This window comes from Ananas comosus, linkage group 20 (assembly GCF_001540865.1).
Source record: "Ananas comosus cultivar F153 linkage group 20, ASM154086v1, whole genome shotgun sequence".
Classification (NCBI taxonomy): Eukaryota; Viridiplantae; Streptophyta; class Magnoliopsida; order Poales; family Bromeliaceae; genus Ananas; species Ananas comosus.
In genome coordinates, this window is record NC_033640.1 from 1176137 (window position 1) to 1248225 (window position 72089).

General features: G+C 34.3%; 5 protein-coding genes across 10 annotated transcripts in view; 3 read left to right on the forward strand and 2 right to left on the reverse strand.

The window, feature by feature from the left end:
* LOC109725343 (protein phosphatase inhibitor 2-like) lies at window positions 22809–27426 on the reverse strand. Of its 3 annotated transcripts, none has more exons than XM_020254499.1 (6): window positions 27341–27426; window positions 26083–26128; window positions 25321–25433; window positions 24502–24582; window positions 23544–23863; window positions 22809–23064 (listed from the first exon to the last, which is right to left on the reverse strand). In XM_020254499.1, the coding sequence occupies exons 2-5, from the start codon at window positions 26085–26087 to the stop codon at window positions 23592–23594; spliced, it is 471 nt and encodes a 156-aa protein (XP_020110088.1). In that variant the 5' UTR covers window positions 26088–26128; window positions 27341–27426; the 3' UTR covers window positions 22809–23064; window positions 23544–23591. The 3 variants fall into 3 exon arrangements, with proteins under 3 accessions (XP_020110088.1, XP_020110087.1, XP_020110089.1); XM_020254498.1 differs by having other exon boundaries at window positions 24502–24669; XM_020254500.1 differs by lacking the exon at window positions 27341–27426 and adding an exon at window positions 25586–25673 and having other exon boundaries at window positions 24502–24669; window positions 26083–26119.
* Window positions 32697–33932, forward strand: LOC109725458. Its single transcript, XM_020254650.1, has 3 exons — window positions 32697–32720; window positions 32948–33098; window positions 33607–33932. Exons 1-3 carry the CDS (start codon window positions 32713–32715, stop codon window positions 33811–33813), a joined length of 366 nt encoding a protein of 121 aa, XP_020110239.1. The 5' UTR covers window positions 32697–32712; the 3' UTR covers window positions 33814–33932.
* Window positions 39039–42538, forward strand: LOC109725457 (serine/threonine-protein kinase OXI1-like). Its single transcript, XM_020254649.1, has 3 exons — window positions 39039–39547; window positions 41212–41637; window positions 42026–42538. The coding sequence occupies exons 1-3, from the start codon at window positions 39144–39146 to the stop codon at window positions 42474–42476; spliced, it is 1281 nt and encodes a 426-aa protein (XP_020110238.1). The 5' UTR covers window positions 39039–39143; the 3' UTR covers window positions 42477–42538.
* Window positions 42843–49671, reverse strand: LOC109725977 (solute carrier family 35 member F1-like). Of its 2 annotated transcripts, none has more exons than XM_020255390.1 (12): window positions 49519–49671; window positions 47625–47719; window positions 46890–46947; window positions 46107–46301; window positions 45649–45725; window positions 45009–45091; window positions 44556–44607; window positions 44214–44282; window positions 44014–44100; window positions 43855–43916; window positions 43411–43550; window positions 42843–43315 (listed from the first exon to the last, which is right to left on the reverse strand). In XM_020255390.1, exons 1-12 carry the CDS (start codon window positions 49637–49639, stop codon window positions 43275–43277), a joined length of 1080 nt encoding a protein of 359 aa, XP_020110979.1. In that variant the 5' UTR covers window positions 49640–49671; the 3' UTR covers window positions 42843–43274. The 2 variants fall into 2 exon arrangements, with proteins under 2 accessions (XP_020110979.1, XP_020110978.1); XM_020255389.1 differs by having other exon boundaries at window positions 42843–43318.
* LOC109725782 (transcription factor IIIB 60 kDa subunit) overlaps window positions 66589–72089 on the forward strand; it is a 13492-nt gene continuing 7991 nt past the window's right edge. The window contains exons 1-10 of one of the 3 annotated variants that reach the window (XM_020255133.1): window positions 66589–66680; window positions 68775–68867; window positions 69396–69477; window positions 69563–69638; window positions 70472–70557; window positions 70648–70724; window positions 70847–70903; window positions 71001–71113; window positions 71729–71808; window positions 71917–72003. In XM_020255133.1, the coding sequence (XP_020110722.1) occupies window positions 68803–68867; window positions 69396–69477; window positions 69563–69638; window positions 70472–70557; window positions 70648–70724; window positions 70847–70903; window positions 71001–71113; window positions 71729–71808; window positions 71917–72003 (723 nt within the window). In that variant the 5' untranslated portion in view covers window positions 66589–66680; window positions 68775–68802. Of the gene's footprint in view, window positions 66681–68774; window positions 68868–69395; window positions 69478–69562; window positions 69639–70471; window positions 70558–70642; window positions 70725–70846; window positions 70904–71000; window positions 71114–71728; window positions 71809–71916; window positions 72004–72089 lie in introns of those variants that run through there. The other 2 variants (XM_020255134.1, XM_020255135.1) reach the window with 2 other exon arrangements.

Genomic DNA, 72089 nt, shown 5'->3' on the forward strand with positions numbered 1-72089 from the left:
TGGCCACTAGGCATTGGCTCAATCGGTATATCCACAAGCTTAGAGTATTTATTTATGAAAACTAATAAAACTCTTAATAAGGAAACCATTTCAAAGAAATGATTGACAAGTCTTCTTAAACCACAGACTGATGGGACGACTCAATATGATTGGATCCAACTATCCCACTATAGCATCTGGTAAATAGAATAAAGAATTCATACAAAAAAATTTAAAATGTTAAGAGAGTTTTGACCCAGAAACTAGAATAAATATATAAAGTTTTATCTAATTTTAATCACGCATTTGTAATATTCGCACTTGATTAATCGACCAATTAACCTTTTTTTCTTTGCTATTTAAGAGTTAGGAAAGTCTCTCACTTCCCAACCACCAGGGTTCTCTGACTGTTATTTTTACAAGTGGTTGATATATATAACTTTCTGTAAATACATAAGTCATAGATAAAACCCAAGATAATAAAATAGCTCCTCAATTAAATTAAAAAGTGAATACAACCCATTAAGTTTCTCATATTATAAATTAATATTGTTATAAGTACTTAAATAGATATATTTAATTTACGTGAGCATACATTCTTTAATCGGCATAAACAATTGATGAATAATTGGAATAGACGCTGTATCGGGATTATAAAATGTCGCACCATATATCTAATTCAAATATAAATAACACCCTCTCAGATAAACGTTACAAAATATTACACTTTGAATCGATTCGAACTACCGATTATGCGCTCACCCATCAAAATTCAGATTTTCAATTGTATCTGCCCTGAACTTTTCCTCGAAATCGTTATGTTAACATTCAACGACTTTAAAATCATAGCTTATCCTGAATTTTATTTTTTATTAATTAGACGAGTCTTATAAAAAAGTGAAATTTTAAAACTAATATCTACTCAATTTTGTTCAAAAATCTGATATAATAATAATTAAAAATCAAGTAAACATAAATATAGAGTAATATTCATGTACATAAATAGTGCTGGTGTATAATAAAAGTAAAAAAATTAAAATATTTATAATGTTATCGAACATATCCTTACATTGCCTTTCCGCATGAGGAGATACCCGCTTCCACAAAACGCACGGTCCAGTCGGGCAGCCAAAAATGTCCACACCTTCTATTCGAGGAAAGATAAACCCACAAATTTGATTTATGTGCTTATTTTAAAATATTGATGCCGAAGAAATATACTATCGAATCTAAATTTTTAATATCAATTTCAACGTGTGGAGAGTGAATAAAATAGTTTATAATTAATTGAATATCAAAAGACCAATTATACTCTATAAAGTAGAATAAATAAATTGCAATTTAAACAATATGCAGTTATTATTAAGGTCGACGTGTTTGTCAGGGCCAACTATATAATTTATATTGTATTAATTGATTATAATCTTGGTGTGAGCCGTGGTCAGGCCCACCAGTCCAGAGGCAAAATACAAGACACGGGTCCCTAATTTTTCAGTACCAATACTTTGGTATTTTTAATCTGTAGTCTCTAAATAAAAATCTCCAAATAAACGACTCAAAATAAAAAAAAATTTAAAATATGGACCACATATCTTGCGTAAATGAATAAAAAAAAAATCATCAAACTACATAACTAAATTTACAATTCTTTATGTCCGTTAATCTTACAAATAGCATCACATTTAATATTATCTTAAATCATTTATTAATTTTTACGATATATTTCCGCCAATGAGTTAAATTAAAAAGACAGTTTATATTTGGAATATAATCTTTTAAACTCCTTTACCACAATAAAGTACGCCATATCACTAATTATAATATCGGTGTGAAAAATTATAAATCTGTGTGCATTTCTAGATAAAATTTTCTAATATACTAAAACTCGTCATATATAGTTTTTAAAATGAGGTCGGCAATACTGAGTCTAACTCACATATCCGATTCTCAATAGTAAACAAACAAACAAATTTGATACTACCACGACGGTCCCTGTGTATGATGTGGTTTGTGATTTTTTATCCATATATCTTGACGCTACTTAGCTCTAGTACAGGGTATCTAACAACTCAGTTCCTTCTCAATTAGGAAGAACTCCCCATCTGCGACAGTGAACAAAGCACCTATCTCAGAACTATTCACTCATATATGCGAAAGTGATCTTCAGAAAAAATAAAAAGAGACTCAATAATAAATATAAAGGCGAGCTATTGGGTCAATCAACACATAATCAATCACCAGTGCGATAATGTGCCATCATTTGCTCTCTGTTTATTTTCTGCCCGTTGTTTCGAACTCTGATGTTCATTTCGCTCGACCGGTCCCAGAACCTTTTGTATTATTGTGACATACACGTGTTTCAGCTAAACTTCTGTTATTTTGTTTAATTAACTTCATTGATGGACGAAAGATAAATTGAAAAAAACTATAAAAACTAGGAACCTAATAACTATTTAAATCGAAAAGGCATACCACACTTCCGTATTACACAATAATTGAAGGGTTTTGATTGTGAGTGCAAACAATGTGGGTGTCAAGTAGAGTTGCGCGCCTAGTAGTCTGCATATCATTTCCCCCTTTTCTTACTGCCGCTCTAAATTCCTCTTGAATTGTACTTAAGTAGTATCAAATTGTTTTGTGATTGTGAAGACTGCTGTTATGCAGGGCACAAGCTTCAATAAATCATGATGGATGTTGTCGATTCAGATAATCCTTAACGCTTCACTAAGAAAGGGCTTACACAATAGTCTCATTAAAACTTTACTATCTTTATAACGTGTGGTTTCAGATGCTGATCACACGCCAGAAATAGATTTATCAACTTTTATTACAGACATATTGAGGATATTTACTTCATGCTTAATTCTCAGAGCTTTGTGGCTACACGGATAGATTTGTGACTTCATTGACACTCGCCTGAGCCCGCTCAAATACAATTAACCTCGCGCCCACATATGATAATCCGTTAGTGATAAGTGAGTCGCATCTATCCTTATGTGGTGCCTATTTCTTCGTTGTACCTGCCTATGTCGTAGTAAGTTCATTCCTTCTGCTTTTCTGAGAGTGTCGTTCTTACTGGCTATCGAACCCAGAGGATTGCGATATAGTCCTGAGCTCCTCCACATCTTCTAACTTACATTGTATCCTGGCTGCGCGGTGAATTCTCTCCGAAAGCTATTGTGTTTGGTTCAGAGCGAGATGTATTCTTGCATAATCAATAGAGCATTAGAGTCATTATATTTAATGTATATGATTATGCACTATGTCATACTGCAACCAAGAAATAGGATCTCGTCTATTTCTCTAACATATCAAAATTGACATTAAAAGGATTCTCTTTGAAGTACCAATTTACAATATAATCTTAACTTTCACAAATGAATTTGATGTTAACAACGATAAAGTAACGATTTTATATTTTTTTTTATTAAAAAACGAAAGGTACGCGATCATTCTTGAGATCTAACTCTTATTTGATGTGTCAAGGATGTTTGATTCTAATAAAGTATAAGTTCTAAAAGCTATCGATGATAGAGTAATATCTTGCAATGGGCGACCTTTACCTAACTGCAGTCATATCTAATATTATGAATAGTTCCTCGTCTGAGTCAGTAGCCTCATATTTCGACAAAATGCATTATACCAATTTTTTTCTTATTTACAGAGAGTTTACTTCTTAATTTTTTATTTTTTTATCTAACTATGTGCTTTGCCCGTCGAAGCTTGAGCTTTGCCTACGAATTAAATATAGCTCTGTTTAGTTCCTCCTACAATATATTCATTATAATTGGGAAGTTAACTGTTTTCTTTCGACATTCAACCAAATTCTTGCCCAGATTTTCTATCTGATAACATCAAACTGATTAATTTTTACCATGACAACTAATATACGCAGAAGCGGTTATCTGTATTAAAACATTCTCTGCGTTGATAAATAAGGTCGTGAAATTCAACAATCGTCGTAAGTTAAGAAAAGTCGGTGTTCTCCGGTCTAAACTTCCAGTGTTTAGAGTTATGGTAACAGATACTTCAAATAAATCATTCAGTAAGAGTTAGTATACCATCCATCTTGTTCCCATGGCAACACAATGTTCCCACCGCTTTTTGCATACTATATCAGAGAGTCCAACGCCATCGATGCGAATCTCTGGCTACTGTTGAAGAAACTACAATAATGTTTATAGCTACAGTTATAAGACGCTTCAGCACTGACCAGAATCACCAGGATGACATACAAAAGGCACATCTAGGTGTAGTACGACCCTGACTACTAGAGCAGTGTAGAGCTGAAATAAAATATAGAAAATAAATAAAAATATATAAAGAGAGGGAGAAAATTCATCAAACAATTGATAGTTACTTTTCTTAGAATTCGGTATTCCCATAAACTCCGAAGCTGAATACCAATACAATAACAAATTATCAAATTCGGTTAATTCAATTTCCATATCACGGGTTATTCTGTATAAGCTTTGGTTTAGTTCTTAAATTTAATCAACTCAGGTTCTTTCTATAGGATCCCTCCGCGTTGATTTGGGTGAGAGATTCTCACCAAACAAACGAACCGACCCCCTCAAAATAAAGCATACCCTATAATTTAATATAGCTTTCTAATATGTCTAATGTGCACTATACAACTCCGTCCTTTCACGTAATCATATTAATGCTCTATGTTTCTACCTTCTTCATAAACAAAATTTATTGAAGTATATTAAACATAATAGACTTATAATGATTTGGCTTGTTTGACTCCGGGTATGACAAATGACAGATCTTAGCCATCCATTTCTCACAGAAAGAAAAGTTATAATAAATCTACTAAAGAAATTCGTGACTTTTAAAACGGATGCTTAAACATAATGATTAAAACGCCACAAAACAAATTAACATTCATTAGGTTGTTTTCAAACTTTCAAATCAAATATTCAACATTTTTTGATAAAAATCTTAAAAATGAGACTGAATCGAGAATTGCCTCTGAGGCCTTAGAGACATAGACATACATCATCATCAACTCATAATTCGCGGGTGAAAACGGTGTGCTTAGGCTCAGTAATTTTCGGTCTTACTGCTTATTTGCTTCGATTTCAATGCAATTTTGGGGTCTCTGCCCCCCTTTGCGTGTTTATTGTGTCTGGCTATTTATTCCCGTTCACGTGGTGTCCGGGTTTGCGCTTTGGCTTCTTTACGCATGTTTAGTTTTCGGATTAATCGTTTTGTTAGGTTTTGTCCCTCCGCGTGGTTTCCCCTTATTGATCGCATTTTGATTCCTTTCCCTCTCTTGAGTTAAATGTGTTATGTCGGCTGTGTACGGGTTTTAGCCACACCCTTCTTGGACTTGTCATTTAGTTCTGCTGGGGCGGGTCGCTGCTGTGGCAACTTCTTACATTGTTGGTAGGTTTGACTGGGCGTGGTGTGTCCGTTCTGTTTCTTGTGCCACCCCACGAACGAATCCGTGCACCCGACTCCCACCCCCTCATTTTTTTGACTCTTGCCGGGTCTTGCTGGTATGCCTCCGCTCGAGATGTTTAGTTTAGGCTGGGTTGTTTTTCATGTTATGCTCATCTTTTGCCCCAGCTTTCTACTCACTTTCTCGGACTTGTTGACTGAGCACCTCGTATACACACCACGTTTTGGTGCCGATTTCCCTCTGCTTTTTTATTTTCATGGCCCCCCTCACACTTGATTCCTCATCTTTGCTTTCACTTGTCCCCCTTGGAGTGTCTTTTGCGTTGTCATCCATTTCTTAATATTCCCGCTTGATGACCGTGTATTCTCTTTAATTTGATTTGTACTTGATCCCGCCTCATTGTCCTTTGCTTCCTGATTGTTCATCACACTTCAACACTCCTTGACTTCATCCCCTCTTTAATGTTGTTGTCCCCCTTGTGTTCCCTCTTTGTGACGCTACCTTCTTTTCCGCTGTTATCCCGCGTTATATGTCTCCGGTTTCGTTTTCCCCTTTGTCCAATCTCGTCCAAATGCGCGTCGACTGTTAGAAACTCGTGCTTTTTCAACGTACGCACATGAATTCGGACTTTGCCTTTGCCTTTCGGATCCTTCGCTTCTCTTTTCGCCACTTTTAGCCGCCTTTTAATTCCTTTGAACGGTTTTTTAAATCGGGATTGCGAAACAATACGATTGATTCATCGAGCGGGGGTTTTAATTATTTATTTGCTAATTGAGACTAGTTTGACTTTGTTTGAACCTTGATATCTCATTTTTTATTCTTAAAATCACTTCGGTAAATATGTGTTGTTTGATCCAGCGCGCCCATTCATAATTAGCTGACTTGAAAAGTTGTCGGCAGTTATGTATTTCTGGCAAAGTTCATACAATTTTTGTCCTAGACCTAGACTTACTGAGTGTTTTGTTTAACTCTCTTTTATTTGTGGCTCAATACATTGTATGGTGCTTTAAGGTGTGTTTATGGAGAGGGGTTTCAGTAATCATCGTGATCAATAGTATCGAACCAGTTTCACAGAATATAGCTAGAATTTCACTTTAATCCGGAGTTATGGAGAATCTTGTCTTCACTTACTCAGTCAAACTTGTGAAGAGAGAATTTGAGATGTTATTTGAGATCTCTGATATTATTTATGATTATAGGTTGTTATTGATGTTTAGTCATCACAGAAAACAATTGGTAGCAAGATCAGATTAGAGTGTTCCCACTTGAATTATTAATCAATGACATAATAATATTACAAGCATCCATGAATCCCTTATTTGATGATATATCATTAACAAGATTTAGAGATCTCCAGTCAAAATAGTAATACTGTAAGTATAAGATATTTAATTTACGTATTAATATCTGATGCACATATAGTAAGTAAAAATTTTTTTTCTTAGGCAGCACAATTAGTTTGGTACAAAATTAGTGTCAGAAATAGTGTAATTATAAGTAGTGGTGTTACTGGGTTAGGTGGGTATAGTTCTATTCACTATGTCGAGTGCTTAAATCTGTTAAGTGTAATTTTGCATTTTTTGTTGCATCTTTAATAGTGATCTTGCTGCTTTTCATGTAGACCACCTGCCTTTTGAAGAATTTTATTAGGACGAAAATATGTATTAGAATTTTAGGTCTCAGATCCTTTACTAATTATAAATAAAAGATGAATAAAAAATAATAAACATGTGAAATAATTAAGTGTGAAATAAATATATCTATGTAATAATCAATTACTGTGATGAGTTAGTGTTTTTGCTGATTAGATCTCTTAGGTGTCGTAGATGCTGCTCGTATAGTTTGATTCTTTGGTTTGATGTCTCAATCCACGTCTCAAATCTCGATTCTCAGTCTATTGGTAGAATATAAATATCGAAGTTCCATGGAGTTCATGTAAACCGTTCAATCTGAATAGTAGGTGTACTGAGTTTAATCAGTGGCCCTTAGCCATCCATTTCCTACGTCATATCTATGAGAATGCAGCAGTATATATAATAGTAAGGTAATAATTAATGGTGAATTATATAATTAATTTACTCTTATAACCTTGTTAATAGTCCATCAGGTCGACACTTTGAGTAAGGAGAGCATTTTACTCTAAGCGTGCAATTCACGAAGCCGATATGCAGCACAATGTCTAGTTGATTCATAGTTTTTAATGATCGGCACTACACTTGCATGCATTGGACATTGTATATATAATGATCACCTCGTATGATGCGATTCTGTATTATAGTCGTCAATATAAAATATGAAGTTGTGTGTAGTCGGGTTCTGGCTAGCTTTCAGTCTTATATTTGCTATTATTTCGACGAGCTTTATAGTTTTCTAGTTATCAAAGATGTTTTGTGTGCACCATTAACAGTCGGCCTATACAGAGCACCTCGGCGTTCCTCATAACTTATTTATTTTTGTACGTAAATGCCATGAAATATGATTTTGACCATCTTCTTCATCTTTAATGTGGTTTGCTAAGAACCCCCTCCTTACACTGTTGCCCTTATCTGATTGTTTGGCAGATCTTAACGCTCCGGACAGACAAAACGGCTATTGCATTTTATTATAATGATGTATTACCCCGGCGCGTGTAAATTGAGTCAAATAATGTAATGGACTAATATGCTTTGCTTTTTTTTTGATTGAATTAAACGTCGCTGAATATATACACTGTCTGCTAATTGGTATATTGAGATGTAGATATGTCAAGTATTTAACTGTTTTTTAATATGAATAGTAAGTTGCACAGTAGCTATATTTCCATCATAACCTTCTATGCTTAAGTAGCGCTTATCTGAATTAATGTTTCTCGTTTTCCATCAGCTAATTTCAAGAGTTTTTTTAGCCCTTATCAATAGAGTCCCTTATTTTGGATATCTTTATATATGACTACTTGCGAGTCTACACCAACCACTAAGGTGTAGCTATAATTCGGCGAATAGTTTTGCCTAGTACAAATGCTTATCTAAAAAATAATTCAGCTCCTTTTAATTCGGTGCTGGCGAAAAAATTTGGATTGTTTTTTGATTTTATTGATTTTTTTTACCAATTTAGTGATATCGGCGATTTGATTCACAGGTAAACTTTGTATCTGCTTTGACTTGGGAGAGATTTTTTGTAATTTGAATGATCTGTATTTTTTCATGTCAGAGTGCACCTCATATTGTTATAGGTACAAGGTTGGTGTACGTAATGAAGTTGTTCTACATATACAAAATCTCTAACCACTCTACGGATGAAGGAAATACATGTTACGGTTTAATCACAATTAATGATATAAAAGAAGAAGATGCGGATGTGTTATTTAGTGGTTTAGCAAGAGATATTTCTTCGGTACTGCGTCTTTTGTTACATATGTCCACACGAACATAGAATTGAAAAGTAACTTTTCTTATAGTTTTTTACGAAGAAAAAACACTAAATATGTGGTATTACTGACCCAAAGAGGTAACAGAAATACAACAGATGTATCACCTGGAATTCATGAGTAAAGTGTACCCGCTTAATTAAAAAGTAAAAGTGTGCGATACTAAATTAAGACATATTATTATTAGATCTCCAACTATTAAAATCATGAAGCATTAGCTTCTAACTATTCCGATCTTTGCTAAATGTACCGTGATATAACCATTGTCAGTATCAATATCTAACAACACAACATTCCCCTCTGCCAACACTATAAACGGAGATTGATATTATAATAAGACTACTTGCACTATATTAAACGCTCATCGCATAAGCAATGATGCACAAAACATGAGATAGAAAACCCGTGTATTCAGTATGCTGAAGTGCATTGAAAAATTATTATAATTACTTTCCGAAGACAATCGAAAAAAAAAGGGAACTCGCGTGGTGGAGGCAGGCGCCCGCAGCGAGGACGGGTGTTCATCCACCTGGAGAAGGTGGTAAAATAAGTCAAAGAGCGGACATCGGGGGGAAGCGAGGCGGAAGAGAATCTGCAGAGAAACGAGCCATTCGATTCCTTGACCCCGCCCCGAAGGCACGCCAATAAATCGTCACCGCGAACATTGTGAATATAAGGGCGACGTTGCCAAACAACTGAAAAGTCGGCACCAACGGAAACCTTGCGAAATCTTGTATCGCCTTCGCGGCGCCTCGCAAGGGCCTCAGAAGATAATTTATTATTTTAAAAAGACTCGTATTTCCATAAAGCAATTCATAATTATTCTCTACACAAAGAATAGAAGTATGTTTAAAGAGACGCTCACCACATACATCTATCTTTACGTGTTTCGGTCCTTCGCCTCCCAATTCTCCTCTAAGTGTATTTGAAACTCTTTGATTATTTGTTTTGTCTATCCGAGTGAATCAGGAGAGAATAAAAATTTAATTTTTTTATTAATTGTTACTAATAATATGAGAAATGATACGCGTAATCACCTACCCTCAAGTAAACCTTATTTATTTTGGTTAATTGGGGGCAGGGAGAAGGGGCGAAAAAAAATTAGCAGGGGGAGGAATTACTTTTTATTATATTATCTTAACTTGCGCTTATATTTTAATTATATTTATTAAGAGAGTCTTTGAGGTAAGTGTCTATATTTTAGGTTCTATGTATTTCAAGCAATGTTATCTAATATGATCCAGATAATACAATAAATAATAAATACTAATTATATATTAATAATAAGAGAGAAGAGAGAAGCATGAATTTGGCTATGTTGAAACAAAGTATGTAAGCAGAGAGGCGCTCCGTGCTCTTTAATGAGAACGATTTTGTAATTGATCCAAAGTGAATTAATACTATTATAATATTTTTCGAAATCGTAAATAGAAGAGATATTAGTTGGCGAGCTCGATTCGGGCGCTGGACCTGGCAGTTTGGACGCTGTCTAGGCACTGTGTACCATTGTCCGTCGTAACACAGAGTCAGAATTTTTATTTGATTTTTCGATTGGATTCATTTTTACTCCTAAAACACTCGCAGGAATTCAAAATCAATAAATATTTTAAACTCCGTACTGAAAATCAAAAAATTAGAAAGATGATGATTACTAGCATAAAATTCTTCAGCGACTGGTTAGCATAGCTGATAAGGTATTTTGTTTTGGTAGATAGTATACTAGTATAGAATTTCGGTTATTTTTAATCTTTTGAATACTTTAACACACGTTCGAGCTTGAGGACGAAGATATACTATTATTAAATATGATCTTTGAATTCTATTCGATCATAGTACATGGAGAATTAAAACAATAGCAAAAATTTATTTTCTAGAAACTTCAAATATCCTAAATCAAGTTCTATCGGACGCGCGTAATTTTGATTTCGAAAATTCCATCCATCGAACGGCCTGTGGAGATGGAGCCTTCTGCTTCCAGGCGTTTTCATGTTTCGATTTTCGAATATCGTCCATTCACTACGTTAAGTGATTTTAGAGTATTTGGCAGTACCTAAAAACATAAATTTTTTTTTCGATCATTTGCTAGTAAATCGAATGGCCTCAGGAAATCAGACAAAAATTATATTAATGGCGTAGTGATTATATGATTTGACAGTTTTATACGCCGTAACTACTTAATTGTGTAGGTAAATATTCAAATCATGTGAAGTTTTGATAGAATTTTTATACATATATTAATAAAGCATCAATCGAATATCTTTTGATTTAAAAATTTACTGTCATAATTATAAACAGAAGATATATACTTTTTGTAGATTTTTATTTCTAGATTTTCAATATTTAAGCTTAATCGAATATTAGACCACTATATGTAAAAATATAAAATTTATATATTCTATTGTATCCCAATTACTTAAATCAAGTTCTAACAGAGAAGGAACAAAATCGAGATTGTAAATAGCAACTATGCGAAAATAGACTGGAGGCCCCCGTGCTTTGAATAACAAAGAGTAGCGTGACTCCTAATCTAATATATATTTAATATTTTAATATATATTTTAATATATTAATATATATATTAAATAATAATTTAACCACTCATTATAGTAGGCTTATAGTAAGTATTAGTATCGGGACACTCACAGTCACGCTGTTGAGTTAGTGCGACGCGGCGTGAGAAAAGTTTTGTAGAAACTACGGAGTTCATATCGCATCCCTTGTTATTGTTATGTGTTAATGTCTATGTTAACATCTTGTAATTTGAGTTTCTTGATGAGTTGACAATTTATATTGTATAGTACTGGAATCACATGCAAACTAGAGGAACGAACTCTTATGGTAAATTTTGACAGAAATATGACACTTTTCTATCTTACTTTTTTATTTAATATAAATTCTTTTAATTTTCTAATAAATTTAACTAACTGTTTTCTAGATATCATGTGATTCTAATAAATAAATGTAATTGATTCAGGTTATGTAGTTTTTAGATCATTTAAAATACATATAATCTAAATATTATATTTAGCTAATTTTGCGAAAAGTTATATTGATCATACTTTTATAATCAAATATATTATAATATATACTGGTCTTTCAAATATTCTATAAAAAAGAATGACTTAGATATTGCAAATATTTAGAGAGCTAAAAATTACAATGTAATGACATTTAATAAATATATAAACGAAATAATGTCTTTATACTCTCTAATTTTATGCTCAAATCTCCCTGAAATACCATTCTATTTCAAAATTTTACGGAAACCTCAATCAGTATCTCGCGTTTTTCCATACACCACACTCTCAACTTGAACAACTACTTTCGCGAGGTCGTATATTAACTTATGATCTTCAAGAGCAATATATCCTTTATGGCCAGGTTTAGCATCTCAATTAAATTTTCTTGTCCGCCGAATATATCCTCGCTACGAACCACACACTGTTTCACACGCTCCACTTAAAACTCTAGCTAAATTCAACTAAAAGAATATTAAATTTAAATTTTTACTCTCACAACGTTCTACTGAAGCGTAGAGGAGCGAAAATCTAATATCATTCAAGTCTTTCTGCAATAAGTGAGTAAGTGTTACCGAGATAAGAGAACTGTCTGCTCACTCACTCACATATCTTCTGAAACTCACAGACTGCTTAGCCTCATAAGATATCAAGTGTCGCTTAGGAAAGAATGTGCAATTCAGCGAAGTGCGCCATGGTGCGCACTGCGATCTGCAACTAATGCAACTGCGACGCCGCGAATCGTATTAGCTTCGTACAGAACAGGCGCACCTGCGCTTCATCCTAATCTCTCGTCCGCTCAAACCTCAAAACTTCAAATCCTATAATTAAATTTAACATTATAAAATCTGCACTCAATTTCTATAATCGTCAAACTCTCGCCCTCCGATCGAAGGTTTGCTCCCTCCTTGCTCCTCTTCCTTACTTCCTCTCTTTTGTAATCCTGTGATAGTTTGTAATATATGTCTTCTACGGTTACTATTGACGTTGAAGTAACATTAGCGTACGTTAGGCGTGTATAATATTCTCTAGCTCGAAAATCTTGGCGCCCCCGCTATTCCTTTTTTATTCGGTATTTTTTTATTTTTTCCTTTTCACATCTCTTTTTAGGCCGCTTCTTGCTGTTGATCTTGCTAACTTTTGTTCGCTTGTATCTGTGAGGTAATTCAATCTTTGTCTCATAAATTGCTTCTCGTGTCGCCAGGCACACGACTTTGGGGTAGGCCTCTTTCGCTACGCTATTATAGTATTTAATGAAATTAGTATTGCAATCGTGATTTTGTTCTTGGGAAGTTTCTGTCTCCCCGACGGTGATTGTACCACCTGCGGTGATAACGCTGGTAAATCTGCGGCCAACTTTTCACGTCCTGTGTTGAATGTACGTTAAGTTTACACTATTCAAAAAAGATCTTGCTTGCCCTTTTTCAAGAAAATAACAACATTTAGTTTTCTAAACCTAGTACGGTTCCCCTTGGTCCGTTGTGCGAGCTTTCCTAAATTATGCTGACTTTTTAATTGAATACACTATTTCTTGCTTCATCAGCGTTGGTTTTTTTGTTCAAACCAAATTAAATGTGTGTCTTTGGAAATATTTGTTTTAAATTATTTTTTCCTATCACAAAATTGCTGGCAAAGAATCTCGTCTGGAAACGCTAAGATCTCTGTAATCCGAGATAGATAAGCTATTTGGGACCTCTCAACTAGAGTTGTCTTGTATTTAAGTCCTTAGTTCGTCTATGCATGTTCTTGTTGATCACATAAAAATAGAGACAGAACCAATATATGTGAAAATAGCTTCCATTATTATCAAGATATAAGCATTGGATTCTTTTCACCCGATTATACTTTTGTCTGTCGCTTAACTTCAGCTGTGCTGACAACTTTCACCCTACCATCTATATTTCCAGTGAATAGTTTGATCTACAAAGCTCCGCCACATATGATAAAATCCGCCCTTCCCTCGATGCTCTTGCTTAACCCCCCATATCTGAACATTCATTATAATGGTTTGACAATATCTATTATTTCAACCTCTATTTGCTACTTACCTCGTTAAAGTAAGCAATCAATCTAATATCATTACCTAAAATTATTCATAATGCACCTTTTTTAAAGATGGTTCCGTCAATTATAAACGTGTGATGTCGTTAAACGCGTGGTTTTTGCAAAATAAGCCTGAGTTGATTTAATTGTGGTAGAGTAACAAAATAATAATAATTACATAAGGACTTACTCCGGTGTAATCGTAGATGTTTATGATAGCTACTTAATAGTTGATTCAATAACACATGTTACATATCCCTTCCTATTTTGTATCTTTGCTGTAGACTAGTATTCACAAGTACTGTGTGTACTACCTAGGATCCCTCTTACAATTTTGCAATTTTAGCCCGATTCATAAAATAGTACTTGAGAATCTTACGAAAGACATAAGACCTATTTAGTTAAGTCTATAGAGTATTCTTTTCATAGGTTTTTATGTTCTTGGCACCTATATAAATTTATCCAAGCATCAGAACAGCGTCTTAAATAAGTTGCTCACCTACTAGATGTGTCATTAGCAAATTCCTTTATTCGCCGACCAGCAAATTTCCACTGAACAACAATAACACCGGACTAAGGAAAGAATCTTTCGAACACATCAGGGTAATGTGAAAGGAGAATGAAATATCTGCCATAAAATAATAATTCATCAAATATGAGTATAGTAAAAGATAACATTTTTCTTTGTTTACAATAGCCCTAATAATTTCTGCTAAAATTTTGGATAAGTTGGGTCTAAATTTATCACTTCTTTTAGTTATGTAATCTTGCACTGTACTATAGAGAAAATAATACTTTGACTTTATTTCTTGTATGGTGAATCTCTTTGAAGCTTAATGAATGTAGTAGCCATTTATAGAAGAAAATTGCAAATAATGATTAATTGGATATTCTAATAAAAACCGAATTCCTTCTTTTATATTAACACCAATGACTTTATGATATTGTCGGCTATTTCGGGCTGATACGTGATTATATTGTTTTTGTCGTAGATGGCCAATGAACATAGCTATACCGGCAGTACAAGTTGGATAAAAACATGCTTGAGTTAACTTGACAATTTTAAAAGTTGTGTTCGCATTACAATTCATTAACCTAAATGTTGTTATTTAGCTCTTCGTCTGAACACTTACATGTAATGAAGATTATTGAAATAATCAATAAACAATAAATTACGCTAAATCACCTAACGTGTTTACTCTTATTGTTATAAAATATGAACCATAACGGATCAGTGCTGTTTGTTCTGGTTTTTATGTTCCTTTTTGTCCTTTTCTCACTGAAACTTTTGTAGGTTCATAATATGATGCATTTCTATAGCTGATATTAAGATTTTTATTTGTTCTGGGACTTTAATTGAAGTGTGCTGTATATATTTAACTATAAATTTTTCTCAATCTGAGTGTATTGTGGCAAAGGGTGATTACTTTTACAATAGTATCCGGTGCATAGCTGATTACTTTATTTTTGCCCTCCTTCGTCGGCTCATTGAGTAGATACTTGAAAAAATCACTATAGCTGGTCAAGCTGTTATGGATTGGTAGTAGAAAAGTATAGGCATAGAGTCAGTTCCTATTCGTGATTTTTATTTACCAAAACGGATATCTTTGTTTCCTGAGTTTCGGGGAGCAGGTCAGTTTGCACATCAATGAATTTATCACCCCTCCTTGATAAACCTCATTATTGACGACCGTTGTTCTCTCAGGATCCCATTCTTTACCAAAATTGACCTGTAAATCTTGATGGAGCTGAATATTTCGTTTACAATAAGCTGACATGATAAGTAACATCTATAATAAACTTAATGATTAAATGTAAATATTAGATAAATTTTTACATATATATTTTTTATTCGTGTTGTATGTTATTATTCTACTATATGCACGCTCCGCTATATTGTTTTAAGATCTACTAAAAGCCTTTATAAGATTTTCTTGAATCTCATAATTGCAGTCGAGTGTCCTACATGTACAGTGTCAAATGAACGCGTCACAAAATCCCGGCTTACTAAACATCATGACTTGTTCCAATATAATGTTTAGATATGAAAAAAAATCACACATCACATTGGTAGCCAAATGTTCACCAATTTTCTTTTTATACTTTCTAATGTTGTAATTGTGCCGAGAGTCTACCTTAGATTTGACCTATAAAATTCTTTTGTCCATCTCCCTTATTAGTTGGCTTAATATCTCTACATGGATCCCTATGTTCTGTCTCTATGCGGTACACTAAAGCTTAGATTTTTATTTTTTGCTTCTTCTCGTTTCTACTCTCCACTGAACAGTGATATCCCTACTTTTTGTTGAAGATTCTCATTTTTTCGCAGAAAAAGTAAACATCCCCATATCAACTAGACTCATACCCATCCTTGCGCATTTGTTTGTGGAAAATTTTATTCATCTTAATTAAGTTTATATACTAGATTAATTTAAACCCTGAGAGAAATAAGTTCTTCGTACTCGGAATTTCGTATTTACTTTCTCTTTTGATTATTATCTGATTCAGTTGAAGTTCGTTCCTGTGTTAGATATACCTTGTTAAGGCAAATATAGAAAAAAAATTGTTAGTTTACAACTTATAGGTTTGAGTTTAATCAATTTGTGAATTCGTTTTTATCTGGTGTGTCAATGAATATTCTTTACCTGAGTATTTTGTGTACTTACTAGGGGTTTGTATAATAGAGCCACGTATGTAAGCCGAATGTATTAAATTGATAATATGTTGTTACAGAACGATCGCCGGAGGCATGAGACAGTGGGTTCTTATTCCATGTGTCCGTTACTCAAATCAGCATCATCTCAACCATCTCCTCGTGGAATAATCAAAAGTCTGTGACTTGTTGTATCGGTCATTGAGCATGGATGCGAATGCTGGTAGACGCGATGTGAATTTCTAACCTAAGATCTCAGCACCTGCATTATCTTCCAAATCATGAGCACCAGTACGTGGCTCGTTGATGGTAAATTTTATTTCCACATTTTCTCTACTCTAGGGATATTTGTTGGAATGAAGATTCTAATTAACTGCGTCTCTCTTTTGTGGAACTGATGCCTTGGGTTTTTATAAGGTAGTAATAATTATGAGAGTTATATTAAAGTGAGATAAAAGAAAATAGAAATATACAGCTAATTTACGCGAGTTGAGCTAATTGGCAGATAACTTTTGTGTCGTTCAAGCTATACCTTGATAATAAGAAAGTCATCGGGATGCTTGAAGTTCGGGCTAGGCTAGTGGGTTGAAGATACGAAGGGCTGAGGAACGCTGTCATCCTTTATATAGATAGTATGGTGCTCGACAGACAAAAGTTGTCACTCTGAAACTTTTATGAACAAATTTCATGATTAGCCTTTCCGCCCTTCTTCAATCTTTATGTGCCCTACTATTCGAGTATTATACGGAGATAAGGGATTGGTCAGTGATGTGTGGAGCGAATGACGGGACGAATAGTTCAATGCGGTTTGCTGCTTTAGTTGCGCTGGAGATGCTCAACCGGTGATTGATGGATCAGGACATCCTGTAAGACGGGTGTTAACCTGCCTCTTTACTGCTTGATGCGGTGAATTAATGAAGTTAGATTGCTAGGAGACTATGGGTATGTTTGTATCCCCGGAATTCTCTCTAGTCGTTGCTTCGAGTTCTTGCCGTGGCGGTGCCACAATAAGAATGGATCTCCGAGCTCGCAGCCTTTTCAAAAAATCTGCATTTCACTCCCCCATGCCAACGTCATCAGTCGCAGAGCTCCCGGTTGATCTCTCTCCTCTATTACTCGAAAACCGCCTCTTTTGTCTTATCTACACCACGCTTTTTTGCTTATGATTGTCCTAATATTTGTTGCATTTAATTTGGAATATCTACAAAAGTGCTTAAACTTCTGACTTTAGTTCTTAGTCTTTTTCCATTTCTCTTGAGCATTTGGTAACTCAAATATCACTTGCAACCATATAAACAGTTCTTGCGTATATGCTGTCAATTAGTTGTTTTTACTCGCGCTAGTCGATTTTTTTATAACTTAACATTCTTGGATTTTAATGGATGTTGATGTTACGTTGGTTAGATTTCCTTGAATTTTTATCGGTTCTTTTAATCGTGTGAAATGCATTCTTGGAGTGTTGTTGTTGAATGACTGCTAAGTTTTACAATAATTTTAGGGGTTAAAGTAATAATACATTATCGCTGCCAATACGGCGATAGCGTCTTAACAGCTTTCGAATTGAAATTTGTTTAGTCATTGCTTTCCTGATGCTTCTGTTTCACTGCTGTGTTAGTTTTCTAGCTCGTGATCGTATGATTGCTCTCACAATCAATAACTGGAATGCACAGCTTCATCTTTCGATTGGTAGGACTGTCGATGTAAGTGCGACGAGTTTCTACTTAATTGAGATTGAGAAACTGATAAGATGTTTTTTCTCGTTTTTTTTGAAGCTATAAGAGAAAATGAACTCATGGTTATAAATTTAATAATCATTGCAAGATAACACGCAGGAGGAGCAATTCGTCACAATCTAAAAGGACACATTCTTATAAAACGCTAGCGGTTTTGACTTTAAATTATTTAATATGGATAATTGGTGAAATTTTTCAGGATAAATTTGGTCTTCATTTCATCTTATCAATTATTGTTTATACCATCTCATTTTGAGCCTGAAATAAAGTTGGGGGGGGGGGGGGGGGGGGGGGGGAGTGGAGAGAGGGAGAAGCTTCTAGAAGATCTCGAGAAGAAGCTTTGAGAGAAAGAGAGAAAGAGAGAGAGAGATCAGATCATAGAAGAAGAAGAAGAAGAAGAAGAAGAAGAAGAAGCAGAAGTGGGGGAGAGAGAGAGAGAGGAAGCTTCTAGAAGATCTAAGGAAGCTTCTAGAAGAAGGGACAGATAGAGAGAGAGAAGCTGGGTTTAGGAAGAAGGTGGTGAGTGTGAGGTCTCTCTCTCTCTCTCTACTATTTGTCTCTCCCTAGTTTCTCTCTCTAGAAAGAAGAAGATGATGGAGAAGAGAGAGAGAGAGAGAGAGAGAGAGAGAGAGAAGCTGGGCTTAGGAAGAAGGTGGTGAGTGTGAGGTCTCCCTCTCTCTCTATCTCTCTCTACTGTTTTCTCCCTCTCTCTAGAAAGAAGAAGCAGAGAGGAAAAGAAGAAGATAATTGAGAGAGAGAGAGAGAGAGAGTAGTTTTCTCTCTCTAGAATGAATGAATGAATGAATGAATGAATGACTGCAGTCTAGGAGGGAAGGGATGGGAGAAGGTGGCAGTTGGCGTAATAAGATAAAGGGAAAACTTCAAAAAAACCCTATGTGGTTTCATAGTTTCTCATTCTGCTCCCATGTGATTTAAAGTGTATCAATTTATCCCCCTGTGGTTTCGTTTTTATTTTTTCGGTAGCCTTTTCGTTAATATTTCGTTAAATTATATAAAAAAAACTTCAGATACCCATCTAGATTTATCAAATATTCACTTTAGTACCCTTTAATTTTAACTTTATTACTGATTTAAGGAAAAAAAATAATGAAATTGATAAAAAAAAGAGAAAAATAAAACCACAAGAGGATAAATTGATATATTTTAAACCACAGGGGGGCAAAGTGAGAAATTATGAAACTACAGGGGTTTTTTTGAAGTTTTCCCTAAGATAAGTAAGATAATAACAACAGGGGAATATGGGATGATGGTCCATATTATTGTGGGGGATTGTTTAGTTGGAGCACGCGTTGCACATGCCTGTTTTTGGATTTAACAAAAATGTTCCTCTCACAAATAAATTTTATTTTATAATAATAACATATTCTCACAAACTCTCTAACAAGTCATACCTACCCCCCTCTGCTCCTCCTCCTCGTGATTTATACTTCACCATCAATTAAATTATAAAGAGGATAAGCTTCAAATACCACTCCCGTAGCTTCGCACGTTCTCGCTTTAGTATAATATGGTTTAAAGTGTATCAAGTTAGTGCCATGTGGTTTTATTTTTATCTTTTCGTCAGCTTTTTCGTTAATATTTCGTTAAATTATATACAAAAAATTTCAGATTTTCCATCTAGGTTTATCGAATATTTACTTTAGTACTGTACTCTTTAGTTTTAACTCTATCACTAATTTAACGAAAAAGATTAGTAGAATCGATAATAAAAATATAAAAATGAAACCACATGGCACTAAATTGATACACTTTAAACCACATGGTACTAAAGTGAGAGAGTGTGAAACCACAGTGGAGCTATTTGAAGTTTTCCCTTATAAATTATACCGCGTATGCTACTTTGTAAAATGTTATACGTGTATAATAGCATTACTCTTTAAATAAAAGGTTAATTGCATACAGGTCCCCGCAAATATAGTGAATTGTAAATATATCCCTATAAAGTTCAACTTTCATAAGTTATCTCTACAAAAGTCTTAATGTTTTCAGATATGTCCCTCTGATTTATTACCGTTAGAAAATTATTTATATTTTTAATTTTGTCATTACAAATTTGTCCCTCCAAAGTTATAATAGTATAGTATAAGAGGTAAAATGCCAAAAATTTACTCGGTAAAGTATTTAATCTAACGGATTCTAACGACAGAAATATATTTAAAAATATTAGAACTTTTGTAGGAATAACTTACGAAAGTTGAACTTTACAGAAATATATTTGTAATTCATTATGTTTGCGGGACCTGTATGCAATTGACCCAATAATAAATTACACTTCCGGTCCTTAAACTATGACGCACAAAAATTTTATTGAGTAATGCTACTGGTATATCTTACACGAAAATATTCTTTTTGATGTTAACAAATTACCTTAAATATTTTCATTTGTCCTAGAATTTACTAACGAGATCGAATTTTAGAAGGGTATTTTGATAATTTTAGGATAAATTTAAAAATTTTAAATAGCAGTGGGAGGTAAATAAGTAAATATCGTTTTTTTTTTTTCAATTTATTGGCAAATGGCTTGATGGTTGGTATTCGAGATTCATATTTTCACCTAAATTTATTTGAAAAAAAATAAATAAGCAGATAGTATATTATTTTTCTCTTAAAAAAAAAAAGAGTTTTGTGCCTCATAGTTCAAAAACCCAAATTGTAATTTATCCAAAAGAAACTATTATCTGTACACATATATATAGATATAAATTTTACTATATATAAATTTTAAACCCTTTGCATTTTAGAGATTTAAAAATATTATTTTTTAAATTTTAATAAATAAAATAAATGGAATACTGTTTGAAAATTATTAATCTGGAACAAAACTTAAATTTTTTTTTTTTTTTATGGGAAAACAAAAACTTTTGATGGGACGCACGTGGATGAGATTATATGATTGGATCACTATGCACATGCTATTTTCTACGCCAAACCCCTCACGGTTCACACTTTGGTCCTTGCTCGAAAACGGTTCGGAAAAAAACAAAAAAAATTTAAAATCTTAAATTTTGAAGATAAAAATATATAAAACTTATCTAATTTATGACTCATTTTAATTATAGATTAATCTCACAATTCAACTTTTTTTTTTTTTTATTTAAGTTGCTTGAAAGTTCTCCTGTTATTATTAATTTAAAGGGTAAACTTCAGATACCACCCATGTGGTTTTGCACTTTAATACTTTAGTGCTCTTAGTTTAAAGTGTATCAAATTAGTGTCGTGTGGTTTCATTTTTATCTTTTCGTCAGCTTCTCCATTAATATTTTATTAAATTATATACAAAAAACTTCAGATACTCCACGTAGGTTTATCAAATATTCACTTTAGTACTCTTTAGTTTTAACTTTATCACTGATTTAATGAAAAAAATTAGTGGAATCGATAACAAAAAGATAAAAATGAAACCACAGGATACTAAATTAATATACTTGAAATTACGGGGTACTAAAATAAGAAAGTTTTAAACCATAGGGGTGGTATTTGAAGTTTTTCCTAATTTAAATACATCGCCTACTTCAATAAATAACTAAATATATAGTTAATATATAATGTAAAATATGCTAATTAAGTCAACTAAAATAAATAATACATTCAAAATTTAGAGGAAAAAAAATTAAATACTTCGAATTAAATTTAAAAAGTTCAATATCACAATTAAAATTCGTAAAAAAAAATTAGGTAGTTGTTTTATAGTAAGTAATAGTTTAGATTAGTGACATACATTTTTTAATCAAAATCAATTATTTAAAAATTGGATAGACCGTGATCTAATCTATAAATTAATAAATTAGATAAGTTAAAAAATCACTTTGAATCTATCGAACTAATGACTCAACCATCAAATCCGATTTTAATCGAATCGGCCGAATTTTCTTAATCAAGTTATATTAAAATCCAACGATTTAAAATCAACTTATCTGGTTTTATTTTCTATTAATTTAGACGAGTCATATAAAAAAAGTGAAATTTAAAAATTTATATCTACTTAATTTTGTTCAAAAATCAAATATAATAATAATAATAATAATAATATACATATTTTTATATAATAAAATTAAAAAAAATAAATATTTATGATGTTATGCTGATCTTACTTGTTCGCATCAGTACACCCTTTAATTCAGTAATATTTTTTGGATCACTTTTCGATCTAATTTTTAAAATATTTTCACGTGGGAGAGAAAAAGTTATATTGAATAAGACCAATTAGTACTCTATAAATAAATAAATAAATAAATAAGACCAAGTACTTTATTAGTGCACGTGGTTGGTAGGGCTCAATAATATTTTAATAATGTGCTTATTATTTGGGTGAGCCGTGGTGGCCCCCACACAGGGCAAATTACAGCAGGGTCCCTAGCATTTTATAAATTTTGTTTTTAATCTTAGTCTCTAAATAAAAAATCTCCAAATAAACGACTCAAAATAAAAAAAAATTTTAAAATAATGACAAAAGTATCTTGCAGTAAATGATGAAAAAAAAAACATCAAACTCATACTAAATTTAAATTCTTATGTACCGTTAAACTTACAAATACATCACATCAAATTACTAAAATTATTAATTTTTCGATATTCTAATAGCTAGTCAAATAATATCGAAAAAATTATAAAATTTGATTTCTAAATTTTCTAATAGTACAGTAGATCATGTTAAACGAAACTGATCTTCAATTCACATGACCCATCGTAAACAAAACAAACAATTTGATACTACAGAGGCCTGTGTATGTGTGTGTGTGTGATTTTTCAAATTTGCCCGTCTTGTCGTGTGTCTAACAACTAAGTCCTTTCATTAGGCCCCTCTGGACAGAAACAAATCACATCAAAATCATCATTAAATGCGAAATAAGAAATAAGAAAAGACTAATTAAAAAAAAAGGACTAATGGGTCAACAAATCCTAATCATGGTGATAATGTGCCATCTTTTTCCTGTTATTTTCTTCCAGTTTGTTCCACCATTTTTCGCTTCGGTCCCGAACCTTTTGTTATTTACAACACGGTTCCTAACCTTTGTTATTTTGTTTCAATTAAGCCTTCTTTTGATGGCGAAAGATTAATTGAAACAAATAATAAAAGCTAGGGACCTAATTACAAAAATTTGAAGGGTTGGGATTGGAGTCAAAAATGGGGTGCAGAGAGGGGCCCAGTGTTGCAATCAATCCTTGCACCTTTGATTGTAAATTAATGAAAATGTTTGGATTTGGATGTGTTGTGCAGCAAACTTCAATAAGTATTCAGTAATTAAGCTCTAAGAAAGGGCTACAATAGTCAGAAACTTACTCTTTATTAAGGTTGTGGTTTCAGATGCTGATATATGATTTATCAACTTCATTCAGGTGGAGGAAGCACTTCCTGCTGCTGCTTTGGGCTCAGGATAGCATTTGGGACTCCGCCGAGCCCGGTCTCTCGCGCCACATCCGTAGGAGAAGTCGAGTCGCATCTCTTGTGGTCGCCATTTTCGTTGACGCCGTCGTCTTCTTCGTCGGCCTCGTCGTCTACTGCAGAACCGGATTGCAATAAGTCCTTCACCTTCTGGAACTCATTGTAGTGGGCTCGGCGGTGTTCCTCGAAACTGAGTCTTGGTTGTTCAGAGTCGGAATCTAGTGCACAAAGACATGAAGCAGATTATTTAAGTAAATTTGCATATGCACCCAGAATATTGTCTATTTATCTACATATCAAAATATGCCATTAAAGTGATTCTCTTTGAAGTACCTTTACTAATAAAATCTACTTCACCATGAATTGGATGTTACAACGTAAAGTAAGTTATTTTTTTTTATAAAAAAAAGAAAGGACGCGACTTTTGACACTCTTATTGATTTCATAAGTTGATCAATAATATCTAAAGCTATCATGGGTATATGAGGGCCGCCTTGGCCTGACTGGAGTTTCTATAAAAGTTCTGCGGAGTAAAGCTATTCGAAAAAGCATTAACAATTTTTTTTTTAAAATTTTTTTTTAATTTTTTATTTTTTATCAACATGCCCGTCAACAGCTTCCCTTCGAATTAAAAGCCAAAACTTCAAATTGGAACTTACTGTTCTTGACATTCAAAATCTCGAGATTTTTCTCTGATAAACATGAAACTGTTAATTTTACCATGACAACTAATAAAACCAGAAGCTGGTTATTTTCAAACTTTTGGTTGATAAAAGGTCGTAAATGAAAAATCGTCGTAAATGAAAAATCGGCCATTAATTACGACGACTAGCAAACATAAGTAAGAGTTAGTTACCATCATCTTGTTCCATGGCATCTGCTTCATCTTCAGAGGATGTCCAACTGCCATTCGACGAATTGTGGCTACTTGAAGAAGCTACAATGTTTAAAGCAGTTATAAGAGCTTCAGCACGAGCAGAATCATCCAGGGATTCATCAAAGGCACATCTAGGTGAGACAGACCCTACAATAACAGGTAATCAAAAAAAAAAAAAAAAAAAAAAAAAAAAGAGAGGGAGAAAATCATCAGAAACAATTGTAGTACTTCTTAGGGGAATTCGGTATTTAACTCCGAAGCGAACCAAACCAAACCAAATTATACAATTCGGTATCATTTATCCGGTTTTCTGTACAGTTTGTTTTTTAAATTTTCTAACTTTCAGTTTTCAGGTTCGGTTTGGGTGAGGAGATTTTCTCAACCAAACCAAACCGAACCGACGCCCAAATGAAAGCATACCTATATAAAACTTTAATATGTCTATGTGATGTATACAATGTCCTTGTAATATATTATAGGCTATGTTCTAAACAAAATTATTGAAGTACTATTAAAATAATGATTATATGATTTGGTTGTTTGATCGGTATGACACAATGACAGATCTTAGCCATCCATTTCTCACAGAAAGAACAGTTATGATAAATCTACTAAAGAAATTCTGACTTTTAAAACGGATGCTTAAACATAATGTTAAAACTGAACAAAACCAAATTAGAATTCATTAGGTTTGGTTTTCAAAACTTTCAAATCAAATATTTCAAATTTTTGAAAAAATTCTTAAAAAATGAACTGAATCGAGAACTGCCCTCTGAGGATTAGAGACATGAGACATACCATCATCATCAACCATAGGGTGAAACGGTGTCTTAGGCTCAGTAATTTTCTGCCTTACTGGCTTATTTGCTTCGATTTCATGCAAGTTTGACTCATCCCATGTCACTCGGCCCCTAACAAAAGAACAACAGAAAAAAAGATGGATCAATACTCGATAAGTAGCCAAAATAAATGCAAACTTGTCAAAGAGGAAAAGTAATGAAAGTCCATAGCGTCTATTGATTAGAAAGTGATCATTGTAAATTGGCTGCTCCATCATTCTTACAGAAGTTGTTATCTTTGCACTCATAGGAATATTTTCTTCCACAATCGAAACCAAATTTGGCCTGCAACATGATAACTAAAGTGTATTCCTGCTAAGCAGCGAGAAAGTATATGAGATTAAACTATGGCGTTTCAAAGGTAGTGTAACACCAAAAAATCTAAAGAGGCGTCAATATTAACAAATAGTTGCAAGAATCAATATACTAAACGTGCAGCTATGCGGCTTGTTTAGCCCTGCCATAGATTCTGTAGAGGTTCTGTCTAAGCAAAGCTGTTCAAAAAGTTAAAATAAGCCTTTTGGTTTCCTTTGAAATCCCCGAGCTGCATGTTGTCGTAGCAGAAGCGGAAGGTTCAAATTAAGGCATCTTCCTTTCGGAACCTAGAAGCCTTTGTTCGCATCCTAAGTCCTAATACAGCAGAATTTCTAGGCGAAACAAGCATTTAATTGCCTTTGATTTGCACATAATCTAAAATCTAAAAGTCAGCAGTGATACAAACCTCATGATTTGAAACTCTGGATCTCCTTGATAGAGTTAGAACCAACCTACACAAGTGAAAAGTTTGCAGCAAAGTGATGATCACATTCAAGCCTAGTTTACTCCGCAAACATAAATCAAGGAATCTTAGACTCTGCTATATAAATGCTCAAAACACTCTGACGCATGCACAGGAGGAAAAAAAGAACATAAACATGCAAAATCAAAGAAACAGGGAATATATAAGAGCATAGAGCATAAACCAAATCGAGACACTTTGTCAATTGCAGAATACCAGTGTTGTGAATTTAATTGCGCGTCATCCTTCTTCTAGTATGTTGTATATCTTTCTCTACTACGAAATTAAAATAGCATGCCTTAGATAACAAGAAAATTGTCACTGGGCATAATATCATAAAACAATAATGGTCGAATCGATTAGGGGGTGTTTGGTTCCTCGGAATTTCGTGGAAAACTGTTATTCGGAAAAAAAAAAAAAAAAAAAAAATCCATGGGAAACACTCTTGCCATAGTTTTCATTTTGCAGATAAATCCGGTAAACAAGATAGAGAAAATCTGGAGAAAAATTTTCTAGGAAAGCTACTTTTCCCCAGAACCAAAAGGACGGAAAATACTTTTCCAGCCAAAAAACTATTTTCTGGGATTTCCTTTTCTGTTTTTCTGGGTAACCAAACACCCCCTCAACAATTAAGAATTATGGATGGAAACTCCAATCAGAGATTTTGTTGAAAAATATGTTCGTGCTTCTTCGAATAGCTATGCAAACTGCAATTTTTGCAAAATCCTCAGCAAGAGCTCAAACCCTAATTAGTAATTTTTTTTAAAAAAAATCAAGCATTATTTATTTGGGTGCGTTTTGCCCTATTACCACTATAGTAACACTAATTAAACATGTTATTTACTAGATTTAAGTTCATCATTTCCCAAAAAAAAAAAAAAAAAAAAAAAAAAAAAAAAAAAAGAACCCTAACCCTTATTTAGCCGCATATTAACATAAACAAATCACTCAGCATAGCTCATGTATATACAACGGATTCACCAAAATGACACCAAATTTACTGAAATAAAAAAGACTTACACTTCTAAAACAAAATTCGTCTACTTCGCATAGAAAATCGGAGGTTTTGATCAAACGGGTTGATTTTTACCACAATTAATTAGGGTTTTAGGCATGGAATTGATCAAACATGTTAAATTTAAACGAAAAAAGGGATTAGAACAACAAATTAAAGATAAGATCACGAAGAATTGGAGCTCACCTGAGGCGAAGGAGAAGAGTGGAAATGGGACGAAAAAGGAAAAAGAAAAAAATAAAATAAATAAGCGATTTATATATACTCCTCGTACTGGGTGAAAATTGTAGAGTACCCCCTCAACTGTAACGTTTTCTGAAATAGGGACAATCAATAATTGCCCCTTTTCGTTTGTGGTAAAAATGTATGGAAAGCCCTCAAACATAGGATATCTTGAAACACATCCCCAAATTTTTTTTTTTTGTTAATTGAGTTGGTTCATGTTTTGTTAAATTTTATGGCTGTTATTAATTCAGTTTTATTTATGATAATTAATTTTTTAAATTTTTGATAATTTTGTCTAAAATCACGCGATTTCAAAAAAAAAAAAATCTAATTCTTTTAATTATTTTTTACCAAATAAAAATTTTACCAATTAATAATAAATTTTTTAACTCAACTAAATATAAAAATTCGTATGAAGAATTAGAAGTTGCAGGTCTCAACCAGAATAAAAATAGTTGAGGTGTTCATTTCAACAAACGATATAGTTGGGGGGTGTTCATGCATTTTTTCCTGTACAATGAATCCAATACTCTTTACAACGTATTCGGAATTTTATTTCGATAGATGAACTTTTAAATTTTTTAATTCAAGTCAAAATGAAATAAAATTCCAACACTTTATCCACGTGGCGTTTCTCAAAAAAAAAAAAAAAAAACTATGGAAAAAAAAAAGCTCATTCTATTGAGTTCGAGATAATTCTATTCATAAATAATGGGAAAAATCAAATAAATGGACTAAGAAAATTTTTGGTAGTTTTTTTAAACAAGGCAAAATTAAAGTTGGTGTCATGGGCTTTTCTGCAAAAGTTGGTGCTTGTTAAGTGTTTCATCGTTAGATCTATCTCTTTGGCCAGTTTCAAATAGAGATGTCAACGGGTCGGATTCGGGGCGGATTTCTAAAAACTTGAATCCGAACCCGACTCCAAACCCGAGACCCGAATCCGAATTCGAACCCGACGGATTTTAAAAATCCATATCCAAATCCGAACCCGACGAAAAATCCGAAATCCGAACCCGAACCCGAACCCGAAAATTTGAACCCGAAACAATTATTTCTTTTTTCAATATTTCAAAATATATTATATTAAATCTAAATTTTTAAAATACAAATTCAAATATAACATCAAATTTATATATATATACTAGTAAAATGTACGTGCAAATGCACATAATAATTATTAGAAGAAGTTATAATTTTTTTAAATTATTTTTTAATTTTAGGCTATATTTTATATGATTGTCAAATATGTATCTAAAAAATTTAAAATAATAAATCACGCTATTAAGAAAGATATGCTTTAAATGATAAATAATTAACAATAATCTCTAATGCAAAAATTACTTTTGAAATTAAATAGTAAAAAATAAAATCCGTTAGAAATAAATTTTGAAATATAATAGAAAAATAAAATCGTTATCTTAAAAGAAAATATATTTTGAAATTAAATAGATAATATCTAAAAAGATATTTAAAATAAAATAGAAAATATCTTTTATAGAATTTTTACACCCGTAATCTGTTATAGAAAACTTACTTTTGAAATTAAAATAAGAAAATTATTTTAGATTTTACATCAGTAATCAGTTATATGAGAACTTAACGTATTCATTGCGCGTTTATTTCTACTTTTATTCTTATGTTTAAAATTTTTCGTACGGAGAGAAAAATTGGCGCTAATTTTCCGCTGAAAATGGGCTGTCGACAGACCAAATTTGAATATACGTATTTTATTATATATATATATATATATATATAATATATATATATATTATATAATAATATATATATATATATATTATATATAATACAAAATAAATTCGGGTTCGGTTCTGGTTCGCGTCGGGTTCGGGTTCGGGTCGGGTACAATCAAAATCCATATCAAAATCCATATATGTCGAGTTTCTATTTTTTATATCCATATCCAAATTCATATCCATATCCATCGGATATATCCGTTTCATTCGGGTTCGGATTCGGGTTCGGATAAAATTTCAGATATCCATACCCATTGACATCCCTACTTTCAAATACCACCCCGGCCTGTGGTTTTCCACTTTCTCACTTTAGTATCCTATAGTTTTAAAGTGTATTAAGTTAGTGTTCAGTGGTTTCACTTTTATTTTTTCGTCAGCTTTTTCGTTAATATTTCGTTAAATTATATACAGAAAATTTCAGATACTTCACCTAGGTTTATCAAGTATCCACTTTGGTATTCTTTAGTTTTAACTTTGCCACTAATTTAACGAAAAAAATAAGTGAAATTAATAATAAAAAGATAAAAATGAAATCACATGACACTAAATTAATATACTTTAAACCACATAGTACTAAAGTGAGAACGTGTGAAACTATAGGGGTGGTATTTGAAATTTTCCCATATATACATATTATTATCATATAGCTACGTCGTCGTCGTCGTCGTCGTCTTCTTCTTGTACTGCTGTAAATAACACAGCTTTGGAGCCCTCCATTTGCTACCGCCATTTGTCCATTCTCTCCTCTTCTCGTTCCAGGTGCTTTGAGGAGAGAGAGAGAGAGAGCTGTAGAGAGCTCTAGAGAGAGAAAGAGAAATGGAGGGGAGGGATGAGGTGTTGGTGGTGGCGGTGGAGGCGACGAGGAACGCGGGGGACGACGACGCTGTCGTTGCTGTTGTTGTAGCCGCATGCGACCTCCGCTCGGAGGAGGAGGAGGAGGAGCAGGAGCTCGCCCGCATAAACAAGCCCTGGTGCGACGGCGCCGCGGGGCTCGCCTGCGTCGTCGGCNGGCCGATTCCTCGCGGCGGCGCTCCGCCGGAGCAGGCGGCGCCCCTTCGCCGGCGGCGCCCTCTTCTTCTGGCCCCTCAGCAAGGTTTGAATTTTGGTCCCTCTTAGAAGCCGCTCGATCTGTTTCTATGAAAAGGTTTCGCACCCCCGTGGTTTTGTATTTTCTCATTTTAGTACTCTATACTTTAAAGTATATCAATTTAGTATTATGTGGCTTCATTTTTTTCTTTTTGTTGGCTCCTCTATTAACATTTCGTTAAATTATATACAAAAAAACTTTAGATACCCCATCTAAATTTATTGAGTATTCACTTTAGTATCTTTTAGTTTTAATTTTGTCACTGATTTAACGAAAAAAAATTAGTGGATGGGATAATAAAAAGAGAAAAATAAAACGGCGACGGTACTAAATTAATACATTTTAAACCATAAGGGACTAAAATAAAAAAGCGTGAAACCACATGGGTGGCATTTGAAGTTTTTTCCTTTTTAATTTTGGGTTAATTTCATATAGATCCTGCAAATATAGTGAATTGTAAGTATATCCCTAAAAGTTCAACTTTCATACGTTGTTTCTATAAAAGTTCTAATATTTTCAATAGGTCTCTACCGTTAGAATCCGTTAAAAAATTTTTGTTAACCATAGGTTAAATACTTAATCCAGGTCGGTTTATGAGATAACTTGACATTTTTGCCCCTCTTATATTATACTGTTGTGGTTTTTGGAGGGACATATTTGTGATGACCAAATTGATATTTCACTAAAATATAAATAATTTTATAACGGTAACAAACCAGAGGGATATTTTTGAAAACATTAAAACTTTGCGCAGGGATAATATATGAAAGTTGAATTTTGTAGAGATATATTTATAATTCACTACGTTTGTAGGGATATGTATGAAATTAACCCTTTAATTTTTCAATCATTTGGTGTTAAAAAAAAACTAAATTACAAAAAATCTCCTTATAAATACTCATTTATCACTTTCCCTCCCTAATTTTCAAAAACCTATATTTTACGCTCTCGATATTTTAAATTGTTGCATTTAGACCCCTCCATCAGAATTCAATCACTATTTCGATCATTTTTTATAGTTTATACTAAAAATGCCCTTCAAATGACATAAATATATTAAAAATTATTTTTTCTTACGGAAGAAGTAAGGACAATTTGGTTATTTTGCTCTTTTCATTTAACACCGTACCCTCCTGAAAATAATTTTTAAATTTTAAGGAGGCAACATGTAGGTTTTTGAAAATTAGAGAGGGAAAGTAAAAAAAAACAGATATTTACAGAAATTTTTTTTATAATTTAGCCTAAAAAAAATTATCTATATACCTCTCAAAACTTCTCAAATATCTTATATAGTACTTTTTTTTTTGTTTCAAACATATCTTTCCTATGTTTTTCTCCGTTATTTAAAAAATATCCCAGCTGTTAATACCCGTTAAGTCATCTCAGGTTAAACTCGAATTAAATTTCTAACAGAGTTAAAAAAAAAAATCAAAATCCTTCTTTTGTTGCTAACTAAAGGATAAACAAAAAAAATTGGTGACAGTAGAAAAGTATATTTGAAAGAAAAAAAAAGTCAAAATATTTCTTTTGTCGCTAACTTTAAGGACAAATAAAAAAGTTGCTGTTGGTAAAAAGGTATATTAGAAAAGACAAAATAGTAATTTTTAAAGATAACGACAGTTTCTAATAATTCATTAACAGTATTTAACTTTCCAGATATATTTGAAAGAATTTATAATGTTAAAATAGTATTTTCTATATTAGCCTTTTAAGAGGGGTAAATAAGAAAGTTTAAAACTTTTCAGGGGTCTACATGCAATTGCTCCTTGTTTTTTTCTATATTTTTAGGTCACGATATCAATGAAATATATTATTAGTGCTTTTTCGAATAACTTTACTTAATAATATAGAATATCTCCAGAAGCTCTAACCAGGCCAAACATGGTTAAATACCGAAATTTCAATTGTCGAATTTGGATTTAGTTATGATTTGAGTTGTTGATTTGTAGTGACTCTGATCAAAATGCTTGGAATTGTTAACGTTAATTACTTCTTCTTTTTTTTTTTATTTTACTTTAGCCCCAAATAACATACAAAAACTATCTTATGGAGGCCATTGGGCCCATTGCAAGCACAAAGGATGGAATGTACCTCGTTGGTGGAGCACCTTCCGGAAATGCATACATTTGGGAGGTAAATTGACCAAATTGTTTCATTGATTTCCAAATGGTAGAGTGATTTTCTTTTCTTTCTCCGTAATTGACTTACTCTATTCTGAGAAGTTTGAGTTTCGACGGAAGGTGAAGTTACGGTAAACTAAACAACGGAAGTGGCTGTTTACGGCCGAAAACCATTTCACCACTCTCCACTTTCTGTGAAACAAAACACGTGAGTGTTTCCTGATGGTTTTTGCGAATTCTTGTTAGGTAATGAGTGGAAGATTACTGAAGAGGTGGCGTGCCCACCGAAGATCTATAACCTGTTTAGCTTTCTCGCAAGATGACTCTCTCCTCATTTCTGGTTCCGAAGATGGCGCGGTTTGTGTTTGGTCTATGATCAGGTCTCGATTTTCGCATCTGCATCCCTCGCAAGTGTGTATTTGCACTTTGCTAGCTATCAAAAATATTATGTCTTCGCTATTACGCCCCTCCTTATGCATTTGCATAAACATAATCTTTCGAGAGGGGGATTCAAATCAAAGAGTCCCTTTCAATAAACTTTTAACAAAGCGCATTTCGTTGTGTTCCTAAACATCTTTTACTTGTCCTGGTTTCTTTGCATTGCCAGTGTACTAAGCATTGAAGATTCCGAAGCATGTGGAAGATCTCCTACTTTCATTATTTGGTCGAAGCACGAATCATCGATAACTGGTCTCCTTACACTGTTAGGCGGTTTGAGTCCGATTTTAATTTCAAGCTCACTTGATGGAACTTGCAAGGTTTTACTATTCCTCTTGCTGATATATTTTCAGTAACTACTGCTATGAAGGCTGTCGTTTGGCCAAACTAGATTTTCTGCAAAAGTGTTGTTTTGAATAAAACTGTTCAAAAAGATCAAACACCCTCAGAACCTTCAAGTCGGATCTCTCCGCTTTTCGGTTCCAGATGTTTACTTTTACCCATCCTATCATAGCTTCTTGAAATGGAGAAGTGATTTTAGAAGTGCTTTCGTGCGTATATCCTCGAACAGTTTTTCCACTTGAGAAGTAGTAGCCAGATGTTTGGCAAACAAAAATCCTTAAAACATTTGCTGCGACGCAAAGCACATATAACTTTATTGACCCCAAAAACAGAAGCTTCTTTTGCTTCTGCTATATCATGAAGTTGTATGACTGGCTCTACTCAGAAAGCACTTCCGTAAAAGCTCCAGTCGAACCAAACAAGCTCTTATGCTAAAAAATGTTCATACGAATAAGAAGCTAATCATTCTTACTCTTCTATGTATAGGTGAGAGAACTTCTTTCAGGAAGATTACTTCAAACCCAAGTACTCTCAGTTGCCATAAATGCGATCACCATCAATAACGACGAGCGACTGCTGTTCTCTGGCGGCGACGATGGCGCGATATACGCAACCAAACTCAATATTGGATTGCAAGAAGATCAAGCTGCGGTTTCGAAGGATGATGCTGGAGTGTTATCCGGGCACAAGTAAGTTTCGCCGAAGATCATCTTAAGTGCACTAAATCCAATAGATTAACTATAAAGATCAGAAAACAAAAATACAAAATGAAATTACTCAGCTGGATTTTCGGAATGCTCTTGTTCACTCTACATAACTTATCTACGCTATTCTTGCCCTAGTATCCAAATTAGTAAACTTTCGATTTGCCGTATATACTTTCTTATATTTCAACTTTTTTTTTTCATGTAGTTTTAATCTATCTTATTTTCTCTGCAGGGGTCCTATCACTGCTGTTGCATTCAGTAAACAAGGGCCATGGTTGATCTCTGCATCAAAGGATTGCACTTCTTGCATGTGGGATGTGAAAAATCGGCGGATTATTCGGAGATTTAACCACGGAAAAGGTACGAAAATTGTATATTAAGGCTAAATAACATAATAATAATATATATTATTATACTAAACTAGTGTACTCGCAATGGTATTACGCCGAGGGGCGTAAATTCAGAGCGAGAAGCTCTTCAGCTCCGAAAATTATTCTACTATGGGTCAGATTTATTCTGTCCAAATTTAAACTCTACGGTCTAAATTTATTCAAGTAATTCATTAAATCTGAAATTTGAACTTATCAAACAGGGTTTAAGTTACGATCTACCGTAACTTTTATATGGATTTTAGTTTCGCAAACGCTGCACAATATGCCTAGTTGTATAAAAATTAATATCCACACGTGTTTATCGGGGGGAGGGTTTCTTTTCAACATTACTCTATGGCTTATTTAAGAAATTTAGCTTTTGCTTGTACATCTCGAGTGCTTATTTCATATTTCTGCTGCAACAGAAGCTCCAAAGTTTCTATTCTATAAATGTGTTGCTGTTTCTTTTCAAAATAGAAAAGTTGTTTCAAAAGCCAAGTCAAATGAGCGCATACCTCTGCATACTCTTCTGTTCTTATATGGAAATATGTTTTGCTTATCAAATAGGGTATTCATCGAACTTACTCATCGTTCCGCGGTCGTCACTCTCTCTCGGAGATAAAATCGGAGATAACCCCAGTAGTTCTCTTCCTCCGCGGATCCCCATACTAGAGAAGACTCCTCAGCAAAATGGTGTAGCAGAGCGAACAACCACAGTTCTACCGTCACACTACTCTAAAGAAGATCATCCGTTCTTTCCCGGTTTTCAATGTTCTCGACTACTCGAAGATCAAATTCTCGATTTGGAGGTCAAATTCTGTGATGCATACTAGAAATAGTAAACTTTGTGATCTTCGATTGACTAATGATTTTATATTCGCTTTTTCAGCAAGAGAGAACTTCAGAAGCGCTCGAGATGAAGATCGCGACGGGTATGGAGAAACGGTCGGAAGCTATAACTATGGCGAAGAACGTGACGACCGTCAACAAACACTTGCGATCGCGATTGTTAGATATGATGCAGCTTAGGTTTCGTCAAAACTAGCAGGTTTGTACAAGCAGAACCAAAAGAGAAATAGTGCTTGTTTGCTAGGGTTTCAGGAATAGATTCACTACTTCGGAAACCACCGGGTAAGTTTACAACTAACGAAGCCCGGAACTTGTATGTTGTCGGGGGAATTAAAATAAACTGTTGAACCCTAAAAGCAGAAGCTACTTCTAGCATAGTAAAGAGTTATTGTCTGTATATTGATGGCGAAACCAAGGTTCAGAAACATTACCGAACAGATCGATGGGACCGGGTTAACCAGGAACTAGTCCGATGGCCGGTTCGGTTCAGGAATGAGAACCGTTTCGAGGTTAAACCGGATAATAGTCCGATTCAAACCGTTTGAATGGCCCGTTAACCGCGAACTGATTGAACCGGCTGGTTCAAGCAAACAGGTCCTGATTAAGTGAGCCAAAACAAATCATCTAGCTAAATATGTGGGATAAATTTATACAAGGAATTTAAATGTGTTGTATTTTTTGAAAAAAAAAATATTATTTATAACATATTTTTTTTTACATATTTTCCTTTGACCCTTAAAGGATTCTCAGAACATTGGGAAAAATAATTAGAGCTTTTTTAAATATATCTACTCAAATAGTTTTTCTGTAGAAGTTTCAGTCCGACCGACCAGCATTTAAACAAGGGGAAAAAAATGAAAAAAAGTGTTGGGAAGGTGAAAAAAAAAGGAATAGTTGTTTTCAATTGACCACAAATATAATTGGAAGAAAAAAGAAGGTTACACAAAAAGATGGAGATCACCATGTTTCTATAACTAACAAGGACTAAAACCACAATTTACTCATGGAGTTTTTCAAATTAGTTGAATAGGAATTTTTTTGGGCAAAAAAGAATTTTTTTTTTTTTGATTAAACAGGAATTTATCCTATTTTTGGAGTACAGTGGAACAAGAGTAAAATCAGCACATACAGGAAAATAAATTACATAAGTTGAACCCACAATCCAAACTCAATCATCCCCCCGAGGTGGATCTCCATAACTCTACTTCAGCCATAATGGATTTTCCCATTTCTTCGTGCGTGACTCGTCGATTGCGAAAGATCCTCGAATTTCGCTCTTTCCAAAGAGCCCAACAGGCTGCAGTAAAACAGAGGTCGAATAGTGTTCTTGTAGTTCCCGACAGCATATATCTATTGCGATTCCACCGGGTTGGGATGTCCCCCGCTCGGTTAATCACATGGTCTGCAGATAATCCGGCACTATCAAGGACTAAAGTCCAAACAGATCTCGAATAGATGCATCCAAAGAGGAGATGTTCCAGATTATCATCATAAGCGGAACATAGCACGCATATTGAAGGTCCATGCCATCCTCGTTTAGCAAGTAAATCGGCAGTCAAGAGTCGATTCCTCGCAGCTAGCCACATAAATACCTTGATCCTGAGCGGAATCTTGATCTTCCAAAGATGAGGCAGCCTACAGTCCTTGACTCCACCAAAGGCGAAAAAAGCATAAGCATTCCTAGTCGAGAAACGTCCTGCTGCATTCCATCTCCAAATAATAGAGTCGTTCACATCCACGTGTAAAGTGATGTTGGAAAATATGGCCCGAAGAGCTAGGAGTACATTGTCCTGTTCGAAGCTGAGGGGTGTACAGAACCCCATAGGCAAAAAAGAATTAATGGGGTGAGAGAACACACTCAATAAGGACCAAAACAAATTATCTTGTGAAGTTTGACCAAAATAAATTATCTTGTGAAGTTCTCAGTTTCTATCTAGTTCGGTAATATTGTGACTAAAAGTATACAGCAATTTTTATAGCATTGAAGGAGGAAAAGTTGATAATATAAAAGCGGTGCTCTTACTCACCGCATTAGGATATATTTTAACCATATTAGGATAACAATCATAAATTGATTTGGTCTTATCTGTTACGTACCTATTAGAATTTTGGGATCCCTTATAAATACACGGCAATCTCTTATAAAACATAACAAGAAATAATAGAATAATTAATTTTTGAACTCTTGTTAGAGAGAGAAACCACATTCTCCATTAACTTATTGTTCTAGAGGGTTTTGAACGGCGGATTAGAGATCGTGCTCGTTTGTAGTTCGATCCACCGCGGGTTTGAAGCGTTAGAAGAGCTTCGCAGACGATCCGAGAACACGTGAATCAATCTTTACGATCCGGACTCATCGCGTTCTAGCGTGAGTCGCTTCCACAAAAAATACGAACGAATACTTCCGCTGCGTTCTACACATATAAAGACTCAAACTCTTGGCCTGAAGCACTATCATATATTTTAGCACTAAAATAGAGACTAGAGACTTGCTTTACTAAAGATAGATTTCTTATGGATTCTTTAAAATATTTTTATTTTTCATTTTAACTTTTGATAGTAGTACTAAAAAGACTATGAACAATAATAAAAAAAAATTACTCATGTAGTTTTCAATCTAGTTTTTTTTTTTTTTTTTTTTTTTTTTTTTTTTTTTTTTTTTTGGTGGTGGGAATGGAAAAGAGTGCTCACAAATGAGGACAAAAGAAAAAGTTATTCATTGGACCTTTCAACTTATACGTAACAAGCAAAAAAAAAAAAAAATAGTGATTTATTCATAACTATTCAACAAAGATTATGTTAAGTGCGATAAAAAATTACAATAAAAAAATATTTTAAATATTATATTTATTTTTGTAAGAATATCGTATTTGCGTGCCGTAATGAATCAGTTATAATATATATTTTTTAAAGAATAATACAATATGATTGACCAAAATTAGCGTTACATCATCTCTTACGCAGACCAACAAAAGCAAAAGTTTACTTTTATATTTTTATTTTTATTTTTATTTTTATTTTTATTTTTGTTTGACTAGTCAACTCTGTGCAATTCCCCACGTTTTCCCGTGTTTTGCGATTTGAGTTTCCAACGACCATGAACACGACCATGAACACGACCATTTAATCTCCACCGTCCATTCATTAAATGCCTCTCCCTTGTGGTCTGCTTTGACGGTTCAGATCTCGGTGGGCCCCACTCTCCTTCTAGAAGGTCAAGTGGTCCACGACTACAGCTCAAATCAACGAGACTAATTTCTTTTGCGTGGACCTTGTCCACCGTGCACCAAATTCAAATTTATTAAAATTTAATAATTTATAAGATCTTGTAGGGCCCGAGCTACCCAATTAATTTTTCAATAAAATCACAAATATTATTTTCACTAAAACTAATATAATTTGCGCGACGTATTATCATTTTAAAACTAGAGCTTATATATCAGGAGTTATAATTTTTAAATAGTTAGTCCTGTATAATAAATAATAATTTTTTAATAGAGTTGATTTTGAGACTTTGATATTCAAATAATAAATGGATTAAAATTTTAGATTATAATATTTGATGATTTGTATTTAGGGTTTTAGTTAAAATTTAAGAATTGTTGAATTTTTTAGAAACAAAGATACTGGTTCATAGCTGATGTGGTGGGCCTGGTCCACGCTGTTCAAAACCGTAACTACGTGTCGTGGTAGTGTACCCCAAAGTGTCCCATTCAATGTTTCTCGTACGCCGAAAGAGGAAGCGGCGTACAGTTTGGGGTACGCTTTATCTACTGAATATTTTGTATAATAAAAATAAATTGAAAAAAAAAACGTGCGGTGTAAAATGCATACCTTCGAAAACTCCACGTTCGTCACGCCTCTTCCCAGGAAACCACCACGTCATCCGTAAACCCACCACTCACCGATGACCACGTGTCCGCTCTTTCTTACGTATAGAGGGTGTGGCCTATAGACCTGGTTCACCGAATATATTCCCGCTTCCCTCCTCTCTCTCGCGCGCGTATGCTTCGTCCCCAAGCAATGCATCGCTTCAAAAGCTCCCCTCCGCATCAAAACCCTAACCCTAACCCTAACCCTAATCCAAACCCTAACAATGGCGGATTCCCCTTCTCCTCCTCCTCCTCCGCCGCATCTGGATCTCGGCAATCTGAAGGCGCTCTCCGTCCTCGGCCGCGGATCCAAGGGCGTCGTCTTCCTCGTCCGCCTCGCCGGAGGGGGGGAGGAGGAGCCGCTCCTCGCCCTCAAGGCCATGTCCCGGGCGGCGCTCGAGCGCCGGAGCTTGTCCGGCGACGGCGGAGGGGGCGGCGCGTATCGGAGGGTGCGGGTGGAGAGGGACGTGCTCGGGGCGCTGCGGCACCCGCTCCTCCCCGCGCTCCGCGGCGTCGTCTCCACGGAGAAGGTCGTGGGGTTCGCCATGGAGCGGTGGTGCTGCGGCGGCGACCTCGGCGCGCTGCGGCGGCGCCAGGCCGACGGGATGTTCTCCGACGAGGTCATCCGGTGAGCTCCCCCAAACCCTAGATCACAAAAAAAAANAAAAAAAAAATTTTTTTTTTTTTTTTTTTTACTACACCATTACTCCTCATATAGTATACATTTTAGTCCACTTTTTTTTTTGGGTGTAAAATGTACGGATGATCCCTCTTCTATCCCGTGTCTCAATTTGGTCCCTGTAATTTCTACTTAAATGTTTAAACACACACACACATATATATATATATATGTAGCAATTTTAGTTTCTAATTATTAAGAAAATTCAGATTTTTATGATTGAAATCTGAAACAGCCACTTTGTGAGGACTAAAACCTTAATGAGAAAAGTATAAGGACCAAATTGCGATATCTGGAAAGTACAAGGACTATGCACATATTTTGCATTTCTTTTTGGGAGGGGTTAATATTAGAGATCAATTATTTCAATCAAGTTCTTTTCCTTGTTTATTTTCACCAAAAAAAATTTAGGTCACAAACATTATTATTATTATTATTATTATTATTATTAGTTATTATTTATTATTATTATTATACTTTTGTGGTAATGCTTATTTCTCATCAAAACAACTAATAAATATTTAGTACTTAAATTAAAAAGTTGAAAGGAGGGGAACCAAAGTTTTTTTTTTTTTTTGATTTGCAAAACTTTGTTTCTGATTCTTGCTTTAGAAGAAACATTAGATTTTTTTTTTTAAATGACTATTTTTTAAAGTAAAAATAAAAGTAAGGTCAAACCGACACTTTCGTCGGAGGGATAATCCCCTTTAATCCCCCCAAACAATACTCAAAATGGGATATTCCTCTTGTTCCTGGCTTAACGGGTTATTTTGAAATAACTCGTTAAGCCTAATTTTTTCATACAAACACTACTCAAAATAGGATATTCCTCTTGTTTCTGGCTTAACGGGTTATTTTAGAATAACTCGTTAAGCCTAATTTTTTTCACACAAACACTACTCAAAATGGGATATTCCTCTTGTTTCTGGCTTAACGGGTTATTCTGGAATAACCCGTTAAACCTAGTTCTCCCACACAAACACTACTCAAAATGGGATATTCCTCTTGTTTCTGACTTAACGGATTATTCTGGAATAAACCCGTTAAGCCTAGTCCCCCGTCCCTTTTGCTTCCTATTTTGCCTGTTTTCTTCTTTACAATTCATTTTAATTAATTTCAAGTAAATCAAGTGAATGCTCAAATTGTATACTACTAAGTAATGTTTTCTAAGATAATTTATAAACACACTAAATTTGTGAAATAATCTGCCCTTCTATATTTAAAATTATATATTTAGATTTAATTTTAATTAGTTGTTAAATTATAAAATTGGAAGCATATTTTCACAGCTATATTCAAAATTATATTATTATATATTAATTCTATCTCGTTCTTATATATTGAATTTTATTTTATTACTATATTCAAGGGCAAAATTGTTAATTTGTTTAACTTTTATCAATTTAATATCGTATTTTACTATAAATATCCAAACACTATAATAAGGAATATCCTCTCTAGGAACAAATAATCAATATCCAAACATAATTTAGAACTTATTTCAGATTATTCTAGAATATTTTCTATTATCGAGAGAATAACAAAAGTTATATTTGAAAATTTAGTTCTCGAAACGAACGTAGCCTTACCGAAAGTGTTTTACCACCTCTCAGCTTCTACGCGGCGGAGCTTGTGCTTGCGTTGGAGTATCTCCACGGATTAGGGATTGTGCATCGCGATCTCAAGTCGGAGAACATCCTCATCCAGGACGATGGCCACCTGATGCTCGTCGACTTCGACCTCGCCGCCAAACTCCCTAACCGATCTCCTTCGCCTTCGCCTTCGCCTTCGCCACCGCCGACTGTCTCCGTCGCCTCCTCCGTAGGTAAGAAGAAAAAGAAGGTGAGGAAAAAGCGCCTTTCGTCGCACTTCTGCCTCTCGGGCGATCCCGAAGTGTCTCCGGAGACTGCCGCCGGCCCGCCACCGCTAGAGGCGGAGCCCGCGATGTCGTCGTCAAAGTCGAACTCGTTTGTCGGGACGGAGGACTACGTGGCTCCTGAGGTCGTGGCCGGAGGCGGCCATGACTTCGCAGTTGACTGGTAATGTAAAACAGCAGCAGCTGTTGTTCTTTAAAAAATTAAGCTGTTGTTCTTTAACACTTTGGCTTTGGTTGGGGGTTAAGGGGTGGAATAATTTTTAACCCTCATTTTATCCCCAAACACTTCTAAAAATGGGTGGGGTTAGCTAATCCCACCTCAAATAGGTTATTCCGGATTAGCTAACCCCACCTAATCCCAACCAAACACTATTTTTTATTCATAATAATCCACTATCCTTCTTATTTCATCTACTCTAACCAAATATTATTTTCACTATCCTGGACTAACTCTAACTCCCAACCAAATACAAAAATACTCTAATCTCACCTTAATCCTAAACTTAACCCTATTCCTGAAATAACTAGTTTTTTAATACGTAACGCTGCAGGTGGGGCCTCGGGGTGGTTCTCTATGAGATGCTGTACGGGCGCACGCCCTTTCGGGGGCAAAACCGGAAGGAGACATTTTACCGGATCGTGGCGAAGGACCCGGACCTGGTGGGGGAGAGAACGCCGCTGCGGGATCTGATCGCGAGGCTGCTCGAGAAGGACCCGGCGAAGCGGATCGCGCGCGAGGGGGTGAGGCGGCACGCGTTCTTCCGAGGGGCGGATTGGGAATCCGTGCTGACGGTCGCCAGGCCGCCGTTTATCCCTCCACCGCGGGCGGAACGGGAGAACGAGGATTACGACGCGATCGACGTCGAGAAAGTGGTCGACCAAGTGTTCGAACGCGGCGGCGACGCGGCCAAAGGAGGAAAGGGTGAGAAGGTGGAGGAGAAGAACAGCTGTGAAGAGCAAGTGAGAGACTCTCCTCAAACTGATGATTTTTCCGTGTTTTAACTTAATGATTATTTTATTTATTTATTTATTTATTTATTTATATTTTTTTTTGCCGGTTTAAGAAAGAGGGAAAAAAAATGTAAATTGATAGAGGTAGAATTAGAAAAACATTGATCCATTATGTATTAATAATGTTGATATTGTATTTGAAGAAAAGAGAGAAATACAAAGAGTAAATAATTTGATTTTTTTTTTGCAATTTATTTTTTGAGCCAAGTTCTATAGCTAAAATTTCCATTAGTTTTGTTTCTTAATACAATTTTATTATGTAAATGTAAATCACAATGAGGAGTGGATTTTTAAAGCACAAAAGCCAATTACACTGTAGAAAAACAGATCATAAAAGCCTTACAAAAAGACCCAACAAACAAAAGGGAAAATATTTAAGGAGAATTGAATTTACTGCAATGCTAGTAAACAAACAACACAACTAAGTCTCGAGCTTTCGCTGTGACAGAAATCTAAATTAAGCTTCTAAGAATGCTTTTCTGAACATTCTGCAAAAGCCATGTAAATGCTTTGACTATAAGCAATGCAGTAGTACTTCGCACAATTGTCGACTATCACCATTACATGATCAAAGACCCATTCAGCCAAGGAATGCGAAATTTTCACGAACAGTTTGGAATCAGATGGGCTTCGCGGAAGAGCGCGAAAGAACGAAAAGAATATGCTTCCGAGAATGTGCTTCTGATTCTGCTTCTGCTGCAAGTATAAGCTGGGTCGAAACAATCTGTCGAAACCACCTGCTGATCTACGAAATGATTCCGCCGGAATCTCTCCTCACTCTGGCTTCCGTCATCTCTCCTCGCTGACGAGAGAGTAGTAATGGCCCTTCCCTTCTACACAAAGAGGATAATTGTTTCTCTCACTAGCCCTTTTAAGCACTACTACTCGATCTATCAGTTTGTTTCAGTGTGAGGAGGGTTTTTACCGTCTCTACTGCTTGAATTCCTGCAAGAATTCGAGATCTCAGCCAAACGATCCTGCGGAGCCTCCTCATCTCTCTCTTTGCCTTCAATGTTGCCGCCGCCCTCGCCCGTCAGAGTTCCCGTATTATCTTCATTCTTGCCTCTGCGTTCAGAATTTCAGTCAGTTACGGTGACAATTGACGTATGTTCATGTATTTATGTTGTCATTTGCTTGGATGATGCTAAATTCCGGCTAACTATAACTCGCGTTATCGATGAACTTGAGGAAAGATCCCAATATTTAAAGGGTATTTGTTTGTATTGTTAATATTCTGATTTTACACTACAAAAAGTCGAGAGAAGGGGCATCATCTTTGCAAATATAGACTATTTTGAGGATTAGGGCTCGAAGTTACGCGATCGAGTGATATGCATGCAACGGGATATACATGAAAAAAAATCGATACCCCGAATAAATTACGAGTCCGACTCCCACAGCTGCAAATGCTACAAAGTAAATCCAGTCGACCTATGACGGGAAAAGAGTCAGCTTCAAATACAAAAAAATTATGGTACTAAACTTTCGAAAATTTATTGTGAGAAACTCATAAACAATGGTAGGCGACCTTTTCATGATAAGCGAAGATGCGGATAAGAACGGCCCACATGTCGGAGGTTAGCAATGAAAGGTTTAGCATTGTCGACCCACTTAACTGCACTAAATGTATTGAATCCATAAAGTGTATAATAAAGAATTGCATCGCTATTAATAAGAAAAAGATAAACAACTATGTTAGCGCAAATGAAGCAAGTTTCCGAGCTATACCTTAAGTAAAACTGGGACGGTAGAATAGAACATAAACATTGCTATTGCATATCCAAGAAAAGGTAGCACCTGACGGGAAAGAAAAAAATAATAAAAATACCAAGTACTAAGTCCGAATCTAAAACTTAAGCTTTTCATACTAAAACACATTTCAGCAAAAACTTTAAGAACCTCCCCTGTAGCATAGCCTATTTGTAATTTACCCCCGGCCCTAGTACTTAGATTTTCTTTTAGGGCCTGCCTTAAAATGTTGTAAAAATAGGGGCAAAGTGTTACTATCGTTAACCACAAGGGGAGAGAGAGAGAGAGAGAGAGAGAGAGAGAGAGAGAGAGAGAGCTTACAGCACCAGCCGTCCAGTGTATAGATTTCAGTGCATTTCGCTCAAATATGCTTCTGGAGGAATACAGTTATTAAGGGGAGAAAATAGTCAAGAAAAAGTCAGTTTAACTAAGTCCGAGATTTCTTTTTCTTTAGCCATGCAGTAATATTAGTTTACTCGACCTAAAAAAAACAAATTACAGCAGAACAACTAATATTCTATTAATTATGAAATAGGATTTTACACATTGTACGACATGTCATAAAAATACAGCATGACTAGGATTCGTATACATGTTAGTATTTGTGACAACACCGAAGTGTAAGAAGTTCAGAAGGAGAAAGAGAAAAGGTTGTTTATCTGAATGGATTCAAAAACGAGGAAAAGGCATCGAACTTGCAATTAATACAAAAATATAATGCATCTGAAATGACGAGCATGCAGCATGTATAGATACATTAAAGATGAAGGATACATTTGACAAGCACCGACAACGGCTCCGAATAAGCCGAGCATTCCCATTACCTCAACTCTGTCCCCGTTCTTCACAAGAAACTCCTGAAATGTATAAATATTTCCCAAGTAGGTTAAACAAATGTTGAACGTATTCAAAAAATAATGCTATGCATTACATATTCGTGGATGATACTTTTATGATCTAGGCACGTACTATCTGTACGTATACACAAACAATACTCTAAAATACACGTTAATTTTGTTTCTACAATAGACTATAGAAGATATGTACAAGTAGTCAATTTGACAGAATCGAAGCTTTCAAAGTTCAGGGTGTCAATTTCGAAACACGCAATTTTTCAGTGTCTATATGTTTTCACTAATAATCAATTGTTACCATAATGAATAGAGTGGTGAATAAGTGGGACTGTTACAGAAGAACACTGCCGATACGCATGCTAAGGTTGGAATTTATAATTTACACTTTTACAGAAACAAAAGTCTCGTTGTATTACTTAACGACAAAATCGACACTGTGTATGCTTTTCCCCGTTCATGCATATGATCGATTTTACCAACATTATTTTGCAATCAAAATATTTGCCAAAGAGCAATTTAGAAGAAAAACTTTCTGGCATAAAGCTTAATTAATATCTTACCTCGCTAACATTGCTAACGGCATAAAGGGTGGCACCGGCAAGTACAAGCATATCTCCTTTCACTGGATTGCTCCCTCCTAATTTCCAGTAGAGATAATGGTGAGAAATTAGCAAAAATAGTTCACATCATTTCAAGAGAATAGAAAAGAATAAAGAATCACTTTATGTCAGTAACATTCAAAAACAGATTTGGATTGAACTTGGAATGACATCTAAGAGTCAATTGTTTGTTGCCTTTTGTGGTTGGTACATACTAATTGTAAGCTAATAATCAGAAGACGTATCTTTCCCCACTTTGAGGGAAGTCTCATAAGATAAACTAGTGAAAGAACAAAATGTAATGAACTTGTTTGTAACACTTGGATTAACGAAAAAAATGTAATTTAACTTTGAGAAACATAGGTAATCGAAAAGGATGACTTCTTCTGGCAAATCTCAACTTACAAACTCTCAATTACCTGCTCTATCACCTGCATGCACATCAGAAAACACAACTAAGACAAGTCCAGTGACGCAGATAGCTATGCCAGCAAACTTCCTGAATCTATATTTTGTCTTGAGGAACATCCAAGTAAGAAATATGACGGAGGGAATAGACCAACAATCCAGAAGCATGACACTTGTCAACGGTGTGTACTGATAAGCCTTGACCACTATACAGATAAAAGTGGGTCAGCAATTCTTAACATAAGTATCATAGTTCGCATATAGCACTTTACGGCATTAATGTTGTTACAAAATGAAAAAAAAAATGATGCCTACGATTCTGCAGAAGTGTTGTTTGAGTGACATTATTTACAAAAGAACCAGATAGCTCCTTTATTAAAATTATCAGCAATAGCTTCCTACTAAAGTAGAAGCAGAAGCTTCAAATCTGAGCTTCTGCTTTTGGGGTCTAGAAGTTCATTCCAACTTCTTGCCACAGCAAAAAGGCTGCAAGTCAATGAGTCTATAATTTCAATAGAAGCACATGTTAGAAGGTATGTATAGCTGGTATTTGATTCAAAAAGAATAGCAGAGAGTGAACAAAAGATAGCCTTTATTCTAGCTATCATATTTAATGAAATATATAAAAAATAATCGGTACTTAAAAAATACAAGTCAATAAAAAGAAAGGCAATCTAACACAGAAACCCTAACACAGCTATTCAGACTGTTGGTAGGTGCAGCCAATTATGAAGTAACCAAGTACATAAAAAAGCAAAATATTATTAAACTGTTCACGCAAAATTGTCACTCACCGAGAAAGTTTGCCTCCACATCAACAAGGCCAAGTATTAAATAGTAATACCATTTCATCTGTACAAAGTGAAATACAAAGGTAAGTACACCATTGTGTGAATTACATATTGGTGTGCATGGTAAGTTTGTACATTATGATACACAAAATGTATATGATCTAAACATAATTTCCTAGTTAATAATGGGTATTTTTCATGCAGATCCTGCAAAATCGAATGTCATATATACTCTTCAAAAAAGCTTCATTTCGTGGCTACACCTACAAAAAAAATCTCTCTTTATACAAGAGCAAGTTCCTCTCATGAATTGAACGACTCTGGGAGCAAAGATGAGGATATTTATGTGAGGAAGTGTACATTCTAAATGTGGCACCCCTAATCCTATATATGAAATATAATAGGACAAAATCTCTCTTAACCCGGTTATAACATTTTGGATGATGGCTAGACCTAAGAGGTTAAGATGGTTAAGCGTGTTAGGTCTAGAATAGTTCTAGGATGGGGGACCCTCAATGCGAAGTGGAGCGTCACACTAAATATGAAAATTCCACATTTTACGAGGATTTATATTATAAGTAGATGATTTTGCAAGGATATACAAAAATGCAAATATGCAAAGGCACTTTAATATTTTTAAGGGAAAACTTTACAAAATTCAGGGACGATGCATACATTTAACTAAAGTGTTACCCAAAATTAGAAATAAAGATAGCAAACAGTAAAAAAAAAAAAAACCTGAAGTGGCCTTCTTCGATATATCATGTAGCCACCGTACACAATTGCTAATAGTACATAGTTCAAGAATGACTGCGATGTTGGAACAGCGATCCCTAAAACCAAACAAACCCAAATTTAGAAAATTTCAACCTTGCAATTTACTCTTATCTCAGATGCAAACCAAAATTTGGAACAACTATTTAAACCAAATACAAAATTTCATTAAAATGAGTTGGCATAATAACGCAGTTCCTATATCCAAGCATCTATGCTAATTGCACTCTAAATAAATAGATTTAAAATCCGAAAAAAAAGAAAGAGATACTCTTCTTTCCTAGATCTACTTTAGTTGACAATTTATTGAACAAAATATTCCACTTATGTGATTATAACTTTATCAACCAACACATTTACCTAAGATTTGCAGCCAAATTCACAAACCAGTCCAAATTTTTGGACCTATCTTAGTCAAGACCAAATTTCAGATAAACTAGATCCATTAGATCCTGAGTAGGGCTCCGAGTCTTAGTTAATTTGCAATTTTGTTTTCCTAGTATGATTAGGAGTCAAATTTACATGGGATTAGGATTCAAAAATAGAGTATGATTATTAGTTAGAAAAGATATCAGAGACATGGGCGACAGTTTAGGTATCTTTTTTTTTTTTGAAGTTAAAATCAGAATATTTCCCCTAACTTTTCCCTGATTGACAATTTGGTCCACTAGCTTTACTAACAAGCTTTATTTAGGGGGTGTTTGGTTCCCCAGAAAAATATCTAGAAACTAGTTTTTTGGCTGAAAAAGTAATTTCCGTTCATTCAGTTCCCAGAAAAAGTAGTTTTCTTGAAAAATATTTTTCCAGATTTCATGGAAAAGTCTCCTTTTCATTTTAATCCGGAAAACGAAAACTACGGAAAAGGGTGCTTCTATGGAAAACGTTTTCCCGGAAAATAGTTTTTTTTTTCTAAGGTTGATCAGTAAGTTTGTTTGCACCAATTCAAGCTTTGTTCGTCAAATTGCTTTGAAAAATTTTATTAAAAAAAAAGTTACTGGATACTTTTGAATCAAATTATCGTTAGTGAGGTCAAACTGCAATTGGAAAACATTTAGCGGATTTTTTGGTGATTTAACTTCTTTATGTAATTAAGCCAAAGTAAAGGAATAAGGACAATAAAACTTACCCCAAATCAACAATCCACTATTTCTAAATTTAAGTAACAATATTGAATCAACAAGGGTGTGATTTTGCATCAAATTAAAGTTAGTTTATAAATTTTGTATCAAATTAAAGTTAGTGGACAAAATTGCAAATAGAAAACAGTTAGTGGGTTCCCGAAAAGGTATTACTAAGAATAATAAACTAACCCCAAATTAATAATCCACAATTTCTAAATTTGAGTAATAATACACTTTGCATCAAATTAAAGTTCTTTTTTTTTTTAGATAGTGAACACCTTTTGCATCAAATTAAAGTTAAACAACCCAATTATAAGGAACAAAAACTGTAAAATTGCATCAAATTAAAGATTTTCTTTTTCTCTTTTTGAGAAGGCATAAAATTAAAGTTAGTGGGCAAAATTGGAATTAGAAAGCAGTTGCTGGGGTTTTTCGTAATTCCCACAACCTCTTTTTGTAATCAATTCCAAAAAAAATGGGAGAAAAAAACTACAAAATTTGCATCAAATTAACGACCCAAAATTGCTAAAAATTTAAGTAACAATACTGAATCAACAAGGATATGAATTTGCATCAAATTAAAGTTAGTGGGTTAAACTGCAATTAGAAAACAGTTACTGCGATTTTTTGTGATTATAAAATAAATTTCCCTAAAAGAAACGAATCGGCTCAAAATTTCTAAAATTAATTAACAATAATTACTTGAAAAATTTTAAAAAAAAAACGAAGAATCGAACCTCGGCGAGAGAGCTCGGAGGAGGAGAATCCCGTGGTGGTGATGAGGAGGGAGACGAATTGCCCTAACCCTAACCCTAGGAGGACCCTCTTCGACCCCATTAACCCATCGAAGCTCACCATTGTCGTAGAGAGAGAGAGAGAGAGAGAGAGAGGTCAAAATGGAAATAGTGAGTGAGGGTAAATTACATTTCAATCCCCAATCTTTCAATAAAATGCACATTAGTTCTCTGACTTTGGCGTAGAATTTTTTAGTGTAAAATGTTATAAAGACCCCCTAACGTCTAGCTCTTTTGCAAACATGCACGTAAACTCTTTAATTTTTACAATTACATCCTTTGATAGTAGGAATATCAATGGGCCCAAACCCGCGCAGAATTTTAAAAATCAGAATCCGAACCCGACTACCAAACCCAAAATCCGAACCTGAACCGGAGTCTGACTGATTTCAAAAATCCAGTTTCAAACCCAAACTCATCCAAAAATCTGGAATCCGAATCCGAAATAATTATTTCTCTTTACAACATTTCAAAACATATTAAATTAGACCTAAATTTTTGAAACAAAATTCAAATATAACTTCAAAATCCATATCGGATTTGAATCGGGTGCAGTCAAAATTCATATCCAAATCCAAATTCGTTGGGTTTTTATTTTTGATATCCATATTCGAAAATATATTCGTTTAGCATCAGATAAATTTGATCCATTCGAATTCGAGTTCGGAAAAAATTTCAGATATTCGTACCCATTAACAAAGTTATAATTAAAATAAAGCTCATTAATTGCTCAACATTCACAAGTAAAAGTATTTTTTAAAATTTAATATTTTTTAATTAAAGCGTGGGTTGCATGTGCATTTAAAATATTGATTATTTAGCTAAAAAATGTGAGGAGTAAAGTGTAAAATGTCTAAAATTTCAGGGACTGGTTGTTAAATTTACGTGAGAATAAGGAATCGGCTAATTTGGAACGTTCAAGCAAAAAAAGAAGGGTGACGTTGAAACGTTGAATTGCGAAAAGAGTCCAAAATAAGAAAAAGAGAGAAATGTGAAAATGTATAGAGACCCCCTCAACTATATGCTATTCTAAAATTGCTACCCCAAGTATGCTTTTTTGGAGCATTAAAAAAAATTAACTAATTTTAGGCCAAAAAATAAAAATTTTATCAAATTTACTAGTAGACTCGTAAAAGTTGATAAAATTTTTAACTCAAACTAAAAAGTTGAGAAAAAAGTTTAAGGGGGTATTTTAGACGTTCCAACAGTTGAGGGGGTCTCCACACATTTTTTAACCAATGAAAGTGGAAAAGATTACGTGGGGCCCACTTTGGATAAATAATTTTCCAATTTCTAATCATAGGGTTGCTTTGCGTATGTAACTTCTTTTTTTTTTTTCTTTTTTTTTTCAGTATTGCTATTTTAGTTAATTTACTCTACTTACGCTGAAATACAGAAAATTTTACTGTAAATATGCGCTTTTTTATCTTTTTCTCCGAACTTTAAAAAATTTATACTTTTTTTCCTCAAAATTTTAAGTTGATGCGTTTAACGCTCCTTCGTTGGAATTTCATTACTATTCTGTCAATTTCTTATGATTTATATGAAAATATCTATTTGATCTAATTTGATTTACCAGTGTGGCTTCATTTATAAGAATCAAATCTTTAAGTCATTGCAGCTGCGTATAAAATTACAAGTATAAGTATAAGCACAAGCACAAGCACAACCACAAATAGCCTGTCAGCGTGAGTGCGGCGCAAATGCCATGAGAAATACACAACCAAGCATATATATATATATATATAGAGAGAGAGAGAGAGAGAGAGAGAGTTGAGCTAGAATATTTCTAAAAGCACTAATCTATTAGGTTTGTAGCCCTTGGATGGAGGTGATGTAGTGCTACAATAACGGTGGTAGGTGATAGTTGGTAGAATAATATTTGATCCAAAGACTACTATTTGTCAAAGAGCAGATCTAAATGCTAGAAACTTAAAAGCACCAATCTATAGATTGGTGCTTCTAGGTGTGTTCTAGCTCAAAACTCTCTCTCTCTCTATATATATATATTCAAATCACGTAAAATTTTGATAGAAAATTCTTTATACTATATAAAACAAGATCAATAACTTTGATCTAAAATTTTAATGTCATATCATCATATTTTGTAAGATTTTTACTTTCAGCCGTTGATTTTGAGCCCCTTCGATCACTAGGCAAATGATATCGAAAAATCACAAAATTTATTTTCTAGATATTTAAAATACTTTAGATCAAGTCCAATGGAACCGATTGTCGATTCGAAAGTCCCAACATCGAAAACGGCTTGGGAGCACTCTGTACTTCCAAAAACATACCNAAGCATACCAGCCGCACTCTATATATATATATATATATAGAGAGAGAGAGAGAGAAAGAGAGAGAGAGAAAGAGAGAGAGAGAGAAAGAGAGAGAGAGAGAGAGAGAGAGAGCTAGGCTCGAATACTATTAATAGCAAAAGGCTCTTTTTGCTATCAAATTTTTAACTCTTAGATGAAAAATTGTAGGGTTAGAATGATATTTAGTCCCTTAGGGTTAAGTGGTTCCTATTGGGTTATAATATTTAATCTAATGGTTAGAAATGATGAAAGGATTTTGATCCAAAAGCTAAAAACTTGATAGCAAAAAAGACTTTTTGCTATCAATAGTATTCTAGCTCAACTCTCTCTCTCTTTCTCTCTCTCTCTCTCTCTCTCTCTATATATATATATATAGAGTCCGGCTACTATACTATCGGTAGCACGGGACCTCCCGTGCTACCAAGTTGTTTTCGATGATGCGGCTTCCAAATTGATGATCGGCTCCGTTAGACTTGATCTACACTATTAAAAGTATTTGGAAACTAAATTTCATAATTTTTCGATATCATTTATCGATCAAACAAATAGTCTAAAATTGAACGGCTGAAAATAAAAATCTCACAAAAAATGATGATAAAAGATTTAAATTCAAGATCAGATATACTGATCTTAGTCTAAATAGTGAAAAGAATTTTCTATAAAATTTTTCATCGGATTTGGATTGTTTTACATCGTTAAACTCACAAACACGCCATATCGGCCATTAAAATGGTCAATTTTGAGATCTTTTGATCACTAGTCAAATGATGTCGAAAAATTATGAAATTTAGTTTCCAAACACTTTTTATAGTGTAGATCAAGTCTAATGAAGCCGATCGTCGATTTGGAAGCCGCATCATCGAAAACAACTTGGTAGCACGGGAGGCCCCGTGCTATCGATAGTATAGCAGCTGAACTCTCTCTCTCTCTCTCTCTCTCTCTATCTCTCTTTCTCTCTCTCTCTATATATATATATATATATATAGAACTAGGCTACTATGCTATTAATAGCACCAAGTCATTGGTGTTACTAAGTTTTTGGCCATTGGATTAAGAGATGTATGGTTAGGATGATGTGGGCCCTCTAGGGTTGAGTCGGTGGTTGGTTGAATAGTATGATCTAACGGAGGAAAATGATCAAAAGGGTAGATCTAACGGCAGAAAACTTGGTAGCACCAAGTGCTTCGTGCTATTAATAGCATACCAACCGGACTCTCTCTCTATATATATATATATAAAGTTGAGCTGGAATGCTATCGGTAGCAAGCGGGCTCTGTTGCAATCCATTTGTTTTTTATGATGGAACCTCTAAATCGACGATTGGTACCATTGAACATGATTTATACCATTTGAAGCATCTATAAACCAAATTTCATGCTTTTCCGGGCTTAGGGTTTGGTGGGGTGTCGGGGGCGGCAGAGCATACGGACGATGGGGGTAAGCGGCGGAGAAGGTGCCGGGAGGGAGAACATATAGGTGAGGGGATGGGCACCCGGTATAGCATGCCGTACGGCAAGCGGTGTAGAGAGAGATGGGTAGCAGAAGGGGTAGGGCGGGAAGAGATCGGCGCGGGTTGGAGAAAGGGGAGAGCGACACATACGCCATTTAGAACTCCCAATTCATGTCTTTTTACTGATTAGGGTTAATTTCATATATGTCCATACAAACATAGTGAATAGCAAATATATACCTACAAATTAAGTTTAACTTTCATATGTTTTTCTTGCAAAAGTCATGTTATTTTTAAATATGTCTCTGCCGTTAGAATCCGTTAGAAAAATTTAGTTAACCACAAGTTAAATACTTAAACTTAGTTCTCGACATTTTTGTTATCTTATATTATATTATTTGTCATGGCAAAATTGAAAATATAAATAGTTTTCTAATGATTCTCTAACGGTAACAAACTAGAGAGACATATTTGAAAATATTAAAACTTTTGCAGGGACAATATATGAAAGTTGAATTTTGTATAAATGTATTTATCATTCACTATATTTGTAGGGATCTGTATGAAATTAATCCAATAAATTATGTATACCTTGGTTTATTATATTTTTTTTGTTTATTCGTTTATTACGTAGGATGATGTGGAACATGCAACCACGTGAATCACGTACGCCACACGAATCATAATGAATGGCTCTGACCAATCCACGAGGGGAGGAAAAAATCTATAATGCACCAGTTGTATTACTGGCATGATATTTTTAATTACTAAAAATTATTCTTTTAAATTCATCCGTCTTATCATGATTAATAAAATAATATTTTTATTATTTTTTTAAAAAAAATAGTATTAGTTTGTTACTGATGATATGGTACAAGTATGACATTATAGATTTTCTTTAAAAATTTTAAAAAGTCCTTGTGGAGTCCGGTGGACCCGGTCTACAGACCGAGGTCTCCTCAAAGTCGATCTCTGTCATTCTGCGACGAACGTCAAATTGCACCTACATTGTTTAGCTTATTTTTACTTTATCACCTAATAATTAAAAAAAATTTATTTTGTCTCCTTGTGAGTTGACTCTATTTTATCTTCGCCTCTACGGTTGAGGGCATGTTGTTTTACTGAAACTGAGCTTCGAATTGAAGTAAACTTTGGATTTAAGTGGAGTTCAAGTGAAACTACTTTTCCCCCGAGAATTTCAGGTTCGAACAATCCCGCGAGATAAAACACCACTTAACTAAATTGTGAGAATTATAGCTAGGATCGTGCAAAAGCAGCGTTGTTTGTTTCATAACTATGGAAGTAAAGTTTCTTCAGCTCAGCTATTTGCTTGGGTTGAAGTGCATTTTTCACTTCAATTTTTCGTAGGTTTTAAAAAAATTTTACTTTACCATCCTATTTTATATAACATTTTTTGGTAAAATAGAAATTAAACCACAATGGGATAAAATGAAATTGTTTGAATCACATAATGATAAAGTAAAAATAAGTTAAATTATAGGAGTAATTTGCTGAAGTTTATTTTTTTTGAATATATTTAATTTATAAATATAGATAATAATGGAACTAGGTTGGAATACTACCAATAGCACTAAGCTATCGGTGCTATTAGGTTTTCGGCCCTTGGATGAAGGAATGTACAGTTAGCATGCTGTGAGCCCTCTAGGGGTTGAATAAGTTGTTGGTTGAAAAGCATAATCTAACGGGTGAAAATAGTAAAGGGGGTTAAATCTAACAGTGAAAAACTCATTAGTATTAAGCGCTTGGTGTAATCGATAGAATCCCAGCTGGACTCGATTCTGATGATAATAATAATACATATAAATGGATCCTAAATAGCAGAGTCATCGCACGTGATACGCAATTGGGACAACCGGGTACATGCAATAACTTTTTTATGATGCGATGGGCAAGATGTACGGCTAAGAAGGAATGGGGACACAATTGCGCTTTCGTCCATTCATGAATAGATATATAAAGATATAGAAAGGGTTAATTGCATATAGGTCTTCGTAAATATAGTGAATTATAAGTATATTTTTGTAAAGTTCAATTTTTATAAGTTATCCCTACAAAAGTTCTAATATTTTCAGATATGTCCCTTGATACGGTCCGACCGTATCAATAGGGATAACCGATCACTTCGAGGGGATCGAACCTCCTAAAGAATTGATAAGTAGAGAAGTAGAGAGAAGAGGTAGAAAGAAAAGACAAGATATGAGGGAAAAGAGATAATATTACTTTTTTTTTATTTCTTGTAACTATGGGTTACATTATATAGAGTCCAAATCCTTAAACTACTCCTAATCATACCTAATAAATCTATTCCCAAACAAGATAACTGCCTATTCCTAAATATATTCCTAAATAACAAGATATTTAAATTTGAACTTGTTTATTAAAAGGAAACTATTAAAAAGGAAAGTTGGGGTCGCATCATCTCCTCCGCCCTCGAAAGCCACCTTGTCCTCAAGGTGGAAAATCCTCAAGCTTGTCTAATCCTTTTATATCATCTTCTCTATTTTCATCAGGTTCGGCCTCGATCAAAAATAGTTGCTTTGATTTGCATCGATGTCCGGGTCTATATTTTTCATCACAATTGTAGCAAAGGCCTTGATCTCTTCTTACTTTCGCTTCAGCCGGTGTGAGGCGCTTTATAGGTGGAAGCGTCTCATTAGACATTGGTGTTGTAGAGGCAGACAAAAGAGAAGGCTTAGAATTTATAATACGATGTTGAGCTATCAACTTTTCCTCTTGTAGACGAGCAAGACCGATGGCTGCTGACATAGAAGTTGGTCGGAAGGCTCGGACATCATGCTTTAGGTCCTCCCTCAGCCCACTAACGAAGCAACTTATGAAAAATGCCTCAGTTAGTCCTGAAGTGCGATTGGCTAGCATTTCGAATCGAGCTTGATAGTCACGAACACTCTGAGTAGGTCCTTGTTGTAATTTTGATAATTCACCCATATAGTCTTCATACATGGTTGGACCAAAACGAGTGCAGAGTGCTTCTACGAAATTCGTCCACGCTACAACTCCACTGCTTTTCTCAAACCATTGAAACCATTGCAATGCTTCCTTCTCCATATGGTACGATGCAAGTGGAACTTTTTGCGCATCCAGTATTTGATTAAATTTAAAGAATTGCTCTGCTCGATACACCCATCCAGTTGGATCCTCGCCCTCAAATCGGGGAAACTCCAGTCTTGTGACACGAGGTATCACCATCATAGAGTTCTCCATAGTAGGAATCAATGTTCCTTCCTTGAAGGGAGTAGGAAGAAGGGGACGACTTTTATCGGAACTTGCGGCGGATGTATCTTCGGACGGTGCTTGCGGTCGCACATCTATCTTTGTATTCATAGCGATAATTAAATTTTTAAGATCGTTAATAGAATCGCTAATGGACCTTACCTCGGTCTCCAGTTTGTTCAATCGAGTATCAACGTTGTTCATTTCCTCCCGTCGTACAAACTCCCCGTCTATCCTTCGTAAGGATTCTTTTTTTGCTCGAGTTAGGACCATACAAGCTCTAATACCAAATGATACGGTCCGACCGTATCAATAGGGATAGCCGATCACTTCGAGGGGATCGAACCTCCTAAAGAATTGAGAAGTAGAGAAGTAGAGAGAAGAGGTAGAAAGAGAAGACAAGATATGAGGGAAAAGAGACAATATTACTTTTTTTTATTTCTTGTAACTCTGGCTTACATTATATAGAGTCCAAATCTTTAAACTACTCCTAATCATACCTAATAAATCTATTCCCAAACAAGATAACTGCCTATTCCTAAATATATTCCTAAATAACAAGATATTTAAATTTGAACTTGTTTATTAAAAGAAAACTATTAAAAAGGAAAGTTGGGATCGCATCATCCCTGCCGTTAGAATCCGTTAGAAAAGTTTAGTTAATCATAGGTTAAATACTCTACCCCGATTAATTTTTGACATTTTTGTCCCTCTTATACTATACTGTTATAACTTTTAGAAGGCACATATTTGTGATAGCAAAATTGAAAATATAAACAGTTTTTTAATGGTTATCTAACGATAACAAACCAGAGGGACATATATGAAAACATTAGGACTTTTGCAGGAATAATTTATGAAAGTTGAATTTTATAGGGATATATTTACAATTGACTATATTTTGCGGGGACTTGTATATAATTAAACCATGTAGATAATACTAGTAACCAACCTCTGTAATGCATGATATTATAATAATATTTTAAAATTAATATTATTTAATTTTTAATATTATAAGTTATATATAACATAATTTTTATTAATATTAATAAATAAAAATTAATTTTTTTTGAAGTTGAAAAAAAATGATAAAATATTTTGATGTTTTATGTTGTTTACATAACACTAAAATCTCTTTTCTATTTTGAGTTTAAAACTAAAAAACAATCTCATTAATTAATATGAAAGAATTTGAATATCAAATTTTACATTAACTTGTGTCATTTTTTTAAAGGTTATCTGTATTTAATTATTATGGATCATTAAGTTATTCAAATTCATATAGTAACCTATATTGAAAAAGTGAAAAGTTTTTAAAATTTAAATAATTTTTTTTTTTTATAACTAATTGACAATGGCTATCAATTTTACATGGCCTTTTTGCATAAAAAATCCACTTATTTTGGGCTTTTGCAAAACCGGGTCACCTTTTTCGTTTTTGCAGATTCGGTCCGCTTTTTCAGCAAACTGACCAAAATACCCTTATTACTTTTTCTCTTTCCTCTTTCTCTCTCCTCTTCGTTTCTGTCGTTCTTTTTTTTTTTTTCTCGCCGAAAAAAAAAAGGCGGACCGTCGCCTTCTTCTTCACCGTCGCCTCCCTCCTCACCATCCTTCTTCACCGTCGCCCCCCTCCTCACCCTCCTCTCCACCGCCCGCGACCCCCTCCTCCTCTCCTCCGCCGCCGCGGACCCCCAGCCCGATCCCGTCGCCGCGCAGCCAGCGGCCGCTGTGAACGGGTCGGGCTTGGATGACGAGTAAGAGCAAGGGGAAGCCAAGCGGCAGGGCGCAGGTGAGGACGGCGAAAGCCCAACCGCGCCGGCAACTAGCGTCGGCGTGTTCTTCTCCGTCGGCGCTGCCCTTACTCGCGCTGCCAGAACGCCGAGCATGCGCTCTGCTTCTCTCCACGACGAAAGTCGGAGCCGCGCCAGTCGCGGACCCCCCGCCCGATCCCGTCGGCCTGGCGCGCGCAGCGGCCGCGGCAAACGGGGTCGGACTGTTTTTTTATTTTAACTGCACATCTTTAACAGATATTTCATCTGCTGTCTCCTCTTGTTGCACTGTTTTCTTCTCTTGTTGCACTGTTTCTTCTCTTAAAAGAGGAGAAACAGTGCACAAGAGCGAGATAACAGTGCAACAAGAGGAGAAGCGAGTATAAATATCTCTTAAATGAGTAGCAGTTTTAAGATAAATGGGTGGCAGTTTTTTTTTTTTCCTTGTGCACTATTTCCTCTTATGTTACACTATTTTTATTTTAAATCTACACATCTTTAACAGATATTTAACTGCTCTCCTCTTGTTGCACAATGCTTTCTCTTGTTCAGCTGTTTTGCTCTAAAGATAAGGATGAGAAACAGTACAACAAGAGGAAAAACAGTCAACAAGAGAGAAGCAGTATAAATATCTCTTAAATGAGTGCGAGTTTGAGATAAATGGGTGCAGTTTTTTTTGCTTGCTTGCACCTATTCCCTCTGATTACACTATTTTTTATTTTAAACTAGCACTCTTTAACATATATTTATACTTTGCTCTGCCTCTCGTTGGCACTGTTTCTCCTCTTTAAAGAGGAGAAACAGTGCAACAAGAGGAGAAACTGCAATAAGAGGAGAAGTCAGTATAAATATCTCTTAAATGAAGTGCAGTTTAAGATAAATGGTCTGTAGTTTTTTTTCTTGTTGCATTCCATTTCTCCCTCTTCTTATAACTATTTTTTATTTTAAACTATAATCTTTAAGAGGGAAACAGTGCAACAAGAGGAGACGTGCAACAAAGGAGAACAGTTAAATATCTCTTAAATGGTGGCATGTTTAAGCATAAAAATAGTGTAACAAGAGGAGAAATGATGCAACAAGAGAGAAACGGTGCAACAAGAAGGAGAAACATGCAAGCTTTCATTTAATAGAGTGAATTTTTTATCTTAGTGGGTGCAGTTTATATCTGAAAGAGTGGCAATAAGAAGAGAAGACAGTGTAATACTTCAAAGAGTGTAATTTTTATTTAAAAAGTGTAATTTTTATTTTAAAGCTGCAGTTTACATCTTAAGTAGTGCAACTTGTAATTTTTTTGTAGTTAACGATACAATTTCATGTTCATCCTTTTTTTTTATATAATTTTTTATCTTTATTTTTTTTCTGTTTTTTTTTTGTCACCCTCTCTGTCAATAGCCACGGTGTCGGTGACGACGCCGCTAAAGACCCCCACTCCGAGGCTGCAGCGCGGCAATGATCTCCACGGTGTCGGCGTCGGTGTCGGCGAAGATGCATCGTCGTCGGAGGCAGCAGAGAAGGAGGGAGAATGAGAGACGGGAAGGGCAGGGAAGAGCGAGAGAGGCGCCGTCGTCGGAAACTGTGGAGGAGAGTCAGAGAAGAAAAGAAAAGAAAAATGCAAAAAAAAAAAGTCACAGCCCAGCCTTAGGGGGATCGGAGGCGAGGAAGGTGGGGGCGCCGGCGGCGACGCCGCTCTGTCTTCGCCGCTCTCTGGGAAGAGAAAAAAAAAGAACGAGAAAAAAAAGAGAAAAGAAAAGGGTATAAGGGCACCTCCGCTCCGCCTTCGCCGCTCTCTGGGAAGAAAAAGAAAAAAGAACGAGAGAAAAAAAGAGGAGAGAGAAAGAGGAAAGAGAAAAAGGTATAAGGGTATTTTGGTCAGTTTGCTGAAAAAGAGGACCGAATCTGCAAAAGCCAAAAAGATGGCCCGATTTTGCAAAAGCCCAAAATAAGTGGATTTTTTATGCAAATTGGCCATTTTACATTAATTTTTAACAATTCTTTTGAAAGTTGTATATATTTAATTATTATGGGTCATTGGGTTATTCAAATTAATATAGTAACCTATATTAAGAAAGCAACAAGTTTTTCGTTTGGTTCGAGTATAAGTAATAATTGTTTATTATAAGGATAGATACAAATTCAGGTATAAGAAAGAACCAGACCAATTTTGCATTTGAATTTTATGAGGGCAAGTTTACCACCATATTTAGAAGGTAACGTATTTACTTATTTATATCAAGGCAAACAATGAAACCTAAAAAACTAGTTACACTAACATCTAGTTATATCGGCGTCTAGTTACACCAAAATAAACAAAAAAAATGATTGAATTCAACTTTTAGGCTGCTTAGTTATATCAAAAGATACAATAAAAAAAACTATACTTCTGGAGAACTCAAACACTATTATACTTGAGTTATATTGGATCTACAGATTCGTTAATTCAAATACTCCCTAACTTGATGTAAGATATCCAACTTATACATATAAAATTTTCTATATAGAAGTTTGAATATAGATACTAAAAACACTGATCTTGAGTCTAGCAAAAATTCTCAAGTCAAACTCAAGAAGGAGCGTTAAAAATAAAAGCGACAATATTTTTTAATAGTTTAAGCTTTTATATAACAATAATTATTTCACATCATTTAATAGAAAAGTGCTTTAGATTTTGTTAAGCTGCTAATAATTTAGTGGTAAGATGCATGATAGTTGATCTTTAGGTCAGGAGTTCGAGTCTCTGTGTGTGTTGAAGTTTGGAGCTCATGCTTTAGTTCTTCGTACAAATGGGGGATTGAACCTCCGACCTTAAAGTCAACACTTGAGTATCTTCCCACTTAATAATTAGTGGCTTGATTTGTTTTAAATTAAACTAACTAATTTTTAATTTGAATTATCTGTAGAGATGGAAAATTGAGAGTGAGCTAGAATACTTTCAAAAGCACCAAAGAGGTGGTGCTTTTGAGTTTTTAGCCTTTGGATGAAAAAATGTAGGGTTGGGATGATGGTGGTAGGTGGTGGTAGGTGGAATAGTGTTTGATCCAAAAGCTATTAATAATTAAGGAGTAGATCCAAGGGCTAAAAAGTTAGAACTATCAAGGAGGTGGTGCTTCTAAAAGTATTCTAGCTCAATTCGAAAATTGAGACCTAGTTTTGAAAAAATAAAATTTGGTTTGTGGAAACTTCAAATCTTATAAATTACATTTCATGGTTTATAGCCGCTCACTCGAAATCCTTTTATAAAAAACAACTTGGTAATATTGTAGCTAGAATACTGTCGATAGTATTCTATCCTAACTTTAAACTTTGGATACATACTTATTATAATCACCTACTCTTTTACTAATTAATTTTCACTATTTTACTAATCCACCTCACATAATAAATTTAACTCTGGGTAAATTTTTCACATGAACTTATAAAAAAGAGTATGTGAAAGATCCTAAAGATGAAGTTAAATTTATTATCTATAAGAGAAAATTAATAAGATAACAAGAACAAACAAAAAATGGGTAATAACTTAAACTATTTGTTGAATTGGGATTTCCATTTCATTCTTGTAAAAATTTTTCTACTTTGAAATATTAAAAATTGATGTAACAAATAAACTGCTTTAAATTTTATTAAACTACTAGTAGTTTAGTGGTAAGATGTTTGATAGTTGATTTTGAGGTCAGGGGTTCGAACCTCTGTGTGTAGTCTATTGAAAATTATAGATTTCAACTTTATATTTTCAAATATTATTACAAACGGTGGTTCGAGCCTCCGATCTTAAAGTCGGCACTTAAATATCTTATCACTTGCGAACTAGTAGTGTGGTTGATTTTAATTATTTTTTAGTTTTAATTCAAGTTTCTTTTTCTAACTTGAATATTGCGAACTAGTAGTGTGGTTGATTTTAATTATTTTTAAGTTTTAATTCAAGTTTTTTTTTCTAACTTGAATATTGCGAACTAGTAGTGCGGTTGATTTTAATTATTTCATGCAGTAAAATAAAACATTCAATATGCAAAAAATTCTTGAGTCAAGATGTGAGAGAGAGTGTTGAATATAAAATATTGAAATAACATTTAGAAATTTAAGCTTTTAAAAGCAAAATGGTTGTTTTATATAATTTAATATGAAATAACTTATATCTTGTTTCCCAAATGTCTTCAAAATATTGTAAACTTATGTAATACCTTAAATTATATGTAAAAAGTAATAAAAGTGCTTTAGATTTTGTCAAATTGCTAGTTGTTTAGTGGTAATGTACTCAGTAGTAGATTTTAAGGTCAAGGTTTTTTTTTAAAAATTTCTAGAGAACATTTCAGTAGTACACTTTTTTACATAGAATTTCTACTTAAAAGAAAAAAAAATGAAAGTGGTACCAAACAAGGCAACCTTACCTATACCAATGCTATTATTTTATTACCTATGAAGATAGGAACTCAAGACCAAGTTTTGAAAATATAGAATTTGATTTATAGAAACTTCAGATGTTATAAATTACATTTCATGGTTTAGGTCATAGACTCGAAAGTTCTATCATTAAAATTGACTCAGTAATATAAGAGCTCGAATACTATCGGCAGAGTTTCATAGTTAGTTAATTCAGATTCGGCAAAAATTCAGTACGGGTATAATACGCATAAAATTCGTTTTCTAATTTTTAAATTCGTTGAAAAATTCGGCTTAGAAAATGGATTCGGTATAAAATATAAAATATAAGATATAAAATATAAGATAATTTATATTTAAACATAAAAATTATAAGTTTTTTTATTCAGATTTTTAATAATTCGGGAATAATTCACGAATTATTCGGCTAGCCCAAAAATTCGCGAATAATTTTCTTTCTTTGGAAAAAGTTCGTAAACGAACCGTTTAATTCGGATTTTCAATAATTCACGAATAATTCGCGAATTAACTAACAAAGCAGAGTTTATCATAACTCTAAATTTTGTAATAAAGCTAAAATACTTCTAAAAGTAAATATGTATCATTTACTTTAATGTTGTTACGAATTGAAGATCGACTCTTTTAAATTTGATCTAGACTATTTGAACTTCTTAAAAACTGAATTATATATATATATATATATATATATATATATATATATTTTACTATATTATTTGTCTAATGATCAAGCATTGTCAAAATTATCTTATATTAGTGATTAAACATTATCAATTTTGAACCATTTAAATGCTAGAGAAATAAAGTTTGAAAAACTATAAAATTTAATATTATGAAATTTTAAATACTCTAAATCATGTTTTATAGCGCCGATCATCAATTCGAATGCTACATTGCTAGGAACAATGTACGTAGATGATAAATGTAACTCAAGTTTGATATATATACTTTTATAATTATCCACTCTTCTAATAATTCTTGCATTTTTACTAATATTACTCTCACATAATAAAATCATATCCCTTAAAATTTCTCACATGCTCGTTTTTAATAATATTGATTAATGTCATGGACTAAAAATATGCTTCCTTAAACTTATTGCATAACCTTATACACCACAAGAAAATTTTATTATTAGGGCTTTTTTTGCAAATAGCCCCCTGATAAATTTTATTTGCAAAAATAGTCCCGTCCAAAAATTATTTGCAAAAATGGCCCTGCCCCTGCCACGCCAGCGCCACGTCAGCGCCACGCGGGCAGGGCGGGCCCAGGTGTTTAAGTTGAACACGGTGAACCATTCACCGTGTTCAATACAAAATTTTTGTATTGGACACGGTGAATGGTTCACCGTGTCCAATACAAATACCCCAACAATGAGTAAGTTGGAGGTATTTGTATTAGACACGGTGAACCATTCACCGTGTCCAATTATTTGTATTGGACACGGTGAATGGTTCACCGTGTCCAATACAAATATTTGGATCTTAACTATTTTGTATTGGACACGGTGAATCATTCACCGTGTCCAATACAAAAACTTTGTATTGAACACGGTAAATGGTTCACCGTGTTCAACTTAACCATCTGGCCCAGCCCCGCCCGCGTGGCGCTGACGTGGCGCTTGCGTGGCGGGGGCAGGGCCATTTTTGCAAATAAATTTTTGACAGGACCAATTTAAAAAAAAAAAATTATAAGGGGACTATTTGCAAAAAAAGCCCTTATTATTAGGATACTTTTTTGACGACGCTTGGAAGAAGTGTTTCTAAGCAATATTCCCAATATATAGTAAATACTGATGTTTCAAAAAACATCGTCATTTGAATTGTCAAGATTATTAAACCAATTTATTAAAGAATCAATTGCACCATTATTTTTAATTTTCTGATGCTAAGTGTTAGAATATATCTGATCAATACATGGCATAATGTCGATATACATATGACGACTCTTCATTTGCCGATATTTTTGCTAACATTTTTTTTTTCATATGATGACAAACTAATTTGGGATGATTTTAAGCTTCTTTAATTACTAAATAATTTTTTTGTAGTGACAATTTAGAACTAAATGTTAAAAAAAATAAATTTAGATATTTTCGAGGCTTGTTGTGAAAGATCCAAAGCATCAAGTTTAATATATTGTCTTAGAGAAAATTAATAAAATTACAAGAACCATGAAAAATAAGGGTAAGAATTTGACATATTTATTAATTTAAAAAATACTAAATGATTTAGAATATTCAATTCATCCTTGTAATATTTTTCTTCATGTAATATATTTGAATATTCTCGTTAAAAATATTAAAAATTCATGTATTTTAAATACTTTAAATTTAATAAACTACTAGTAGTAAGGTATTTAGTAATCGATCTAGAGTTCAGAGATTCGAATTTCTGTATGTGCTAAAATTTGTGGCTTAAATCTTTGTATCTCAAATTTGGATAATTGCTCTCTAATATACTCTTCTGAAAATCCAAATTCTTTCAAATAGACCTTCAAAATATGAGTGTAAGAGAAAAAAAAAAAAAAGAAAAGAGAGAGAAATATTTTAGGGGTATATTTGAAATGAAGTGATAAATTGAAAATTTAAATAACTTATAAAGATACAGAAGCGATTTCCTCTTGTATTAAAATTATAAAAGTCAAAAGATGGAATTAGCTCTTATTGTCATGAATATTTACTTTGCAATATATTTTGCGCCTAACAATGCATAACACATTCTTCAAAATCTAAGGAAAGCAATAAAAATGAATAAAATTCTAAATTACAGAAAACTTTTCTATCAATACCTGTTTTTTCACTTTTTCTTCCTCACTTTTAGAAAACTATATTTTATCCCCATCAAAATTAAGAAATGTTTACTTCACCCGTCGTAAGTATTTCGTCGCGATTCCATCTATATCCTATATTACGTAATTTTATTATACCCAAAATACCTTCTGTGAACATTTCTTAATTTTTGATATGTTTTTAAAAGCCGGGGAGGAAAAGTGAAAAAACAGGTATTGATAGAGGTTTTTTTTTTTATAATTTAGTCAAAAAATAAATAAGTTAATAGTTTTAAGCTTTTGTCTTTTTTTATTACCAAACAAACATTGCGTGTGCTAAAATTTGTAGGCATGCATAAGCTTTGTATCTAAGCAATCGAATTTAGAGTCTCAAATTTTAGTACAAATTTAGGTTCGAATCTCTGATCTTAAAGTCGGCTCTTAGATATCTTACGACTTTCCAACTAGTAGTATGATTAATTTTAATTAATTATTTCTAATTCAAGTATTTTTTTTCTCCTAACTTGAATTAGAAATTATTCACAGTAGCCAAAAGAAACAATTCAAAATGCTAAATTTGGCATAATCTAATGAAGTTGCTAATTAGCTAATAGAGATAATTAAATCAAATACTCAAAAGTTAAAAGGCCTTGGTTTAAACACAAATTGGAGGTTGATTTTTTTTTTTTTTCTTCATTGGAGATTGTTTTTTTTTTTTTGAACCGGTTTGATAAATCAGATTCGAAACCGAATCGGAAAAAAATGACCGGTCCAGTTGATGAACTTGCTTTCTTAAAATTTTAAAATTTTTAAACAAAAATTTAGTTGATGAGTTTATTTAATTTTTTTTTCATGTTTTGTGTCCAATAAAATAAAATAAATGTGATTTGTATTTTACGTGCATTAGTTTGTTTAACTAAGCTCTAAACCGGTTCGTATTACTGAGCCGAACCGGACATCGACCGGTTGGACGATGAACCGGTAGGAGTGGCCGGTCCGGTTCGGTTTCTCAGCTTCCGTTATGGGGCCCGCCACAAAACCCTAACCCTCGAATCCACGATCCCTCTCCCTCTCTCTCTCTCTCTCTCTCTCTCTCTCCAATTCGTGGCCCTGTTCTCGGGCTCGTCTCCTTCCTCGATTCTCTAATCCGGTGAGGTAGATCTCTCGCTCAATTTATGATCTATATTTGCATTAATCTTCTTTTACTCAATCTCTCTACTGTTCTCCTCTTTTTCTTTTTTTTTTCCCTTTTTTTAGGGTAATTTATAGATCAAATCAGTGCTTTTTACTTTTTCTTTTCCTTGGTGTAGTTGGTTCAATCAATTTTGGCTTGTTTTCTTGTTTAAGATCTGTTCGTGTGGGAAAAAATTGCTTTTTTGGTTGTTTTTGTGGTAATTTATAGATCAAATCAGTGCTTTTTTGTTCTTCTTTTCCTTGATGTAGTTTGCTTAATTAATTTTGGCTTGTTCTCGTGTTTTAGTTCTGTTATAGAATGGTTTCGTTGTATATGTACATGAAACACGATTAAGCGAATCAATTCATAGGAAAGTTTCAAAATTTTCTTAGATTTTTCTTTTCTTTTCTTTTTCGTGGTTAAGGATGGAATTGTAACACATGACAAAGTTGAGGGACTAAGTCCCCGTTTGGATGCAACTTATAAACATAGTTTAACTATGCTATACTAATAGAAAATTCTTAGATTAAAATGTATAGACATCTTTTAAACTTTACCTTTACACCCCTCTACTTACTAACCGTTTGATTTAGCTCCTTCCGTTAGCAATTTTGGTGATTTTGTTAGAATCAAAACAAATGTCCACAAGAGATGCACGTGATCAAGAATTCCTTTAGTCAAAAAGGAGGTCATGTGCATCTCTCGTGAGTGTTTGATTCTAACAGAATCTCCGAAATTACTAATAGAAGGAGATAAATCAAAAGGTTAGTTAGTAGAGGGGACATTTAACCGAAATTTTTCTATGAGCCTATGAGGTGTTTGGCAGGTTCAAAAGAGTAACTAAAAACTGAAGCATACTAAAACTATACTTCAAAAAATAGGGTAAAATAAAAATCTAATTTAATCTCCGAAGAATTTTACTCCAATTGACGGCGGTCGAGGGAGGGGGCTTGGGTTAGGGGAGAAGAAGGGGGAGAGAAACGAGCGAGAAAAGGGGTTGATGAGAACCCGGCGATTGGAGCCTTCTAATTGCTTGCTTTTAAATTTGAACTCTCTAATGGTTAATTCATGAAGGTTGCTAGATATTCTGTGGAATTGTACAGTGTGGAGCCAAACAACTTAAAAATAAAATTGTGGAGTCCTGTAGAGTTACAAGATTCCCTATTTTCTTCAGACCTGAACCACAATTTATGAACTCCATGAAGTTTTTTAACTATTGGAGTTTTCTAACTATGCATCCAAACAGGGCCGAAAGTGTTTAAGTGAGAAGTTCTGGAATATTACAATGACTATTCATGTGTTTTACCATATTATTTTATGTTATTTTAATTGTAAATATTATATGAATGGGTATGTAAAAGTTTTTTACAAGGCTTAATTCGATTCATGAGAATTAATGTTATAAAAAAAAAGCATTTAAAAGATCCTAAGGGAGTTAAATTTCTTTATGTAAGTGCAAATTAGTTAGAATTAATAGATACCAATATCTATATCGTGCTCTTAACCCAGTTCCCTGTAAGAAAATACTTTTTAGGCTTAGTTTGGGATTCAGCTGCCAAAAGCACTTGCTTTTAGACTTTGAAAGGCCCATAAAATCCAAAAGCGCTTTCAATCCCCTCCCCCACCCACTGTTCATCTCAATTCCAAAAGCGCTTTCAATCCCAAAAAGCGCTTTCAATCCCCCAATGGTCCACCATGTGAGCAATGGATAATGGACCGGTTAGTCATCCGCTGTTCATCTTATGTTCACTTCAAGGCTCCTGTTGGCTCTTGTGATTGGATAAAAACAAGTTGAGATTGCGATATTAGAGGAAACGGAGGATTTAACAGGGAGATATCAGGAGTTATGACATGTGGGGTTGGGTCAGTTGGATACTAAGGAATTTCTCGAATCCAATTTCATGCATATCCAATCTCTGGTGGATTCTATAATTCCATTCCAACAAGATTATTTGATCTTATACTAGATTTTTGATAATGCCACTCTCTCACGACTTCTGATGCCTTTGAAATTTGAAGCTGCAATCTGTTCGTGCATATATATTAATTAGTTACCATTTTGAGTTAATTCGCAGGTTAAGATCAGAGTAAAAGTTTTCCACCATGGTTTACTGTAGCCATTGTGGGGATCACTGCCCCTCTATCAAAGATCCCGATAGCGGTTACATGTAAGTGAATTTTTTGCTGCCTTTTTTTTTTTTCTTATTTTTATGTTCTCTGGAGCTTCTGCAAAAATGCTGTTTAGTAGAGCCGTTTGAAATAGCATAGCAACTTTCATAAAAATTAGAATCTGCTTAACAGCTTTATGGGAATCAGAATGTTCAAATTGGAGCTTTTGCTTTCAGTACCCAGAAGCTCATTTACTTTAGCCAAAGCTCTAGACTTTTTATCTTGCCACATGCAACACTTCTGCTTCTTGAAGTAGAGAAGCTGCTCCGGAAGGCAGGCCAAACAAGCACTGAAATTTTCTCTGGTAGTTTCCTGTTTTAGCTAGAAGCAAAAGATTTTAATTGGAGATTCTACTTTTGGGATAAAGAAGCTCATCTCAGCTTCTCGTTTCTGCCAGAACTTTACCAGATTTGTGGCTTTTACTTCTCAAGCAAAAAACCTGTTTTAGAACCCAAGCAAGCAAGCGATGATGATTGCTTTATTTGATTTTTGAGCTCATTATTTTATATTTTATGTGCATGTAACAGATGCTGTGCTATGTGCGGAAAGATTCTAGATCAGGATATATTTGGAAGTGATCCCATGTTCACGAAGGACAGTGCCGGCCAGGTTCCTTTTGTCACATTATGCTTACTTTTTGTTAAACTGTTGTTTTGGTATTTTTATTTTAAGAGGTTTATTTATTACTTTGCAGAGCCGGTTGGCTGGTAATATCCTGGTCAGTGTTGAGAGTGGGTATTCTGCATCCCATGAGAGAACTTTGATGAAGGGTATGTCTTTATTTCTAGTTCAACTGCACTTTTCACATGCAAAGTTGATTTTACTGGTTATTAGGCAATCTTTGTGCTTTTAGGATATTGTGGTTACTTCTTTGCGTTATTTGATATGTAAGTCATTGTAAATGTTCTGTTTATTTAGGAGAAAATTGTTGATTTGATTTTTTTCGAGTAGTGGCGCAATAAAAGCATTAGACTAGTAGAATGTGAAGAAGAGTAACCCCATTGTTCATTCTTTCCTTTTTCTTTCTTTCAGTATTGTGGCGCATCTATTGCATTCTTTTAGTGCAAGATTAGATTTAATGAACTTCTAATTCAGAAATGAATGGTTTAGTTGCAGTGAACTTAGATATTAAAGAATTCCCTTCCCTCCCTCCCCCCTTTTAGAAACTTTAGATACTCTAGATCATTTCTTCTGGCACTAAGTGTCAATTTAGATGCTCTGGTTTTGATTTTTCGGTGGAAGTATTTCGATTCAGGGACTTTTGAAAGTGTCTAAGTCTATTCCATGTATATATGCATGTCCTTAAACGAGGGACAAAGCTTGCTAGTAGTCACATTTCTGCAGAGAGGCATGTTTTGTCAATAAACAAATTAGGAGACATTACAATGATGACTAGAATTGTACTTGTTCTCTTTCTAACTTCTCTTTTTTTACATCATTTTGAATTTTGATCAAATTAAAAATGCCTCAGTAACATAAAAAGCTCAACTTTGTGACTTTGAAGTTTGGTGTGAGAGTTTTTTATTTATAATTCTCGTATTAAGCTTCATGCATTGCTCTCTCTAATTGTTTGACGAGTATAGTGCATACTCCTTTTCTCCAGGTAAAGATGAGATTAGGCATCTTGTAAATTCTTTACAAGTGGGTGGTGGGGATTCTATAGTTGACAGGGCTCATCGGTTTTATCAAGTATGCTTTTCTTAATTTATTCTTCCTTGATTTTTCAACCAAATGGACCATATAAATTAATTGTCTTATTCTGTTGTTATTGAAGTGAAGATAGCCGTTGACAAGAATTTTACCAGGGGCCGCAGAACATCTCATGTTGCAGCTGCTTGCCTGTACATCGCCTGTAGGCAAGTACCTCTTTTGTGCTTATTATCCCACGATGCTGTCATTAACAACCATTTATAGGGTTTAAAATTTTCTTTTCCAGAACATGCAGGACTTACACATCCAAATGTATTTTTTCTTGTAGGCAAAGCAAGAAAGCATATCTTCTTATTGATTTTTCAGATTACTTGCAGATAAATGTGTATGGGACATCTTCTGACCCTTCTTTCTTTGACTTAAAATAATTTTTGATGGTACACGTGCATGACTAACCACACTTATCTAAATTTTTATTTCAGATATGTGCTAGGTGCCGTCTTTTTGCAGCTTTGCAAAGTTTTACAACTAATAGAACATCCGATTGTTCAGAAACTTGTTGATCCCAGCCTTTTCATCCATCGATTCACCGAGCGTAAGTGCATGATGTACCTTAAGTTATTTGCTAAACATAACAATTTAGTCCTTACTTTGGTCTACCATGTGCTTGGCATAAAAAAAAAAAAAGAACTTTTGGGGATGTAATCATGAAGTTGGCTATTTGGTTATGTTTATGTTCATTACCGGCGATTGTTTTCATATTATATATTGCCAGATTTGGTTTACACAGTTACATAGGAGACCCTAAAGCTCTTTTCACGTAATTTAGTCTAAGATGAAAATAACCATGTTATTTGAAGATATTGCATTATTCGTTTATCTCTCCTATAACTATTTGGCCATCACTTAATCCCTTTAGAGATAAATTGCTTCTAGAACAATCTAGTGCGCGTGAAATTTGTCTTCATTTTCTGATACACTTTTTCTTGTCTTAACCCTTAGTTCAATTACTCTCAGAATTTCGGAGTAGCTCATTAGCTTTTTAACCTCCTGCAGTTTGTGCAAATGTGTACAGCTTGTTTACTATTATATATATTGGCTCTTTAGTGTTTGTTTTCCCGCACTTCTCGATTTTCATTGATTAGTTTGTGAGCATAATTCGTCCACTCATAGCACATGCTTATTTAGTGCAATTATTTTTACATTATAGGATTATTGGGTAAAAGAAACAATGCTATTTCTGAGACAGCTCTGCGCATTATAGCTAGTATGAAGCGAGATTGGATGCAGGCAAGCTTGCTTTTCTTTCATTTTGCTTGTGTTTATGATATTTACTTTGTTGGTGAGGTTTGTTGTATTTGATTATTCCTCTCATGCGGTGGCTTTTGCTTGTTGCAGACGGGAAGGAAACCTAGTGGCTTATGTGGTGCAGCATTATATATAGCTGCACTTTCTCATGGCCTCGACTATTCCAAATCAGATGTTGTAAGTCCAACTGTTTAGAGAAATGCAGCGTTATATAATTATTCTATTTAGGAAACCATTTGCTATTAAGTTCTCTTGAATGAGGT

Excerpts from the sequence above, each read along its gene's own strand:
- LOC109725343 (XM_020254498.1), bottom strand. Across the intron at positions 24,670-25,320 it reads CCCTATGGTTGATGATGATG|GGTCTGTCTCACCTAGATGT; the intron begins GTATGTCTCATG and ends CTGTTATTGTAG. Across the intron at positions 23,864-24,501 it reads TGCCATGGAACAAGATGATG|ATTCCGACTCTGAACAACCA; the intron begins GTAACTAACTCT and ends TTTGTGCACTAG.
- LOC109725458 (XM_020254650.1), top strand. Across the intron at positions 33,099-33,606 it reads CACTTGATGGAACTTGCAAG|GTGAGAGAACTTCTTTCAGG; the intron begins GTTTTACTATTC and ends TTCTATGTATAG.
- LOC109725457 (XM_020254649.1), top strand. The coding sequence starts at position 39,144 with ATGGCGGATTCCCCTTCTCCTCCTCCTCCTCCGCCGCATCTGGATCTC. Across the intron at positions 39,548-41,211 it reads TTCTCCGACGAGGTCATCCG|CTTCTACGCGGCGGAGCTTG; the intron begins GTGAGCTCCCCC and ends ACCACCTCTCAG. Across the intron at positions 41,638-42,025 it reads CATGACTTCGCAGTTGACTG|GTGGGGCCTCGGGGTGGTTC; the intron begins GTAATGTAAAAC and ends GTAACGCTGCAG.
- LOC109725977 (XM_020255389.1), bottom strand. The coding sequence starts at position 49,639 with ATGGTGAGCTTCGATGGGTTAATGGGGTCGAAGAGGGTCCTCCTAGGG. Across the intron at positions 47,720-49,518 it reads CTCCGAGCTCTCTCGCCGAG|GGATCGCTGTTCCAACATCG; the intron begins GTTCGATTCTTC and ends GTTTGGTTTTAG. Across the intron at positions 45,726-46,106 it reads GCATGCAGGTGATAGAGCAG|GAGGGAGCAATCCAGTGAAA; the intron begins GTAATTGAGAGT and ends ACTGGAAATTAG.